This window comes from Anolis carolinensis, chromosome 4 (assembly GCF_035594765.1).
Source record: "Anolis carolinensis isolate JA03-04 chromosome 4, rAnoCar3.1.pri, whole genome shotgun sequence".
In the NCBI taxonomy this organism is placed as follows: Eukaryota; Metazoa; Chordata; class Lepidosauria; order Squamata; family Dactyloidae; genus Anolis; species Anolis carolinensis.
Window position 1 is genome coordinate 160453326 of NC_085844.1, and position 72089 is coordinate 160525414.

The following is a 72089-nucleotide window of genomic DNA, read 5'->3' on the forward strand; positions in this document are numbered from 1 at the left end:
AAAATGCTGCAGCCAGACTGCTGACTATTTATTTATTTATTATTTATTTATTACATCATTTCTACCCCGCCCTTCTCACCCCTCAGGGGACTCAGGGCGGCCTACAATATGAGCATATACATCAAAACAATTTATATCACATTTAAAAATCCGTTTAGATTAAAAATTACATTAAAATTAAGAACTTACATTAAAAAACCTAGATAGTTATACATATAAATATACATTCAGGCGCATTTCAAGTCCAAGTGGGGGGTAACAGTGAGTCGTATGGTTAGTCGTATGACTAGGGTTGGCTACAAGGATTATTCTCTTTCCCTGTTGAAACAGCTGTATTGGCAATCAATCCATTTCCAGGCAGAATTTGAAGTATTGTTTTTTTTATCTTTAAAGTCCTCAATGGCTTAAGCCATGATCATTTGAAAGGCTTCCTCAGCATAGGTATAAGGTCCTCAGGGAATGGCTTTCTCTTAATAACGCCACCTTCACAGGTGTGATTGTGAAACCTGGGCTGCTCCCAGACTCTGAAATTCCCTTCCACCGGAGGCACAGTTGGCCCCCCACTTGGCTCTTTCTCTGCTGGCAGGTGAAAATGTCTTATTCAGGCAAAACTTTTAATTATGCTGCAGCAGTTTATACGTGGTGTGCTGCTTTTAATTCTTTATTGAAACCATGTTTTAAATACATTTTAGGTGTTTTTGACTGCATTTAGGCATGTTTTCAACAATGGTAATATTTAATTCCTTTTAACTTTTGTAAATTAATATTTTAGTAGCAGCTTTTTAAATTATTGAAAGTCACCCTGAAATTTATTTCCCTGCTCAAAGACTATGAAGAACAACTTTTCTCTGGGACTTTAGCCAGCACTCTTAAAACTTGGTTACCTCACCAAATAGTGCAGGCAACATCCGTGAGAACTGTATTGGAAATGCCAATAGAAAAGTCCTCATAGACAGAAAAAATATAGAATTTATTTTTTGCAGTAAACCAAATTTGTGCAATTTTTTCTGGTGACTAATGTATTCTTCTGCAGACTGTTTCAGTTATTTGAATTTTATCTTTTGCCAACTTAAAACATAAGGATTAGTTTTGTGTGCATATTCAAGGTACATTTTCTTGCAATAAACATTAGATGTGAAGGAAAAAATGCTACTTTTGTCAAAACTGTTCAGTTCAATAATGAGTCACTTTTAATCTACTTGAGATTTCTAGAGCTGAAGAGATAGAGAGAAGATTTCACATTGGTCCTTCCACAAATCATAATGCAGTCATAATGATGGTCCCCATGGATGGAGCTGTAGGTGGATGGGTGAAGGCTTTTGTTTACTCTATGTGTGCATGTGTGACTGAGTGAGAGCAGGGAGAATGTGGTGGGGCAGGTGAGGATGAGAATGTATGGGAGAATTTGGGGGAGAACAGATGTAAAAGAAGTACACCTTTGTTTTGGATCCAATGGATGGATTGAATCATATAGATGAGATTTTACCCTTCTCCTCACCTTTCTCCTCACCCATCTACACTGACCTAGAATGTGGGCCTGATCTGATATGCTGGACATCAGGTAAGGTCTGATGGGTGTCCTCACCACCCAGCAGTGCTGAAAGCAGTTTGGTATTTCTTGATGACCTCCATAAATGGCTCCCTCTAGCCCCATGTCATGACAGTTCCAAGACAAGACACTGAACCTACTTTTCTACTGCCTCTAGGTCTGACATCCACTGCAGTAGTGAGGTCCTGAGGGAGGGAGGGAGGGAGGGAAATCCCTCTCCTCTTCCCCTCTGTTCCCAGTGCTCCCTGTTGGTCTGACTGATGTCAGAGCAAGCAATGGGGGGAAGGTAGGTAACATGTCATGGCCTGAGATCACTGCAGCATGAGGGGCTGGTAGTACAGGGACTATCATACCATGTCCCTGGGCTACTTGAGCCCAGGGAATGCAAGATGGCAGTCAGAACAGTTACCTAACTGTCCTCACTGCTACTAAGGTGGTGGTGGTGGGGGGAAATCCTTGAACAGGATTTGGGCCTTCTCCCAGTGTTTGGTAACCCAAAGCAAGGCTGCATTAAGGTGGTCTTGCACTGAGTTATCCCAGATCAACTCCACATAGCATGTAGCCACCGGGGGTCTCATCCATCTATACCAACCTAAATGGTCTGTGTAGAGGCGTCCCTGATTAGAATTTCAAGCCTAGAATTGTCTTCTTTGAAATATAAGTTGTTGGAGCAAGAATACATATTAGGTGGAAAGGAGAATCAACACTCCATCAGCACATTGAATGAGTGGAAGTGTCTTCTGCTTGCACAAAGAGCAATACCAGTTTCAGACTACAAATAAATGGTCTATGACCTCTGGTTGTTACACAAAGAATTTTTCTAGTTCCAAACATGACAAAAAGACTGATAAGTAGTAAAATAAAATACTACTACTACTACTACTACTACTACTACTAATAATAATAATAATAAGCACAGCAGACAAAAAATCAGTACAAGAAAACCGCACTACAAACTAGAGCTGACAGCTGGCACAACAAAACATTGCATGGAAAGTTCCTTGACAAAATTGAAGGAATAGCTGTTAAGGAGAAGACCTGGCTATGGCTCACGAATGGGACCCTGAAGAAGGAGACAGAAGGCCTGATCCTTGCAGCCCAGGAGCAAGCCATCAGAACAAATGCAATTAAGGCCAAGATCGACAAATCAGCTGATGACCCAAAATGCAGACTGTGCAAGGAAACCGATGAAACCACTGATCATATCCTCAGCTGCTGTAAGAAAATCGCACAGACAGACTACAAACAGAGGCACAACTATGTGGCCCAAATGATTCATTGGAACTCATGCCTCAAGTACTACCTCCCAGCAGCAAAGAACTGGTGGGATCACAAATCTGCAAAAGTATTGGAAAATGAGCACACAAAGATACTGTGGGACTTCCGAATCCAGACTGACAAAGTTCTGGAACACAACACACCAGACATCACAGTTGTGGAAAATTAAAAGGTTTGGATCATTGATGTTGCCATCCCAGGTGACAGTCGCATTGACGAAAAACAACAGGAAAAACTCAGCCGCTATCAGGACCTCAAGATTGAACTTCAAAGACTCTGGCAGAAACCAGTGCAGGTGGTCCCGGTGGTGATTGGCGCATTGGGTGCCATTCCAAAAGATCTCAGCAGGCATTTGGAAACAACAGACATTGACAAAATCACGATCTGTCAACTGCAAAAGGCCACCCTACTGGGATCTGCATGCATCATCTGAAAATACATCACACAGTCCTAGACACTTGGGAAGTGTTCGACTTGTGATTTTTTGATACGAAATCCAGCATATCTATCTTGTTTGCTGTGTCATAAAATAATAATAATAATAATTATTATTATTATTATTATTATTATTATTATTATTATTATTATTATTTTAGTTATTACCTACCTTTCCTGATGGCTTGAGGTGGGGTACAACAAATTCAAAAGCATATGAACATATAATATATACAATAAATTACATAGATAAAAACACAAAAATATAAAAACATGCACCAAACACAGCTACAGAATTGACATATAGTAATAGAATGGAAATCAAATCTCACTAATGGATCAGTCAGTAATATGAGGCATGGTGGGAAAAGCCATAGTACACATTTTAGAAAGAAAACAAGGCATTAAATGAGTCCAATTTTATCACTGCAGCTAATTCAGTCCTGTTGCTACTAAAACAGAATGTTGTCATTCATAAGTGTAAGTTGTGAATATGCTCCATAAAATTCCGGCATGTATGAATTGAATTCAGACCATTTTAATGCATATATTTAACATGGTGAAATATAAAGTCAGTCTTGAATGCTTTGTCATAGAGTACAGACAAGACAGCCAAAAAGATTTTCATCTATTGTCAGGGACCTTGGAAAGGAAATTGCTACTCTCAAGATGTTTAATTGTTAGCAACAGATACTTGAGCTAAGAAAGCAAAATATGAAAGCTTTTAAATTTGCTTTTGTCTCATTCACATGCCGTGTTAAAAGGGTTTTTGTAAACATTTCATGACACCACAGCCTTGGGGAAAATGTTTGGGAAAGACTGAGAAAACAGCATTTTATCACTTATAATAAATATTTCCATTTCTATATCCTCCATAACACAAAGACCACAAAATTTAAAAAGCTCAAAACTGGCTTGGATACTATTGATACTTGTCTTTGAAATTTCTCAGAAGGTGACAGATGCCAAACACATGGTGAGATAAGACAGTACCTCAGAGTAAGGATCTCCACAACATCAAGAAGATGTATAATTTGGTCTATAAATACCATAGCTTCAATTGGAGTAGAAGCAAGCTACTTAAACCTGACATTTCTCAACATGTGGTGCTTTCAATGCTGGAATAACACAGCTCTTATTGCTATGTAACCCAGCAGCCTGGTGGAAAAAAAATGTTCTTAGCAGTTGTGTGTCTGCATGTGTGTATTTGTGCGTATGGAAGCAAGAAAGAAAAAGTAAGAGCTTGGGGACATTACTTTTGTACTTCACCTTCCAGAATTCCCAGACAGCCATGTCGCTTAGCAAATTTGGAAAGTTGTAGTTCAAGTAGTAACTTTTCAGAATTGCCAAGGACCTCATCACACTAGAGCATAGATCCACTTTAAATCCAGTTGCTGCCTCCTGCAGACTTCTGTAGCGTGTAGTTTTGGGGAGGAGCTTTAAACTGCTCAGCCAGGCAGGTCCTGTGCCTCACTAATCTACAAACCCCAGAATTCTGCTAGAGGCAGCAACCAGACTTAACGTGGATCCATGCTCTAGTTTGATAAGTCACATAATTTAAATAAGAATAACAAAATAGCTTCCTAAGATCTACAGAGACACACTCAGGAACATCTCAGCAAGTGAGAGTCCAAAAGTCACAGGTTAAAACCCGGAACCTCAGTCCATGGCTGATACTGGATGAGAAACTCCCTTTTGGGCACACAGAAGACTGGGCAACTTGGAAGGTACTGAACAAACTGCACTCTGGCACTGCAAGATGCAGAGCCTGCCCTAAGAAATGGGGGCTACAAAGTGGAATCCACAATGTGCAAGTGTGGAGAGGAGAAGACCACAAACCACTTGCTACAGTGCGGCCTGAATCCTGCCACATGCACAATGGAGAACCTTCTTGCAGAAACACCAGAGGCAGTCCAAGTGGCCAGCAGTCAAGGGAAATCTAGTATAATACCAAGTTTTTAAATTTGTGTGTTTTTAAAATACATCATAACTGTATCCTCAGTTCACTTCTGACACAATAAATAAATAAAGAATGTCCTTATGGATTCGGAGCTCAAAGTATGGCAAGTAAAGAAAAAGAAAAGCGTTTGGTGCCTACTTAGGGCGGAGAAGAGATATCTGTTCATCTACTTGATCCATTTTTGCCAGCCTTGAGATGTCAACCCCATCACTTGGATGAGTTCCAGCATTGCGATTTGCCAGCATCCATGGTGAATCAGGGTGTCAGAGGGGAAATCCTGGTGCTCAGCCAGCAGCTGATGCTTTCCCATCAGACTTAGGGAAGTGTCACTGCACGATTTAATCCCACAGTAGCCCCATTGTTCCTATTGGAACACAGGGAGGCTACCATGTTGACAATGCAGCATCCTATCATGCTGCCACCCCAGTTCACCCATGGAGCCTCTCTGGAAATCAGCCTTCATCATCTGATGGGTGGCGTGGGGTTCCGTGAATGAACTGGGGTAGAAGCATCCTAGGATGCTTATTTTTTTTACCTATGATGAGGTCGGATGTCTGTTGTACCTGCAGAAGGTACATGGAAAACATATATTTGAAAATTATTTGACCCAGTTTCGTATGGCTTTGTGAGGGTGATATCCTGATTGACTCCAACTACGACATAGGCAGTGGTGACTGCTGCTGTTTCTGCTTTGAGATCACAAAGATGGAGCTTCTTAAGATATTATTATTTTGTGGCTGAGGCAAGATTTACCTTTGTGTATTTTTGCTGCTATTTTTGTGTTTATTTATTTTGTATTAGACAGTGGTTAGCATTATTAGTCAATTGCTCAAAATTACTGTTTGTATTCTTATTTAATTATTATTCATTATTTATTTTATATTGTATTCTTTACTTTGAGATTATGCAAATCTTGAATTGTAATTGTCATCTTACCTGGAAATGTAGTTTGCCTTCTTTTATGTTGTCTTGATGCTAATGTAAGCTGGTTTTGACATGGCATAGAAATAAACATATGCATGGGGAGAGTCCAATAATATTAGAAACCTCAGGCACGGACCTAAACTTTGTGGAATTGACATTTATAGGAAAACTGTTGCTGTTGAGTAGTTTTAGTTGCAGGTACTCAACAGCCAAAGACATGGTAATTCAAAAATTAATCAGGGTAACATCTGCAAGCCCCCTTTACTAGACATTCATATTATAGACTAATTTGCAACATTCTGCACCATTGGCTATTTTGTTCAGAACTACCATATTTATACGAATATAAGGTGCACCTTTTTTTTTTGGCAAAAAGACCATGCAAAAATCTGGGTGTGCCTTAGAATTGTGTAATACAGTAAAGTGCTAACAGTAGAGGGAGGGAGAACACAGAAGAGGCAGCAGGAGCACACACTGGCCTCCCTGCCTGCTCTGAGTTGCCACTGCCTTTGCCTCCTTTTCCGCTCCTGGGGCTCGCCGCCTTGCCAGAACCAAGGCCACCCCACCAGCTCCACACTGCCTTTTTCCTCCTGGGGCAGCATGGGCGAGGAGGGGATGGCACCTATCAGGGCCCAGTTGAGGCTGTGCAAGGAAGGGGACCTCACCAGCAGCAGAAAATGGCAGCACTATCTCTGGCAAGCGGAGGTGAAGAGAGTGGGTCTTGGAGCAAAGGAGGAGGCAGAGGCGGCAATGGCATCTTGGGACAGGCAGAGTGGCTGGCAAAATCTCCTGGTGTCTCTCCTCTGTGTGTGTGTGTGTGCAATCCCACCCACCCTTAAAAACCTTTCTGTCCTTTCCCTTCCTCTCTAGCTCTGGTAAGGTGGTGCAAAGGGGTGTGCCTTGGGAGCAGAGGAGGAGGCATCGACTTGGGGCAGGCAGGGGGCCACCATGCACTCCCGTTAGCTCTCCTATACATGCGACTGGCTGCTCAACCACCCCCATGCTTTAACCTTCTTTCCCCCGCTTTCATTTCTTTCATTCCTTCTTTTCTCTCTCTCTTCCACCCTTCCTTTTCTTCCTTCCTCTTTTCTTTGTTTCTTTTTCTGTGCTTCCCTCTTTTCCTCTTCCTTCCTTTTCTTTCTTCCCATGTTTTCCTTCCTACCTCCCTCCTTTTCCTTTCTTTTCTTTCCTTTCTTCTCCTTCCTTCCTTCCTTCCTTCCTTCCTTCCTTCCTTCCTTCCTTTTTTCTTCTTTCTATTCGTCATCCATCTTTTTTCTTCCTTCTCATCCTCCTCTTCTTCTTTTCCTCTCTCATCCTTTTCTTTTTTCTCACTTTTTCTCTTTCTTTTTTCATTCCTTCCCTCTTTTCCTCCTTCCTCCCTTTTCTTTCTTCCCATCTTTCCTCCCTCCCTCATTTCCTGTCATCCTCTTTTCTTACCTTCTTTCTATCCTCTGTGCACATTCTCTTCTTCCTTCTCCTTTTTTTCCTTTTCCTTTCATCTTCCCTCCTTCCAATTTGCCCCCATCTTCCTTTCCTTCCCATCAAGGGTTACCTGATTCTCTGGTGTTATTTTATTTTTAAAGGAGTTCTAAGCATGCAGCAACTGTAATGCACACTTTTTTTTAGAACCAATTACAAAGATTGCATTACATCCTTTTTTGGTTTCAGTCTTGAAAATTGTGGTGCACATTAGATTCAATGGTGCACTAGATTCGAGTAAATACAGTACTCAGTTTTGCCATCTAACCTCATGTGAAAGGCCACATGATTCTTACCCCAACTATCAACATTTTGGCTGTAATTTTGCATTGGAAACAAAGTGTAAAATTTCTTCCAAGTAGAACTACATTCTATCTCCTCAATTTCACTCTTGAAATTGACCCATCCCTTCCTCCTACCGTAACACATATAATTGGACTGGTAGAATGGCTATCTTTATAGGAACACATGAGATCTTCCTCTAGAACAGTGGTTCTCAACCTGTGGGTCCCCAGGTGTTTTAGCCTACAACTCCCAGAAATCCCAGCCAGTTTACCAGCTGTTAGGATTTCTGGGAGTTGAAAGTCAAAACATCTGGGGACCCACAGATTGAGAACCACTGCTCTAAAACAGTGTTTCCTAGTCTTTGGCCCTCCAGGTGTTTGGGACTTCAACTTCAAGAAGCTCCAGCCTGCTTGTCCAAACCTCAGGAAATGTGGAGATGATGTTCAAAACACCTAGAGAACCAAAGATTGGAAAACACTTCTCTAGAATATCTTGATTGTGGCTTTTTATGTGGCTCTGTCAGAGAACCAGCAAAATACAATTTGGGTTGAGGGGGTTGGATTCATTGCCTGAGGAATGTGCTGGATTCCTCCCTTTACAATGGCCAGAAAAAGATATTTTAATGCCCATCTGCATCAGATGTTTTCTTCCTTCAAAATTTGCAGCTCCTTAAATACCACAAGATTTCACAAAAGTCAAGGGAAAGGTCTAGCAATCGTTCTGGCTTTAATTAGCAAAGCTAACTGCAGTTTATGAACCAGGTATTGTCATATTATTACTATAAAAATGTCAGAAATCATGAAATCACGTCATATATATATATATATATATATATATATATATATAGATATGTGTGTGTGTGTAAGTTTTTTTCTTTCCTTAGGGTATGCAATATCTGCCACAACCACATTTTAATTCTGTTTTTATTCAATCATATGGTTCAAGGATTTAGAGCTATTTGCTCTGTAAATAAGGCAGTTGCTGGTATGCTATGGTGCCGATGGCAGATGGAAGCCTCATTTCAAGGAAATGGAAGTCAAGATTTCAGATCTGTTCCATGATTCATGATGTTCTCCAGAAGACCGCTATATTATTCAGAATAAATAGATTAGTAAAAGGTTGCCTGGAAAATAATTTTAATACCTTTTAAAGTAATATAGAATGAATTAACTTATGTTACATTCAATATTCTACAGTGTAAAAATGCCATATTTTAAGCATAATTTGACCTCTTTACATAATATTATTCAGAACAGTTTAAAAACCTGAATGATAAAGCAAGGTAAAGGAAATGATAGAACAACATTTTACAATGTGCATCTGTAATGCTATACATCAGAGGGAGTAAAGTTATGTTAAACATATATGAAATTCACTCATGTGGCACAGTCTGTAACAGTAATGATGCATAACAAAATAATTAGTACCAAATGGGATGCATCCTTGAATAGGAGGAGCATTTTTCCAGTACACCAGTTTTATGATCAACACCCATAAGAACATGTCTTCTTCTTTTGCCCAAATGAATCACTCTAGATGATGATGAAAAGAACTGTACTTCTGGAGTACCTGCAATGAACTTCTGTTTTATCTGCCATTTTGACAATAGGTCAGATTGGCACAATGAAACAATTGAGAATACAATGTTTGCTACTCTTTGAGTTTGTCATTGTAATTTCTAGCTTATGGTGACCCCAAGGTGAACCTCACATGGAGTTTTCTTGGCTTGAACTTGTATAGCTGTGGGGTACCATTGCCTTTTTCTGAAGCGGACAAAGTATGAGTTGCCTAAGGCCACTCATTTGATTTCTATGACCAAATAGGGATTCAAACTCTAGTCTTCTAGAATCGCAATCCAATGCTTAAACCACTACGGTATGTTGAACCCAACCTGTCAAAGGTCAGATGCCAACTGAGAGCCAAAATATAGTTTATTAAAGTAATAGTCCAAAAAATAGTTCAGTAAATTAACAGAGACTTGAAACACTTAATCTCCAGTGTTATTAGGCAGTCAAAACAGGAAAAACGCCAAAAGCATTAATTGGCATATAATTCGGATTAACCAGAGCTATAATCCGGATTTAACATAGAGTACTTGAACTCAGCCCAAAAGCTCAAAACGGGCTTAAAATGACAAAACAAACAAAGGCAAACAGTTATGAAGCCCCAAAAACTTTCCCCAAAACCCAGAAGTACAACAGCGATTCCAAACTGAAACAAGAACCCAAACCAGGCTAAAAAGCTCTTTGCTGTGAGAGGCAAAAACAAGTGAAACTGGAAGACACTGAAGAGTTAGTGGCAAACCGCAGCAGAGACAAACGCCGAGCCAGGAGTTAAAGGAGCAAAACGCTGTAACGTAGTCAAGCCGGTCCGAAGTCGGGATAAGGTGAATGCGTCAGGGTTGGAAACAAAGCCAGTAGTCAGCAACAGTAGACAGCCACAAAGACAGGAACAATGCCAAGCCGAGTTTGGGAGTGAAGAGATAAGCCGAGTTGAGTTCCAGTCCAAGGTCCAAGTGGTGAAGTTGTCACAAGAAGGTCCACATCATGGAATGGCACAAAGAGCCAAGACAATGGAGGCGAACAGCAGCTAATGCAAAATAGTAATAACAGTGCAGTCCAGGGAAACCCACACAATTCCAGCCCTCCATTGCAGAATAACCCAGATTAAACTTACATCTGTTGCAAAGTCCCAAGCCAGTCTTCAGAATCACGTACAGGAAACCCAATGGCGCCCAGCAACACCTTGCCACATGCAAAGCATAGTGACCCAACATCCCCAATTTATTTAGGTTTCCTTGGGCGTCCAAACCTCTAACGCCCATGGATCAGGTGTCCCAAACTCCTCATCAGAATCTGAGCTCCAAACAGCCAACACCCTTGGATTAGGCATCCCAAACTCCTCATCAGAATCAAGATCATCCTGTCCACACCCAACTCTATCCACACACCCTCATTCCTCCAGGCATACCATGTGGGATCTGCTTCTGAAGATACCCAAGCCTCTCCAGCATTTACAGCATCCATGGACCCAGATTCCTCCCCAAGATCCTCTGGAGCCCGTGCCCAATCTATGCCAGCTTCCTCCGTCACCACTGGTTCCTCAGCATCCATTTCCAGCTCAAGATCTCTTCCCAAGTCCCCACATGAATCTTCCTCAGAAGACTCCTCATCAATCTCCCTGATTCTCTTCCTGTATAAATCTTCCAGCGAGCCCTCCTCGCGAGGGTTCTTCCTCTCCTGATCCCTCCATTATCACTCACAGCCTCAGAAGACTCATCTTGTAAAATTACACCTCCCATGATTCCAACTCATTGAACCATGGCAGTTAAAATGGTGTCAAACTGGATTAATTTTACAGTGTAGATACACCCATAGCCGCTTAAAGCATTTATTTATTAAGTGTCTTTCAGTTTGAAATGTAAATTGAGTGTAGAAAACAAATATATAAAATGTTTGCTTCAACACCTATCAGTAGAAATAGTGTTTTCTCAATTCTGTTGACAGAAGCATTTCTACCAGGGGGTCCACCCTTCTAAATCTGCCCTTTAGGTACATTTTTGAACATTTTTTCTGATTCAGCTTAATGGTAAACAGCAGAGCAAAGATTATTCTACAATTGCCACATGCTGTTTTTTATTTTGAATCTAGCATTGACCTTTGATGATATTGACCACTGAACCAGGTATGTTTTTCTCAGTATCAGAAATCTGAACAATAAAGAGCATCCCTGAAGCAAACTAAACCCATTATTTTCTCTTTCACTTATATCCACCCATACAGATACAAGACGTACAACAGGTATTCTTTTCTGAAAACTAATTCATATTGGCAATAGTTATCTCATGAAAGGTTGAGAATTTTAAGACTGCACAATTAATTGGAAAGAAGTCCCATTGAAATAAGTACAATTTATTTTCACATAAATATAGCTAGATTCATTTGGATGTCTTATTGATTTCAGTGGGAAAGATTGATTCACATACTTCTCTCTCACTGAAATCTGCTAGGGGAAAATACAACCCAAGGTAAGAAGGGCTAAATCTCATTGATTTCAATGGGCGATATATGCCATGCACTTTCTCCAATTAAAATCAATGAGACTTAAAATTCCTAAGCCCCATTGATTGCAGTGGGAGAAGTTCAGGCAAGGCTTTATATCTCCCAGTATATATAAAAAAATGAACTGTAGCTGAAGAGCATCTTTCTCTTTTCATCATTCTGAACCTAGGCAATGAACTATAGATTATGAGAAAAAAGTGGAGATCTTTAGTGACAAGTTTCCTCCATGACATTAATCATCAGCAGGGATTTGAAGGACCAATTTTGAAATGGAAGATAAGTGCTTCTGCATCTACCAAATACTTTCTGTACATGTTTTTAACTTCTAGTTTAGCAAGGGATCAGAATAAAAAATGTTCAAAAAATAAAATCTCATTTATTTTAGCACAGCAAATTTGAAGTAGGGAATGGGAATGGAGTAAAGTAACTTACCATTCTGTACATCCATGAAAAAGTTAAAGTGCACCAGAAAAACAAAACAAAACAAAACTTCCTGTCTGGGCACTGGTTTTGTAGAGAGGTTGTTATCATCATAATGGGATAGATGGTAGAACAGAAGCTTAGGAGTGTAGTATTTGTTAATTATCAAAGCTTGCATATTAACAGAAAATCTCTCTCTCCCCGCCCAAACAATGATCTTCCCTCCATCCTTAGAACTAACAAAAGAGTCATTAGTTAAACCTCATAAGAAGGCTACTGCATGTTGGCTGACATCATGCTGACCTCCCTTCATCAAGCAGTAGAAATAGTTTTTTTATGAACCTTAAGTAATTTAAACCCCACTAATCGAGAAGTGTGTGAAGAGTAAGTCTGGCAGTCCATGTTTGCAGCTGTTTGGCTAGAATACAAGCTCATTATCAACTAAAGAAGAGGGGTAGTATTACAACAGGAAAAACTGAAGAACTTGCAACTTCAAGTTTTGAAAGTGCCCCAGTTGACCTACATTGAATCCAACATAGTAAACTAATAGACCAATCGTGCTATTTGTGATTATAAATGGCAATTTTAACACATTTATATTTGAAGTGTATCTCTATGAGTGAGAAAGTTTTGCATAACACATGCACATTGCAAAATAAAATAGTCATAATCAAAAATAAATGATTCAGAATTATTGCTCAGCTGGGAAGCAAGGTGTTTCTTTTCCATTTGAACTCTTTGCTGCTCCAGCTGGTCCTCAAGGGCAGACCCTAAAGGAGGGGAAGATAAGAGCTTAGAAAAGTTTATTTTTGGACCATAACACTTACAATCCCTGCCTCAGCCTTGTCAAACTTTCCAAGCCCTTGGGAAATAAGTATTCATTACACTTATATATTCAAATGAAATCCACTATGTAGATGACTTGTGCTACTAAAACTGAGTCTTAATTTTAATTTATGTAACAATTCTGTATTCTGAGATTGCAGTAGTCTCTTTGAAAAAGAAATTGGTGAATTTAATGTTAACCAACAGCTAACAATTCAAAGCAAATGACGAAACAAGTGTCCAAGTAGCTGGTCATATTCTCACAAGTGGGGATGTGTGCGCGAGAAATATCTTTACTTTCATTTTGTAGAGTAGAAGAAGTTTGTTTGGTCTTGCAGTGTACACGCAAAAATAACATAAATTAGGTATACTAGGAAAATTTGCATTGTAAAAATCATATGTTCAGAAAGTGAAACTGAGACAAACCAATGGTTATGATCTTATCACACACACTGCAAGAAAGGCCTTTAAAGTAGGCAACCAATAGCTTTTGAAAGCTTCTTGAGGACTGGATACATATTGGTTATATACAAACCTATCACACTCTTGATTCTCTCCTTCCCATATCTAATAAAATAATGAGTTTATATCAAGGCAGGTGGATTACTCCTCCCAATCTGTCAGACCTTCCCCTACATCACTGTCAAAGATTTTGTCAAAGACTTGTGCAATTTCATTATTTTACCCCAATGGAAAATCGTTAAAACATTTTATACTTCTACAAAGCTGCTCAGTTTTGAGTTTGTAAAAAAAGAAACAATTGAGAGAAAGGGAAAAAAACATTTATGGCTTTACTTTTCAAATGTATCTAGAATTGAGCAACACAAAACCAACTAGATTTAATTCTTTGTAGACGGACATGGATTTGTGCTACTAAAGTGACAAGTCTCACAAGTCCTTATTGAAAGTATACGTGTTTTCCTGTCAACTGTCAAAATAAGTAAGAATGGGTTTCATAATCATACTGTGAGGAGATAGTTCAATATGCAAAAGCTTTACATGAACAAATCCCCAGGTTTAATCCAGCATAATTTGCAAATAAAATAAAAAAGTCAAGCAAACATTCCCTCCTTGCTGGACCTGAATAAAGTTTCCCAATATGGTCTTCCATATTTATTCATTTATCGTATCAGAAGTGAACCAAGGGTATAGTTGTAATGTATTTAAAAACACAAACAAAGTTAGAAACATGGCTTTATATTAAATGTCCCTTGACCAGTAGCTGGCTACTTGAAGTGCCTCTGGTGTTGCTATAAGAAGGTCCTCCATTGTGCATGTGGCAAGGCTCAAGCTGCATTGTAATAAGTGGTCTGTGGTTTGCTCTTCTCCACACTTGCATTTCATGGACTTCACTTTGTGGCCCCATTTCTTAAGGTTAGCTCTGCATCTTGTGTTGCCAGCATGCCATCTGCTCAACACCTTCCAAATTGCCCAGTCTTCTGTGTGCTTAGAAGGGAGTCTCTCATTCAGTATCAGCAATGGCTTGAGGTTCTGGATTTTAACCTGCCACTTTTGGATTCTCACTTGCTGAGGTATTCTTGTGAGTATCTCTGTAGATCTTAGAAAACTATTTCTTGATTTAAGGCGTTGGTGTGCTGGCTGATATCCGAACAAGGGGATGAGCTGGAGATGTCACTGCCTTGGTCCTTGCATTATTGGCTGCTACTTCCCAGCAGACGTCAGGTGGTGCAATACCAGCTAAACAGTATAATTTCTCCAGTGGTGCGGGGCATAGATATCCTGTGATAATGTGGCATGTCTCATTAAGAGCCACATCCACTATTTTGACGTGGTGAGATGTGTTCCACACTGAGCATGCGTAAACAGCAGAGTAGCAAAGCACAAGGGCAGATGTCTTCACTATATCTGATTGTGATCCCCAGGTTATTCCAGTTAGCTATCATATTGTTTCTAGTACTCACTTTTGCTTGTCTTCCATATTGTACACATGTGTTTCATCTAAAAATGTAGAGAGCCTTATCAGTCAGGTATGCAGGATCACAAACTTCCTTTAGATTGTGAGAAACGTCCCTAATCTCTGTAGAATAATACTATATATGGCGACTTATTTTCAAAGCAGGAAAAAACTTTTATTTCATTGACTGAAAGAATCAACTTCTCAATTGCTAAATCACAGTTGTCAATTTTTGTGTATCTGGGAATGATTCCACCTCCTCCCTAATTTCAGTGGTTACAGAGGACCACACCATATCATGATTATCCATTTTGCTATAGAAATTGTTAGCATGGTGTGAAAAATTACCCCCTCGATGGATTGTCACCTTGCCGTGGTGAGGGGGCTTGAGTGTTCCGATGAACCTGTGGGCACAACCACTGGAGTCATGCACTCCCAGGAGTGGCCACAGGGGAGGTTCCAGACCAAGAACAATCCGAAGACCCAAAGTCCTCAATGGCGAAGCAGGTGGAAGATAACATGGTACATGTTACAACGGCTGTGAAGGCGGAAGAAGGATGCAACAGACTGAGAAGCCACTCTCGTTGTGTTATCCACACCACTTCTGGGACCTCATTCTGTGAAGACTGTGTGTTGACCGACCGTGCACTGTCCAACACACATTAAAAAAAATCACACATGGGAGTCTTCCAAGAAAAATAAAAACAAACCTACAAAAGTCCCATGGCGATCAGTGAGTGGCGACGGGGGCAGGACTGTGAAATCTGGAAGCCTCTAGTCACAGATTGGCACATGGGCGGTGGATATGGACTCAGTCTTTCTACCTCAAGGTCCGAGGCAGTTGAGTAGTCCGGCAGCTGTATCCATGACTGAGCAGCCCTTTTTAGGATCCGCTCTGCTCACCCCACATGGGGAAGGGGCTAGAAAAGGTGCCCTAAACATAGTCTCTCTCTCTTACCCTGACTGGACTGCTGCGTCCAGAGGGGTCACCACTCTTGCTGCCAAAAAAAGAAATGAATTTTGGAACATTGAATGTACGGACACTGTTGGACAACACTGACAGTGAATGCTCTGAACACAGGACTGCTATCATTGCAAGGGAGCTGGGACGCTTTAACATCATCATAGCAGCCCTTCAGGGGACCCGGAGAGCAGGAGAGTAACAGCTGAAGGGAGAAAAAGGATGCTACACCTTCTTCTGGAAGGGACTGCCTGAAGAAGAGCGAAGAATACACGGAGCCGGCTTTGCTATCAAAAATAACCTTGTGAAGCTCCTGACTGAAGCACCCACTGGCATCAACGAACGACTCTCAACCCTCTGAATTAACCTTGCCAAAAACCAACAGGCAACCATCATATGTGCCTATGCACCAACACTAGATGCTTACGAAGACATCAAGAAAATTTTTTATTGTCAGCTGGATACCATCCTATCGGAGATACCTAAGAAGGACAAATCATCCTCCTGGGGGACTTTAATGCCAGAGTCGGACAGGACTCTGACCTGTGGCCAGGGATCATAGGAAAAGATGGGGTCGGAAACAGCAACTCGAATGGCATCTTGCTTCTCACCAAATGTGGAGAGCACAACCTCGTCATCACCAACACACTCTTCCGCCAGAAAAACAAGCTCAAGACATCATGGAAGCACCCCCGGTCAAAGCATTGGCACCTCTTGGACTATGTAATTACACGTGCCAGAGACCGCCACAATGCGCTTCTCACAAGAGCCATGACAGGTGCTGATGACTGCTGGGCAGAAGACAGGTTAATCCAATCCACAATGGCTATCAAGATCGCCCCCAAACGCAGACTCCATGGAAGAAAAATAAGGCGCAAAATGAACACCCAAGCCCTTCAGGAGCCCTCCAAACGAGCCCTTCTCCAAACAACACTCAAGGATCATCTACCCACAGAACACCCCGAAAATGTTGAGACACATTGGAACAAACTGAAGACCTCCATCATCACAGCCTGCGAAGAAACCATTGGATACCAAACTAAGAAACATCAAGACTGGTTTGACGATAACGACAAAGAAATCCAACAGTTAACTGATAACAAAAGGAAAGCCTTCCAAACATGGCAGAGAGACACCAACTGTGCTGCCAAGAAAAAGATCTATGCCAGTGCAAAAGCTGAGGTCCAAAGAAGGACCAGAGAACTCAAGAACATCTGGTGGACAAAGAAGGCTGAAGAAATCCAACACTCCAATCCAACACAGACACCCATGATGCTCAGGGATTTTTCAAAGCCACAAAGATCATCTACAGACCAAGAAACCATGGCATACAGCCTCTAGGATCATCAGATGGAACCAAACTTCTGAAGGACAAAACATCAATTGCACTACGTTGGAAAGAGCACTGAATCTCACAAATCGCAGCTCCAATGTGGCCAAAGAGGTTCTCTTACAAATCCCGCAACAGCAAACCAGGGATGAGCTTGCAGCACTGTCTAGTTTGGAAGAAGTCAGCAATGCCATCAGCCACCAAAAACAACAACAAAGCCAGCGGACTTGATGGGATCCCTGCTGAAATCTTTAAAGAGGGTGGACCTGAGCTGATACAACAACTCCACCAGCCCATTGAAAAAGTGTGGGTGACCGAGAAAATCCCAGCAGACTTCAAGGATGCCACCATCATCACCATTTTCAGAAAGGGGATAGAACAGACTGCGGGAACTATCGCGGTATCTCCCTCCTAAGCTCCGTTGGGAAAATCCTTGCAAGCCGCCTTCTCCCTGTTTCAGAAGACACCCTCCCAGAATCCAAGAATGGCTTCCATCCCTCCAGAGGAACAGTGGACATGATCTTCACTGCTCGACAGCTCCAAGAAAAATGCAGGGAACAAAACCAACCTCTGTACATGACATTCATTGACCTTACAAAGGCATTCGAAACAGTGAATCAAGCGCTCTCTGGACCATCCTCCAAAAAATTGGGTGCCCTGACAAATTTGTGAACATCCTGCGGCTCCTCCATGATGACATGATGGCAACAGTCTTGGACAGCAACAGCTCCTAAAGTGACCCATTTAAGGTGGAATCAGGTATCAAGCAAATTAGATACGGTTTACTAATTCAAAATGAAGTTTTGCACACCCCTATTATCTAACATATATCTACTAGGCATGTGTGATCCAGAAAAATTAGTTCTAAACTCTCTTCAAAAGTAGAGGGCACTGGCACTTCGTTTCTAAAGTCATTTCCGAATCTTGAAGGCAAAAAGTTTGAAATTTTCTGAAACTTCCAAAACTTTGTAATTAATTCGTTAATGGCAGACGTGCATGTGCAATAGCGAAAAAAAGCACTGGGGTGGGGAATTTAGGGGACTCTCCTGCATTCATATTTTGAGCTATCCTGATAACACTTGCTACAGTGGTAGAACATATTTATCACTGTTAGCTCACCAAATTTTAGAACGTTTTGCTTATCCTCTGATTTTTTGGCAAATTTTCATATTTTATATAAAAACCATTTTTACTAATTACAGAAATCAGTTCCTGGTTTGAAAGTGTGATTTCCTGTATCATTGGGTTATCTGTACTTCAAAAGTCATTGTTCTACTTCAGAAACTTTGTTTTTGTGGCTGAAATTCATTAATAATAAGATGAAGTATACAGTAAAACAAAATTGTATCTACATGTGTGTTTTAAAGAATGGATTGTTACAGTTTCCTTCTACAACTATAGCTATGGTCTCTTGGTCACATGAAATTCCCCTTTTGCCATATAGAAACTAGGCATCATTAGAATACTGCAATTTATGTTTTTGTCATACAGAGCTTGTGTCATAAGGGCTTTTCACTAAAAAAAGAAAAGAGGGTATTTCTTCCCCCCCCCCCTCTATAATGGTTCTATGAATCACTTCTGAGTACAGACATGCCTCAATTAACACAGCATCTGACAATTAAGCTCATTTTCCTAAAATCTTTTTACACTCACCAAACCCAACTCTTTTCCTTTTTGTTCTCTGTCTAGAAGGAAGTGTTTCAGCAGCAGTAGCACCAACATTGGTAAAATGGTTAAGGAAGGGGAGATGCAGAATATGGGGGTATGGTTACACCAGTGTGTTTATAGTAAACACATTTGTGGTTGTAGCAGTGTTATTAAGGTTACAGTAAATGATGAAAGAACTTGAATTGGAACAGATTCTGCGCTGAGTTGATCCTTCTTTGTGTATTAGCTTACAACAGGCAAGGTAAACAGCAGCTGATTCAATAATCCCTTACTGAGTATGCACACTCAGCAAAACAGAGAGCAGATAAGCTGCCCAGTAAGATCATTTTTAAAAAAAGATCTCAAAGGAAGATTTTACACTGATCACTTAAAATAAAGCTGTCCAGAACACAAATGCTCTGGTTGGTTCTGAAGATGATCAGATACACCCAGCCAAACCCACTAAGATGCTGCATTGACATAGAGATTGGCCTTGCTGCACTTCATGTTTACTGCTGCTGCTCCGAGCCAGATACAGAGTTCCATGTGAACAGGGTCTATTAAGGGAGTGTATCAGGTTTCTACTTGGAGCTGGTGTACTGATGGCGGTTGGTTCCCCGACAAGCAAGAGGCAGACAGCAGTCTGGGTCTTGTGAGAAGTGATGGTGGAGGGAGTGCTTGTTGTAGTGGGCCAGGCAAGAGGCCTCCCTGTCAATGCACTCAAAGTTGTCATTGATGAAGGAGTTCATGATGCTAATAACCTTGGAGGAAATGCCCATGTCCAGGTGCACTTTCTAAATCAATTTGAGGATTTCCTTTCTGACATCGGCAGAGCAATCTGCACGATGAAGAAGAAGTCAGGATTGACTGCCTGTCTTTCTTCCTAATCATGTGGGTGCCTCTGTTGATGTCAGAATTGTATGCCCTTGACAACCAGGAGCTCTTTGTCCAGTTGGAACAGCGATGGTGGTAATGGTGGTGACATGAGGACAATCCATCCCCTTTTCTGCACTGATGATACAGAGAAAGAATAATGTGGCCAGTGTCCCATCCAGATGGCAGACCACTCTAAATTGACCCCAATCCCATTGTCTAGGCTGCCTGAAAGCCAGGGGATCCTCTGGTTTCCTGCCAACTCCAGAGTATCAATGACTTTGTTCCTGTGAAACCTGTGATAGTCACCAGGAGGAGAACCTTGCAGGAACAGCAGAAGTGACTTGGTATCAGTCCAGGTTTTCCTTGTCATTGTAGACTCACCCTAAGTTTGGCCATCAAGAAGAAAATCATAAAAATGTGGGGGCTGAGGAAAGAAAACATCATTCCTGGATGCACTTTGGAATAAACTTTAAAGTGGGATCTAGAATGTTAAAACCAGTTTCCTTATATACGACTTACCTGTACCTTAATAGTTCATTTCTCTTGTGCATAGTGTTAGTTTTTGATAAAATGTTCACTGTAGCATGTTGAACTTCTCTTCTTCTTCATAATGAAGGAACCCCTGTTCTTACCAAGGAAGACATGAACTATGTTAATTGAGGCATGCTCATATGCATAGTCTAAGGAATCAAATAAAAAAGCAGTCCAATAGGTGAAATCATACCCTCCTAGCACAGTAAAACGAGGTAATTCAGTTCCTCAATTTAGGAACTGGCTGTTCAACAGAAATAAAAAAAAACATATTTAGTGGTAAACAGAACCCTAAACTATTATGTAATTGGCACCATTTACTCTATATTTATAGCATTACAAGTTTACTGTATTTGTGTTGTTCAAATCATTTTGCCTATCTAGTTGAAATTGTATTTTACATGATGATTTAATCTATCCACAGCTGCAGCAGTATAAATTACACTTAAGACTATGCTGATTGATTATAATCAGTTATAATCATGTCTTATAATTACATTGCATTCTAGAGACAGAAGACATTTAAGCATACTCAGCACCCTGTTATATAAAGAAGATTAGCAGCTACTTCTGTGAAACTCAGCCAGAATCGAAATATGTATATTCACGCCATGTTTATTAAATTTATTGTCCAGAAACCAAATTAATTCTTTTTTCTAAATGGAAAATGTAACAAAGAAATCAAAATAATCACAGTGGTTTTGAAATGCCATGCTTGTAAACAATGTTCTCATTAAACATGTATAGCCCATTTGGTTTGAAAATTGCAATAAATATGAAAAAATCAATTCCTTTGATATTCATTTGATAATAATTGGTTATTACAGATCCAATTGTGCATTCATGAAGTAATAAAATTGAGCAGGAGGATGTATAAACTGTATCTTCTGTATGAACAATAACAATGACGTATATCAGTATGTTTCTAAATCCATTTATCCAAGCTTAATTACTGTAGTGTTTCACCTTATAGTACTTCACAATTCATTTTACACTATCTTTATGTACTGATTTATGTCACTGATGTATCTCATATAAAATACACAATTCTCTTTAAAATTCTTTAAACATCTTCAGTTCTTTAAACAATATTAGGCAATTTCATCAAGACATTATTCCTCGATGACTATTCAAATGATATCCAAATTGAACTACCGAATATACTCGAGTATAAGCCGACCCGAATATAAGCCGAGGCACCTAATTTTACCACAAAAAACTGGGAAAACTTATTGACTCGGGTATAAGCCGAGGGTGGGAAATGCAGCAGCTACTGGTAAATTTCAAAAATAAAATTAGATACCAATAAAATTATATTAATTGAGGTATCAGTGGGTTAAATGTTTTGAATATTTACTGTATTTCAAAGAAAAACAGTAAACTAATTCTATAAGTGGAAAAGCAACAATAACTTTATAATAATCATCATCATTATCAACAACAACAGTTTCATTTGTATCCTGCCCTATCTATCTCCCCCTGGGGACTCAGGCCAGCTTCTAACATAGTAACAGGCAAACATATAATGCCTACATAAACAATGCAGGGGTAGATATAGATCTATCATTATATATACTAATTTCACAAGTGTATTTCCCCTTGAAACCTTTGCAAATCCTCTCAAAATGAAGTCCCTCTAAAAACAACTTTGTCCTCTTTTCTCCTGCCCTTTCCCACCTCTTTTCTTTCTCCCTTTTTCAAACTCTAAAAGTAGCCAGAAAGGGCTTTTTAAAACTTCTCTCCCCCTCCCAAAAAACCCACCTCATTTTTGTTTCCTTAGGAATAAAAAGAAATACACACCTTCTGTTGCTCTCTTTTCCCTCCTTCCCTCCCTTTGGACTCAAATGTTCTTGCAATAATAGTAGTAGTAATAATAATAATAGTAATGAATCGTGCAAATTTGCAAGAATATCTTTTTTCCTTCCCCTTCTACCCATGCAATCTGGCTTGCAAGCGTTTCTCTCACATTCTCCTTTCGCTTTTGAAACATTCGCTTCTTGTCTCTGTCTCTGTCTCTCAAAAAAATAAGATAACTAGCCTGGGAGGAGAAGCAAAGAAGGGAGGTTTTGGAAAAGAAAACATACTGTGGCCTCCAGGCTCCGGCTGCTGGCTTGACCTTGACCCGAATATAAGCCGGGGGAGGCTTTTTCAGCTCATAAATAAGGGCTGAAAAACTCGGCTTATCTTCGAGTTTATACTTTTTCCATGTATAGATGAACTGTATTTCAGTGTCCTGAGCCATACAGCCAAAATGTAGCATTCTGGTCACATTCTAATAAAAGATAACCACAGATATTAGAGCTCACTGTTTTGTTGTGTGTCTTCAAGTTGTTTTCAGACCTCGCCATCGTTGTCATTGTCATCATCATCAATGTATTACCTGCCTCCCCCTGTGGCTTGAGGCAGGGTACAACACAGCAAAACCAGAGATAAAACATTATTAAAACACATACTACAAAATACACAGAGTAAAAAAAACAAGTTAAAATCCAGTGATGAAATGCAGATTAAGATTCATAGTGGAGGGGCTTTCCCTTTAGTTGTCTCTGAAGCTGAATTAGTGTGATTTTCCCAAGAGCACTCAGTGGATTTCCATACAGGAGTCTGGATATGAACCTTGGTCTCTAGAATCACTGTCCAAAACTCAAACCACTACACCTCATTGGCTCTCCCACAGATCATTAGCACTTTTTAAAAAGATAACTAAAACGTATCAAACAAGTAATGCAGTACTGGGGAGATGGTGACACCAAGCAATTTTCTTCTTAATTCCCCAGTTATGGATCACTAGCCCAAAAAGCAGGCTAACTTACTTCCATTTCTTCTTACCAGACTTCTGCTGTTGCTAAGGGAAAGTTCTTCCCATCATATTCGTCCTCCAAGACAAATCGTTCTGAGGTCACACTAGGAATGAGGAGAAAGGGGTATTCCATATGAATGGTCATATTTGACTCTGTGGTGTTTATTAAAGTCTTATGTGGGGGCAGAAGGCTTGTGTGAGGGCAGAGATGTGTGGTGATCAGCACATTGGGTGCCGTGTCAAAAGATCTCAGCCGGCATTTGGAAACAATAGACATTGACAAAATTACGATCTGCCAACTGCAAAAGGCCACCCTACTGGGATCTGCATGCATCATCCGAAAATACATCACACAGTCCTAGACATTTGGGAAGTGTTCGACTTGTGATTTTGTGAAACAAAATCCATCATATCTATCTTGTTTGCGGTGTCATACAATAATAATAATAATAATAATAATAATAATAATAATAATAATAATAATAATAATAATGGAATTGCATCTTCTTGCTAGGGCTAGGGAAAGGGAGTGTAATTTATAACCACTTTCTAAGATTCCCAATCTAAGGGCTAGGGAAAGAGGAATGTAATTTTAAACCACTTTCTAAGTTTAAGTTTTAACAAATACATAACAGATCTCAAGCACATGTCTTTCACTGAGGGGAGGAGACTAGCTTTGCAGCTGCTACATTCAGCCCCTTCCTCTCCCACCCAGGGAAATCTGTTACTTTGTAAAAAAAAATGCTCCAAATCAACAAATCTTTCTGAATTTTTTTTCCATTTCGGAAGGGCTCTTTCATTTCAAAAAGATTCAGAGGTTGGTTTGCCAGTTCGTATTTCAGTGATTCATTACTCCAGATCACCTAAATCTTCTAAAATACAAAAAAATGACCTGTGAAATTTTGCACACCCTTAATTGATTCCTCATTACACTCCATGTGATCGCTTTTTCAAAGTGCTGCTAAAATTCAGACCAACTTGTGATACTGACTAATGATTTGCTGGGGTAACCACTTTCTTGCAAAGGAGAGTGTTCCATCATAGAGTCAAAAACATTTCTTTTGTATTTGGAATGGGGTGTGATTTTGCCCTTTGTCTTGGGCAATAGGATGTCTTTGGTCAACTTAGACTAAAATAAAAATATGGAAATAGCAGTGTAGATCAGGGGTTCTCAAACTTTTTCAGCTGCAGAGTCCTTTTTGAAGCAGAAGTTTCTTGTGGATACCCAAGAAATGTGTATATATTAATTATATATTATACTGAATTTACTCGAATCTAGTGCATCATCAAATCTAATGTACACCACAATTTTCAAGACCCTGAAACCAAAAAAAGGATTTGCTGGAAAATATAGTGCACTGTGGAAAGAGAATAGAAAGAAGGTAAAAGAAGGAAGGGGAGAAAGTAGCCTTAAAAGAAAAGGCAGAGGGAGAGAAAGAGAATAGAAAGAAGGTACAAGTAAGAAGGGGAGGAAGGAGACTTGAAAGAAAAGGCAAAGGGAGAGAAAGAGAATAGAAGGAAGGTACAAAAACAAAAAGGCAGAAAGAAGGAAAGAGAATAGAAAGAATATGCAAGAAAGAAAAGGCAGAGAGGAGGGGTGTGTTAGATCCCAGCCAGCCATGGCACCAGGGCCTGCAGTGTTTCAGGACTTGCGCTTTGACACAGATAATGCTGAGGATTATACAAACATTTCACCCTCCACGGAGGGGCCTTTGCAGCTGCAGGTGCCCGAAGATATTGGCTCTGGAGACTTGCTAATTGGGGAAGATTCTTCTATTCCTCCCTCACAGATAGAGCCAGATATTGCAGAGAGGCCTGGGAACGGGGTCTTTAATCATAGAGATTTTGTAACCAGGGAGAGAAGTGCAAAAGAAGGGGTCTGTCAGAGCCAGAGACTGGCAAATAGATGGGATAATGGTTAGTGTTCCCATGGGAAAGTTTTGGGAGTTTGTACTCCCTAAATTGTGAACAGTTCGGAATCTGTTAAAAGTGTTTCGCTGAGTAGATTTTCTTGCGGTGTCAATGTAGCTCTTCCTTGAGAGAGGTTCTCCATCTCCAGCTCTTGTTTGTTACCAAGCCAAGTTTATCCAGTTCCAGTCAGGCCGTGCCATGCCGCGACTCTCGAGTAGACCTTGACTTTACTCCAGTTGATTCCTTGTTCCTGTTTCAAGTTTTGCCTCAGTCTTGACAACCTTGCTGCCTTGATTGCTACGAAGTATTTTCAGTGGATTGAACTCTGTTTCTGACAGCCTGTGTTTCTCTGTTTCAACTCATGGACACTTTGATTTCTTTGGAAAGCTATCAAGTTCTCATTGTGGATTATAATATCGGACCTTTCCCTTTACCCATTTGGAACCATCATTGACTTTCTAAAAAGAACTATTCCTTACTCAGACTCTATACCTAATTTTCTTTGGATATATAATTGCTTTAATAAAGATAAAGTGTGTTATATTGGCTCTTGTCTGGTTTTCGAGTGCTCATGCTGCCTTGGGGTGCAACAGGGTGGAAGGGAGAGAGAGAAAGAAGGAAAGGAGCTCAGTGGGAGCAAAGCCAAGGCTGAATTCAATGAGGGGGAGGGCCTAGTGAGCCAGGGCAGAGGACTGCTTTCACCTCCTCCTCCACTTCAGGGCTGGTGAGGCAGCGGTCCTGGCAAGCCAAGGAGGAGGTTGCAATGGCAGTCGTGGTGCCTTCGCTTGCTGTTCACCACAGGCCCTAGGAGTCAAGGAGACCACTTCTTGTTTCCTTCACAGCTGCCTTTGCCTTTTCCTCCTTGGCTCCTTGGGCCACTGGCCACTTTGCTGCTTCACCCCTTTGTTGGCCACTTTGCTACTTCACCAGCTCACCCTTTGCTGGCCCGTTCCTTAGCTGGCCACTTAACTGGTTCACTTCTTTGCCAGCCACTTTGCTGGTTCATCATTTGCTGGCTGCTTCACCAGTTCACCCTTTGCTAGCCACTTAGTTGGTGCGTCTCTTTGTCAGCAGCTTAGTTGGTTCACCCTAAGCCAGCTACTTCATTGGCTCACTCTTTGCTGGCTCATCCCTTTACCAGCCACTTAGCCAGCTTGCCCCTTTGGTGGCCATTTTGCTAGCTTACCCTTCATTGGCTGCTTTGCTTGCTTGTGTTTTTGCCAGTTTGCCCTTTGTCTGCTGCTTTGCTGACTCACCCTTTGCTGGGTGCTTCACCAGCTCACCCCTTTGCCAGCTGATTTGCCAGCTCCCAAGGAGTATTGCATGAATTTAACGAGCACCCCTATTTTGGCAGGGCCATTTAGCCAATAAATGTGTATATTAGGAATTGTGTAATTATGGTATATTATATATAATGTATATATATCAGGCAGGGGCCAGATCAGTGGCAGATAAATGGAGAGTTTGTGTGAACTTATTTACTCAATGCAAAAAAAAAAAAAAAAGGAAAGAAAGAAAGAAAGAAAGAACAATACATTATTTAAAATGAATAACAATTTTAACCAACATAAACTTAACACTATTTATATGAAAGACCCCAGGAGCCCTCCAGTCCAACCTTTTTCTGTCATGCAGGGAAAACACAATCAAAGCACCCACAACAGATGGTCATCCAGCACTTGTAATAGTAGTAGTAGTAGTAATAATAACTGACAAAGTTTCGGAATACAACACACCAGACATCACAGTTGTGGAAAAGAAAAAAAAGTTTGGATTATTGATTTTGCCATACCAGGTGACAGTCGAATTGACGAATTGACGACACAGCACATTGGGTGCCGTGTCAAAAGATCTCAGCCGGCATTTGGAAACAATAAACATTGACAAAATTACGATCTGTCAACTGCAAAAGGCTACTTTACTGGGATCTGCACGCATCATCCGAAAATACATCATACAGTCCTAAACACTTGGGAAGTGTTTGACTTGTGATTTTTTGATATGAAATCCAGCATATACGTTTGCCATGTCATACCCTGTCTTTGTGTCAATAATAATAATAATAATAATAATAATAATAATAATAATAATAGCAGAAAACCCAGAGGTCATCCAGTCCAACCCCCTTCTGCCATGCAGGAAAAACACAATCAATGCACCTGCTGAGTGGTGGGAAAGAAATAGGGTTTTGGAAGCAAAGAAAATTGGAAGGAGGATCTGGGCGACGAGGAAAAGAATCTGAGCAATGAGGGGGGAAGTATCTGTGCCCTGGGAGGAACATGCTTCTCCTGTTTCAAGCAGCTCAAAGCTTTAATTTCCCTGCATTTCTCAGGAGGAGGAAGCAGCATAGTTTGAGAACCCCTGGTGTAGATGTTTCAGTACCTTTCTCACAAGTGGGATTAGTTCCCAGCTAGCACAGAAAAAAACAGCCAAAACAGAAATCCAGAATCCTGTGTGCAGTCAGGTCCAACTGAGAATGTCAGCAACTCGCCATTGGGAGTATGCAAACTGCAAATAGGATGACCATCTGGAAAGGATCATGAGAAGACATCTCTAGAAAGGCCTTATGCACAGGGTTGATGAAACCTCACAAATTCCATGCAAGCCACAACCCCAAAAACCAGCATCTCTCTTAGGTTACTGCAACCAGCCACAAGGGGATAGGAGTGACAATGGCCTTGACAAAGATATTATCAAATTTTAATGAATGTTATAACTGTAATTCTGTTACATACACTCAGAGCCGGTCCAACAATGAGGCGAATTAAGCAGCCGCTTCGGGCGCCAAACATATGGGGGCACAGTCGAGACTGCTTTTTCTGTTTATTTGTTGTAAAACATGATGTTTTGGTGCTTAATTTGTAAAATCTTAATGTAATTTGATGTTTAGTAGGCTTTTCCTTAATCCCTCCTTATTATCCAACATTTTCGCTTATCCAACGCTTTTATTTTTCAGTGATTTTTTTTTGGGGGGGGGGGGGGGCAAGATTCTGTTCGCCTACACTTGAAAAATACCTAGGGCCGGCTCTGCATACACTCATCAAGAGCTTAACGGAGTTTTTGGGTGGTTTACTGCCAAATATTTTACTGATTATTTCAAATCAAGATGTGAAATGCAGGTGTAACACTTACCATCGCATTTATACTTCTTGATTTTTCTAATCCAAAACCTCTTGAGGTTATAGCATTAAAACATATCCGTCTGTCCATTCATTCTTTGCCAAGATCAATATTTTTGCACTGGTGAAGCTAAAACTAGTCCTCAGTATCTGACAAATAATACATATTAATGATACATTATTCTATCTAGTCAACAGGGAGTAAGACCTCATAGTACTTGACAGTGCCACATGAATGGAGGTACCAAGAGAAATGTCAACAAACACTTTTTGTTAATTTTGTTCAGTGATTTTTATTGGGACTGGTCAGGCAAGTTAGTTGGGATGGATCCCATATGCCTACTTCAGAAAATAAACCAGAAGCCATATTTCTGGCATCTTATTAGGGAATAAAATCATATTTGAATGCATTGCCTGCCCACTAGAATATTATGGCTCACAATTTAATTATGCAGATCGGCAATCTGGAAGGTTTTCTTATGTGATATGGCATTTAAATTGTATGGCACAAGGGTTAACTATTTCATCTGCTCTTCCAAAACCTGTCTAGAGATGCTGAGAGCATTAGTAATTACATTTCTCAATGGTTTGTATTCTTGCAATGCCATTGCGACGAAAGTAGCCCCATTTGGTTGGATATTGATGCATTTTTGGGTACAGGGGCATGGATTAGAAAATGGAATTTGCAGGGCATGGAGCAGAAGGGATACTGGCCTGAAGGCAAAGAGAAAATGTGTGCAAAGGAGAGATAATTGGGAATAGAATGAGAAACCTGGGAGCAGCCACGGGCCTTAGTGCCAGAATAGAGAATTAAGCACAAGCTGCCTAATACTGCACTCGGTTACACCAGAAATCAAGAGTTATTGGAATATGTAAGAGAGGAAAAATTGATTCAAGAGAAAGAAAGAAAAGGGAAAGAAGAAAAACAACACTGGCATTTTGATTCAATGGGGCTTTCCAGATTATCTCATGAGTAGCATTGTGTTAGCACATAATCTTTAATGTGCAGTTATTTTTCATTGCATATTTTTATTTTCTCTCCCTCCCCCTCTCTCTGTACCAAAAGAATGTGAAGGAAAGAACACCAGTAAAATAGTTTAAAGAAAAGTTTTATTTATGAACTCAATGTTCAAGAGCAATGATAAACTGACTATTTTCCTAATGTTAGCTTTCATCAACTTCATTGAGGGGCAAATGTTTTAAAAATGTTTCAAGTTGCACAAATGTCCTTGGTCTATTTAATAGAAAGCAGAGCAGGAAAATTAAAATACATTATAGTCTTGAATTTCTATAGAATATTTGTCCTATCAGCATTAGGGCTATGTAACTAATTCTGAGAAAAAAGGAAATAATTATTATTTTGACTAGCTAATGATCAGCATCAATGAATATTGAATTCAGTAATGGTGGTTCTAGAGCAAAATTTATTTATTTACTACATTTATATCCTGCCCATTCAAAGTAGTTTGAAGTGAAGGTGATATTGTTAACAGTCAGCTGTTGGCCTTGCTATGTCTTAGACCAATTTCCTTTTGTCCTATTTGTATAATAAGATGCAGCATCAATTGGTCTTTTTCAAGACAAAGGCACAAAAAAATTCTACATGGTTTGGGTCCAGGTTACCTACAGAATTGCCTACCCACATATAATGTGCCATGTACACTAGGGTCCTCTGAAGGATGGTTGCTCCAACCAGCCTGAACCCAACTGGCAATTGTCACTCAGAAGACCTTTTCATCAGCAACCCCAAGACTGTGAAATGGCCTGCTGGAAGAGATCCAACAGCTAAATGACTTGTAAGAATTCATGACACAATTGAACACCTATCATTTCCAGAAGACCTACTTAGTCAATTTTAAACTGTAAATTTTAACTTTTTATTTTATCAATATTGGTGCCAATTAGGCATGTGTGATCCATAAAAATGGTTAAAAAGTACTTACAAAACTGAGGGGAGGCATTGGCCCTTCATTTTGAAAGTGCTTCTAAAGTATACTTACAGAAAAAAATGGTTGTTATAACTAGACTAACAAAATTTTGTTACTATGTCATTAATAGTAATTGTGCATGCACATAATTAAATTACTATAATTGGGGAAACTTCAGGGGCTCCTATATCTCTCATTTTTAAAACTATTTGTGTGAGACTTTCTACAATGATAGAACACATTTACCACTGTTAGCCCACAAAATTTGAGAACGTTTCACTTATCCACAGATTTTTGGGAAATTTTCAAAGTTTTTTATAAACAATTTTTTTAAAAAAACACCAGAGCGATCTACTTGAATATTATATACAATGCAAAAGATAAACAGGGCATCAATCCCCAGAATTTCAGAAAGACTCACACATCTATAGATTTTTGGGGATTTTTAAAAGTTTAGACAAAAACAATTTATCCCCCCAAAAAGCAAAAGCAGCAATTCCTTTGAATGTCTGTCTATATGACACACAACCACATAACTTCAAATTGGCACAGATTTATACTATTATTACTTACTTACTTGAGTCCTTTATGCAGATTCAATAGTTTTATTTATTATTATTAGACTGATTCTAATAAGATGGCTAGCTACAGCAGCCCAATGTTCAGCATTGCATTCTGGGGAATGTAGTTTAGCACAGGCATATGGCTCCTTGCTTCCCAAACTGTGCGTCCGCATAATTAAATTGCTATAATTTGGGAAACTTCAGGGGCTCCTATATCCCTCATTTTTAATGCTAGTGAGGTGAAACTTGCTACAATGGTAGAATGCATTAACCATTGTTAGCCCACAAAATTTCATAATTTTTATAAACAGCATTTTATTTTTTAAAAAAAACTACAAGAGTTAGCTCCTTGAATTTTCTATCCAATGACACAGGATAACAGGGAATCATTCCCCCCAATGTTCAGAAATACTCATACATCTACTGATTTTAGGGAATTTTTTTAAGTTTTGATAAAAACTGGATGTTTAGGAAAGGAAAAAATCTATCTCCTCTCCTGATTGGTGCTAACTCATTCTGGTGCATACTGGGAAATGTAGTTTAAGGCAGAATCGTTTGAATTCTTTGACATAGGACTACTCCCCATCCCAAACCACATTTCTCAAGTTCAGTGCTGTTCCCAAAATGTAATTCTCCCTGTCATCACACCGAGAAGCCATTGAGTCAAGTCTTCACACCAAGAAGCCATTAATTTTCAGGGAGAGTAATGGCAAATGAGGCAGGTAGCTAGTCTTATGCTTTCTTTCACTAGCTTGGCTTGCTTTCTTCCCTTACACTGAATGAAACTGACTTTGGGACCCTTCCGAGCTTTACAAAACAAAGCGAAAAAGTATGGGGTCAGTTTCAATTCTTAAGTTTTTGATGAGGGCCACACAAACACTTTTGAATGGCTTCTGACTTACAAAAGTTCTGATTTTCTTATATTCCAACGAATCCAATTTTTTGCACACCTCTCAAGTGCCAATCTTTCCTCTGTGTATTTTAATATATACATTTTTAGCGTGCTATATTTTTGGTGTGTGTTTTAACCATGTTATATCCTGCCTTGAGCCATGAGGTAACAATTATTATTATTATCATCATCATCATCATCATCATCAATTGATTAATTAAAGCTTTCCAGCACCAGGGAAAGATGGGTAGGGAAGATTTTAAAAGATAATGTCAACAACTGCACTAAATTCCCTTCCATCTGCTGCAGAACACTTGAATTTAAAGCCACCGTAGATCCTAAAGGCCCCATCTACACTGCCATTATAATGCAGATTGAACTGCATTATATGGTTAAGACTCATATAATCCAGTTCAGTGCATTATATTGATCTATGTTGACTATGTGATGCAGTTCAATCTACATTATAATGGCAGTGTAAATGAGGCCGAAATGTCTTAAAGGATAATGTTTGTCTTTTTACATGGGTCAAAACTGATGCCTATTAAGACAACATTTATTTTATATGTGAAATGTCCTCCAAGGCTGTGGTATCTTGCATCTAGAAGCAAGCAGACAAATGACGTATGGCAAGCTTATTCCTACCACTACTTTGAACAAAGATAGTCTTTGCATTTCAATAATGAGAGGAAAGGCTGGGCACAAAATTGCACAATTTGTCTGTTTCCTACCTGTGTGTTAGCACATACTCAAAACATGAAAAGCAAGCCAAAAATGTTATCGTCATAAAGTACCACTGTGCACATACAGTAAGAACAGAACTAGCAGGCAAATTACCAGGAGGCCAAGGAATATAACTTGCCATTTCTGCTTGCAAGCTCTGCCCTCCCTTGGTCCCAGTTTTCTTTGAGAGATCCAGTTGTGAAACATCTAGCTCAGTAAGAAATCCCATTCCCACGAAGCTCCATTTAAACCATTTAAACCATTTCTTTAGAGTGCAGTAATTATGAAATCCTCAGTATGAATTGGGACAATGCTGATTTCTATGCTGATGCTGAAGAATTGGGTTGCTAATTTTAATTTTCTGCAGTATTTTGAAAATTGTTTATTTATTTGTTTTAATTTGAATTTTTAAAGGCATAATTTTCTATCGAAATATATTCACACAGTGCTCATGTGAATCACAATGACCACAATAAACCTAAGAAAGTGTTATGCAAAAATACACAAGATTGAAAGAACAAATACATAAGTATAAAAGAGAAGATGAGAAAGCAAGAGAAGAGATTGGTATTGTTACAAGCAATGGCAAGTGATTAAAAGCAACATTAATAGGTAAGGCTAGTGGGAAAACATAAATCAGTCACATCAAAAATGTCAGGATCATTCTCAGGGTTTTAGACCCAACTGCGGGATGCTCCGCTATCTTCAAATGCAATGAATAAACAATAAACAATGTTCTGCATACTTCTAAGTAAAGCTGCAATATCCTAACAAGAACTGTTAAAGATTTATTCAGTCTGGATGAATGACTGACTGACTGACTGAATGAATGAATGAATGAGGGTACTGTTCCATTTGCGGAATTCTTTGTACTCAGAATGTATGCAAATTCTAAGAGGTTCAGCAGACAATATTCTATGTGGTGCAGAATTACACAGATGCTGAAAGGAAAGAGAGAGCCTGGTGAGGTTGGGAGGAAACTGTTTTGTTGGTTGAAATAAGACAGTCTCAAGTATTTCCCAAAAGCTTTCTTTAGTCTATTGAAGAGGCATCTGTTTTTCCTGTTTTTCTCTCAGATGTCTCATTAATTTCTTTTGAATTTCTTTGGATGATTTTTGAAATTCCCTTCCAGTTCAAAGTTAGCTCAGAGTACTTGTATCCTTCTTCTCTCCATGTCTCTTCATCAAGAGTTGAAATCATGTGGCTCTCCAGATATTGTTGAACAAAACACTAAGGAATATGGAAGTTACAATTCAACTGCACCTAGATAACTCATTGCTTTTAAAGACTGGTTTGGTTTAAAGCCTCCTCGGTTTCTCACTTTCTGAATAAAAAGGCTCCATTGGAGCCTTATGAAGGGTTTCCCTAGGCTTAAATTGACCCATGGCAGTGATGCAAATTGATGAAGATATTCCCTCCTCCTCCTCCTCCTTCTATATTTTGAGTTAAAAAAATTAAGAGAAAAAAGCAGACATATAAAGAACAACAATACATGCATAAACATAAACACACCTAACAACAGAGATTCTTTTCAGTTGAAGACAACTGTATTTATGAGCAGTCACATCTACAACTGAAATTGTGGGTAGATACATACTTGCCAGACACTTAAAAAACAAAAAGAAGTGGAAGAACTTTAGGAGAATGTTCAAATAAATATTGCTACACATGAAACATGGATTTAGATCAAGGACAAGGTGGATCAAGTTAATGTCTGTGAAAAAGAACAGATCAACACAAGTTTGATGTCAAAAATCAATGGATGAGGATTTCTAACCATGAGCAAAACTGGTTTCCTGAATTCACCAGCTTTTTTCTGAGCAGCAAAAATGAATAAAGAAAAAAGGAAAATGTATTAACTTGTTTCATTTGAAATATCCGTCCAGATCGTATTCATTTTCCAGCAGTACTGTGCTACCAATGACTCAGTGTGGAATCACTGCATTAGAATTTGCTACAATATTTCATTCCTGCCCTTGTGAGTTTTTCCAACTCTATGATTTTACCCCTCTGGGCAGGACAAGAGACAATTGTGTTCTCCACTATGGCTGAGATCCTACATTGTCATATGTAGTGTGAGAGTTCTGGATTCAGTTTTGTTGCAATATTCACTCTATAACTGGGAGGGAGTGGGTTATGGGATAAGAAAAAGATACCTTCTAAGATCTAATAGGGGCCTTCTGAGGCATCAGAAAATCATTTCATTTATCTGTGTCTGTCTATGGAAATGTAGCTGCATGGCTCTGCTCTCCACAATGGAATGACAATTGGAAGCAGCTATTACAGTCTGGGAAAAAGCTTTGATATTTGCACAAGGAGGAAGGGAATGCCAGACTTTGAGATAACCAACATTTACATACACCGTTGTAAACTAGAATTATGTTTGTGTATGTCACCAAGAGGATGTCAGCCCATGAGTATCACATTGCAATATACTTAGGATGGTATTGTTATCACCAGAGCCGGCCCTAGGTATTTTTCAAGTGTAGGCAAACAGAATTTTGGTGCCCCCCCCCCCCACAAACCAATCACTGAAAAATAAAAGTGTCGGATAAGCGAAAATGTTGGATAATAAGGAGGGATTAAGGAAAAGCCCTATTAAACATCAAATTACATTAAGATTTTACAAATTAAGCACCAAAACATCATGTTGTGCAAGAAATCAACAGAAAAAGCAGTCTCAACTGCGCCCCCCGTATGTTTTGCGCCCCAAGCAACCGCTTAATTCGCCTCATTGTTGGACCGGCTCTGGTTATCACCAATGTCTGATCCTGTAACTACTCATTTAACTGAATTGTCAGAGAACACACATTTTCCAATTAATTGTGCTTTGATGTCATAGTTTGCATTCTATACGAGGGATAGGAATTGTGTAGACTTTGTTGGACTGCATTCCACAGAATTATTTGTCAATAGATATTCTGACTGAGACTGTTAGGAATTGTAACCCAAGAACATATGAAATGCTGCATGAGTTCCTCTCTGGTTCTACATCTATGTGTACAATCCAATAAAGATATTAACAAGCTGGAATGTATCCAAACCATTCCAAACCAAACCAAAATAGTAATAGTTATGGAAGCTATGCCCAATGAGAAGTGTTTTATGTTTAGCCTGGAGAAGAGAAATTAAGAGGTCAGATGATAGCCATGCTTAAATATTTTAAAGGAAGTCAGATTGAAGATGGATCAAGTTTGTTTTCTGCCTCTCCAGACACTGGGACATAGTGCAATGGATTCTAATTACAGGGAAAGAGATTTTACCTAAACATTGTCCTTCTTAAAGTGAGTTTCCCCAAACAGGGTACATTATTTGAGGTGATGTCTCAGCAAAACAAATTTTGGTAGGAAGTAGAATTTTAGTGTGCCACTAACCTTTAATGGCTGATTTTTGGGAAAGGTTCTAGATACCACAATGACAACTTTTAGAGCCAAAAGAAGTGTATTTACTAGGAATGGGCGAATTCCTCGAAATCCTCATTAATCTGAATAAAATCATATCAATTTTGGGTTTTGAATGGGGTTTCGAGGTGGTTTGGCCCTTCCGAATTAACCTTCCAATTCGAAGCATTGGAGCCCATTTATTTAATGGCCTCGGAAAATGGCCTTTGGATATATGAGAAAGCATTTTTAATTCAACCAAACTTTGTTTGCAGGGAGGAGCAGCCTAGCCTGGGCTTGCCTCCTTGCCCAATCAGTGCTGATTATTATACTACAGTAGAGTCTTGGCAGAAAGGGAAGAGCATTTTCTCTCCAGTGGCTGGTGGCTAGCATCGGGCTTAAAATCAGCCCCATAGAAAGAAACCAAGTCCTGAGCATTTCTTTCCTGGCTAGCAGCGGGCCTAATATCAACCCCATAGGAAGAAACCCAGTCCTGAGCGTTTTCCCTCCTGGCTAGCAGAGGGCCTGTTTTGAGACAGCATGGTGTAGTGTAGTGGCTTCAGAGTTGGACTACGATTGTAGCTTGCTTCCCCACTCAGTCATGGAAACCCACTGGGTGATGTTGGGCAAGTCACACACTCTCAGCCGCAGAAAACCCAATGAAACAGGAAATAATACTTTCAAACCAAGAACAGATTTCCTTATTCAGAGGCTGATGGCCATCTGTCAGGAGTGATTTGATGGTGTACTATGATTTCTGTTCCTGGTTGATAAATGTCTAATTTCCTAATTTGTTCTGTTATAGAAACATGGCAAAACCTTTTCTTTGCTCAAGGGACATCATTCTATAAATAGCACATTATGTTTGTTGAGTCTCTCCACAAATTTCACTGAGTTTCAGCCACAAAAACAAAGTTTATGAAGTAGAACAAGGACTTTCAAATTAAAGACAACCCAATGAAACAGGAAATAACACTTTCAAACCAGGAACAGATTTTTGTTGTTATTAAAAAAATTTATTAAAACTTTGAAAATTTGCCAAAAATCTGAGGATAAGTCAAATGTTGTTAGATTTGGCGAGTGAACAATGGTAAATGTGTTTTTCCAATGTAGCAAGTTTCATTGGGATAGCTCAAAAATGAGGGAGAGAGAAGCCCCTCAATTTTCCCCATTGACAATAATGTTTTCCTTCATGCACATGTGCATCCACCATTAACGAGGTACATACAAAGATTTGGAAGTTCCAGAAAGTTTTGAACTTTTTGCCCTCAAAGTTTGGAAATGACTTTAGAAATGAAGCCCCTACTTTCGAAGAGAGTTTAGAACCATTTTTTTCCTGGCTCGCACATGCCTAGTATTTACATTGCATTGGTGACCTCAAATTTACAGTGAAAGCTTTAAAATGGTAAAAATAGATTGGCTCATTGCTAGAAGTTGTATATAGAACTTAGGTGGATACCTATTAAGAATACTGATCCAAAATAAACAATTGAACTAAGTAGCACTCCTTCTAGCATTAACATTATGAGATTCTCGTATCCATCCTTATACACACATGAAAATATCTTGGAGAACTGTAAAGATGAACAGATTTTTCATTAAAAAGTTTTTCTTTTTTAAAAATATTTTAATGTAAAACTTCCAATGTAATGGATTTGTTAACAATTGTAAACGGAGATTAGTAGAGACTGAATAATGGCCTGATTCATTAAATGCAATAAAACAATAAAAGGGGATGGGGAAGTAAACAAACTAGCTGGTTATAACTTCCCCCCACAAATTAAATTGTGCTTGAGGAGCAGGTATTGTACTAATATTGATTAACATACTCAATGAATGGAGACCAAACATTATTAAATTCAATTTCTGTCTTTGTGCATCTTCACTCATTGACCCATATGAAAGCTTTTCCATGAAATTGAATGTTCTTTCTCCAACTATCTATGAAGAGATTTACTGAGGTTTTTCAATTACATGAAATTTCCATTTGTGCTGCCAGATTAAGAAAAGCAAATAAGTCCTTGTGTTTAAACTGTTTATCATTGTTTATAAATAAGGTTAGTCTATAGAGATGCAATTTTTATTATTTTTATTAGTATTTTCTTTATTACATGAAAAATATTATTCCAAAATTCTGAGATACATGTACAGTCACATCTTATAAACAGTTATCACAATTCCTTTAATACTTTCAACCTGTCAAAAGTCAAGACGCCAGTTAGAGAGCAAACTAGAATTTATTTAAACAATTGTCCAAAAAATAGCTCAATAAACACAAAAAGACTTAGAACACTTAAGCTTCAGTGTTACTAAGCAAAATGAGCAAGAAAACCTCCAAAAACAAAAGCTAGCAAATAATCCGGATTAACCAGATATATAATCCGGGTTAAACCTATAGTTCCTGGACTTGACCCAAAAGTTCACAATGGGCTAAGCAATGAAGGCAAAAGCTAAAGCAAGCAGAATGAAAGCCCACAAGCTCTTCTAAAAACTTAAAGGTTCAGAAAGGAGTCCAAAAACAAACAAACGCTCAAACCGTTCTGGCGAACTCTCAGTCGCTAGCAGCAAGGCTAGCGGGAGAACGAGTCACTGGCAAGCCCGCAGCAAATCACTGCTGGAGCCCACTCCAAACCAGGAGTTAAAGGAACAGAGCAGGGGAACGTCGTCAAGCCGGTCCGAAGTCGGGATAAGCAGTCAGCATCCACGTCAGAAATGAAGGCAGCAGATAGACAGCCACGGATTTGAGAACGATGCCAAACCGCAGTTGGAGAACAAAGAGCAAAGCCGAGTCAAGTTCCAGTCCAAGGTCCAAGGTCCGAGAGGTTGAAGTCATCCAAGATGGTCACAACACAAAATGGCACAGAGAGCCAAAGCAACGAGGGCGAACAGCAGCTAAAGCAAAACAGTAATAACAGTGCAGTCCAGGAAAACCCACACAATTCCAGCCCTCCGTTGCAGAATAACCCAGATTAAACTTACATCCATTGCAAAGTCCCAGTCCAGTCTTCAGTAACACATATACAGGAAACCCAATGGCGCCCACAACACCTTGCCACACGCAAAGTATAGTGGCCAAACAACCCCAATATATCCAGGTCTCCCTGGGCGTCCAAACTACTCACGTCCAAGAAAAGATGTCCCAACTTCTTAATCCGAATCAGAACTCCACACAGCCAACGCCCTTGGGTCAGGCGTCCTGAATTCTTCATCAGAGTCCCAATCATCCTGCCCACGCCCAACTCTATCCACACCTGTGGACCCACTCTCACTCCTCCAAGCAGACCAAGTGGGATCTGCTTCTGAAGACACCCAAGCTTCCCCAGCATCAGCAGCATCCATAGGCCCCGAGTCCTCCCCAAGCATCTCCGGTGCCCGTGCCCAGTCCGTGCCCAATTCCTCCATTAATACCTGTTCCCCAGCATCCATGTCCACCTCAAGATCCCCACATGAATCCTCCTCAGAAGACTCCCCATCAGTCTCCCTGACCCTTTTTCTAAACAAATCCTCCAACGAGCCCTCCTCACGAGGATTTTTCCTTCCTCTCCTGATCCCACCACTATCATTCACAGTCTCCGAAGGCGCATTCACAATACAACCCATTTGCTTATTAATTTATCTCAAACATCAAGGTGTTAATTTCCAGAGGCAAATAATTTTGAATGAATGCTCCCTTGTCTGTATGGAAATAACCTTAAGTGGAAGAGAGTTCCATATGGAATTTCATGTGGATTTATCTTTTTCTATGTCTTTCTCTCATGCCCATACCTGTTTTACTCCATCTTGTATTGTATAAGATATTTATATCATCAATGTATAGATTTTAGAGATAAGATCTGCAAAATAAGTTGCTTTTTATACAATGCCTCTAAATTTACTTAATGTCTACATAGTCTAGACTTGCTAATATGAAATGAATCACCTGATGTATTTTGAACCAGGAAAAATACACTAACCTAAGAAAGTGTGTGTGTGTGTGTGTGTGTCTGTAAGAGAAAAAGAAATATACTTTTGATATATCAAAATGTGTTTAATATAGAGGAATGAAGTTATCCTTAACAGGACTCATTTTCTACAAAAATAACAAATGATTATTTCTCAAAAATCATCAATAGTGGTAGTTAGGATAGTGGAAAAGTGTGTGGTCCTTGATAAATACTGTCTGCCATCAATGGCATCCATATACAATGCTATCTATTATGAGCAATGCAAGTCTGTTCTTAATCAAGGCAAATAATACTGCCATTTCAACCCTCTCCCTCTAGTGATCTCTGGTGTGACAATCCAAAGCAGGATCTCTGTACTACCATATTTCACCACATAACAGTCATTTTTTTGCCTTTTTGTGGGAAAAAGGAGGTGCTATTACACAAAGACAGTGGAGACAGTGGCAGACCTTGTATTTCTAGGTGTGAAGATCACTGCAGTCCCAGAACACAGCCAGGAAATCAGAAAACATTTACTTCTTGGGATGAGAACAATGACCAATCTTAATAAAATAGTTAAGAGTAGAGACATCACACTGGCAATGAAGATCCACATAGTTAAAGCAATGGTATTCCCCATAGTAACCTACGGATGCGAGAGCTGGACCAGAAGGAAAGCAAAGGAAGATAGATGCTTTTGAACTGTGGTGTTGGAAGAAAATTCTGAGAGTGCCTTAGACTGCAAGAAAATCAAACCAGTCCATACTCCAAGAAATAAAGCCCAACTGCTCACTGGAGGGAAGGATATTAAAGGCAAAGATGAAATACTTTGGTCACATAATGAGAAGACAGGTTAGCTTGGAGGAGACAATGATGCTGAGGAACATGGAAGGAAAAACCAAGAGGGGCTGACCAAGAGCAAGATGGATGGATGTCATCCTTGAAGTGAGTGGCTTGACCTTGAAAGAGCTGGGAGTGGCAATGGCTGACAGGGAGCTCTGCAGTGGGCTGGTCCATGAGGTCACAAAGAGTTGGAAACAACTGAATGAATAAGCAACAACAATTACACCAAGAAGAAGAAAAAAACATGGGTTTAACCATGGAAGGAGGGGAGGCCAAAGTCCTTATCCCCAAGGGCTTGTGCCTGCTACAGTCACTGGAGGAGGTGGAGAAACTGCATGCCTTCCTGCTGTGGAAACTGTGGGTGTTGATGAACCAGCTGAAGGAGCCCCTCATTCAGACACCCATGGCCTTCTTGGACCAGCTGGACATGCAGGCCCAGGGGGTGATTGTGGCTGAAATTGTCTTTGTGCTCTGGCTGTCCACGCTGACACCACATTGCTGCCTGCATCCCTAAGAGATCCACCGCCCCTGGCAGGATCTTCTTCCACTGAGTCCCTTGCAGCTGCCGAGCTCCTTCAGCAGGCTGCTGCCTTTCCCTACCTGCTTTCTGACACTGCACTGCTTTGTCATCACCTGCTCCCTGTACTTGTTTGTATTGGACTCAACCAAGTGAAGAGAGCGACAATTCCTGTGCAACAATTATATGAGGAAGAGTAGCGACTATTATGCAGTGAAATATGGTATTCCTTCTCATACTGAATGTAACTGGTAGGAACAAGGAAGAACCATAAATATACTGTGTCCCAACTGATAAGAGAGCAGAGCTTTGTTGCTCACAGGAAATGCAGGGATTTTCATGATTATGGCAATAAGTGCTATGGCCATGAATTCACAGGGGCCATGAATATGAATCAGTTATGGATGATTAACTCAAAGCCATAATTCCAGCCACTATTTCCACATTTTTCATTTTGAAATGTTTGTCCATCTCATAATTGAGTTTCAAGATTTAAAATGGAAGGAAATTGATGGGTAATCAGATCCTTCTTGGGGATTAACAAAAACAGTTTAGCTTTTCTTGTACTTTGCAATTCTTTAAAATGATATATTTGAAGTAATAATGACTATTTCTTTTATTTTTGTTTTCAGAAAACTTTTTTTAAATCAACTGAATAGATCCACAAATGAAAAGACAAATAGGTTTGCTCTGTCATGCAATAGACATAACGTTCTTATTTAATGGAAGAAAATAATGGAACCATTACTGATGATACCTGTTGACCCAAAGATCCATTCCATCACCTTAAGGTGCTCCTTGAACAATCATTCTGTCTTATTTCCTGTTCTTAGCTTCAATAGAGTCGATCTGCACTGACCCTACGCCTTCCAAAGTGCTTGCAGTAATATAAAGTGAAGCTACTCTGACAGAATGCTTATCCTTACATTTGCTATGTTATAATGACAGTGCTAATACATTACATATTGTGGTGTATCTATAAGACACTGATAACCTCGCCAATAAATGTTTCTTTTATCTATATCCCCAGACCCTGGAGAGATTATTGACTATAACAAAGAAATATACAGAATAAAGGGGGGTATGAGGGAAGGAAGGGAAAATAGCTTTTACCAGGGGAAAAAAGAGAGCTGCCACATTCAAGAACTTCAGATTGGTTTTAAGGGAACATTAACTAAATTGCAGATAGTCAATATGGTACAGTTGTTTGTATGTTAAACTAGGACTCTGGGACACCAGGGTTTGAAACTCAACTGTAGAAACCCATTGGATGACTTTGGGTAGGCCACATTCATCAGCCTCAGAGAAAGCCTTTGAAAAAATGTTGCCAAGAAACTCCCTTGATAAATTTGTCTTAGGGTTGCCATAAGTTGGAAACAAGATGCCTGAAAAGCCAAAATAAGAAGACAAAAGGCTTAACTTTTGCATCCTTATGGGCGAGACCTTTTCTATATCACTGTTCAGAGGGTTTTTCACACTATACAATTTTAACATTATAATTCCACTTTAACTGCCATGGCTGCATCATATGGAAACCCTGGGCTAGAATTCTCAATATCCCTCCCTAAATGGCAAATCCCAAGATTCCATAAGATGTTGTCATGGCAGTTTAAATGGAATCAAAGCAATATTAATCATGTAGTACAGAAGAGCCCCATGTTGACTGTTTATAGCTGAAGCTCCACCCCCCCCCAAAGAATCCCATTTGTCTGTTAATCCTCTATCATTTCACATTTTTAGTTGCTTTTGAAATGTCCCCATTTCTGTCCCCTTTGATTATCCTTCTTAGTCTTGGCCTATTTCAATTGCAGCAAATTAATTTACAGTACAAAAGTACTGGGTCTCTTTTTAGAGAGATAAAATGGGAAATAATAATAATTCATAAATAATAATAATAATAATAATAATAATAATAATAATAATAATAATTGTTCGGTTTTCTGGTCCCGGTGGTGATCGGCACATTGAGTGCGGTGCCAAAAGATCTCAGCCGGCATTTGGAAACAATAGACATTGACAAAATCACGATCTTCCAACTGCAAAAGGCCAGCCTACTGGGATCTGCACACATCATCCGAAAATACATCACACAGTCCTAGACACTTGGGAAGTGTTTGACTTGTGATTTTGTGATACGAAATCCAGCATATCTATCTTGTTTGCTTTGTAATAATAATAATGATGATGATGATGATGATGATGATGATGATGATGATGATGATGATGATGTGGTCGGACCTGGGCGACCATCTGCATTTAGTCTAATCTGACCTGCAGCGATGAGTTCCGCAGATAAGGAAGAGTCACGCTGAGACCAATTTGACTGTGCAAACATGCCCAGCAACCGCTTAAAAAATGTATCTTTTGCTTCCTCTCTGTGCCTTTCTAAGCCCTGGACTTTGTAACTATCTCAAATAAGAGCTATTTTGTATCCCCTATTGCATGAGAGCATGAATTCCCTCTCGTAGCTCTGCCCTCCCTCCCTTTCCTCCCTCACTGGGCGAGTCACGGAACAACAGGCTACCCCCAGCTTCTATTTCTGGCCATATCTTCTTTGTTTTGAACCCTAGCATGTTCATCTTTCATATTCCTTTCTAAAAACGCCTCACCGTCAAAAGGAGACCACCCGCTCGCAAATTGATAAGGTTTTCAGAGGTGGATCAGCTGATTGTCATCTGTCAAAAAACTGTCAAAATGGAGTTCCCTTGCATTGCGGCACGGTTTTCTCTGCAGGGACAGGCTTGCTGAAGTTCGGACTACATGCTGAGGCTACCCAGAGCCCCTGCCCCCATCCATGAACTACCCTCCCACTAACCTTTTGACCCAGTGGGGTTACTTCGCCCAGGACTGCCACAGACTTGGCTCCTTTTGGACTTTTATTCTATTTTATGAATTCCATACCAAAAAACTTGGGAAACAAAGATGAAATAATATTCCTATGTATGATTTGTGTACCTCGCATGATCCTTTCCCCCCTTATCCCAATGAAATATTTTTATATTAAAGGTTGACTGAGACTTGACCTGGGAATTAAATGGACAAGTTGCAGCACACCTAGGAGGGGATAATCCCTTCCACCAGGAAACTGTCAGACACCCATTTCTTGCATGGACAATAGATTTGGTCTCTCCCCTTTCATTGAACGTCAGAGCAGCCCATTTAATGCAAAGGGTGACCATCTGGTTCTCGGTTCACTTACAAAAAGTCTACGATGGCCTCGGCTGTCAAAAGGGACTGAACCTTTTTCAAAAACAAATGCAGCCCATCTGATCACTGGAATCTGGCAAAGCCTGCCAGACCAAAATGTATATTTGCACCCTGAGAAACAATTTAGAAATTCCTTCTGGACATTTACACAATGACTCAATCATAATCCCTCATTAATCCCTGGCAAACCCATTGTTCCCAGATAAGCCCGCCTCCTCATCCCTGATTGGTTGGGGGCACCGAGGTGTAGGGAGCCCCCTGATTGGATGAGGGTTCCCGCTGCCGATTCAAGGGCCAATCAGCACACAGGAGGGCGGAGAGATGAACAGTGTGAAATTCAAGTCGCGCCCCCATTGTCTGTATTATAAAAGTTGTTGATCTGTAATGCATGTCATGACTTCTTGACGAGCGATTGCAGATGTCATCCTTTTCAGCTGAAACTGAATAAAACAACTCGGTATTCTTTCTTCAACACCCTGAGGGTGAGAAATTCTTTGGCTAAACCTTGATTGATCTATAGCGGTTCCCCCTCTTGCCAGGATCCTCGGACTCACGCCCGAGAGAGGAGCGGGGGATTCCCTTCAAGAAGGAAATCCCTAACAAAAAGAGCTCGATATCAATAATAGCTGGGTGAAAATATCAAGTTTTCCATATATCAAATTTGCCATTTTGATAACACTTTGATATTGCTCAGCAAGACATGTCCCAGTTTTTATAGATGTTGGATGGATTGAGATGTTTTAAGAGGAGGAGCCCTGGAATAACTGCATGAAATTGAAATGAAGGAAGACATATGCTGCATCCTTATTAGAATCCCTCATAGTATGATCAGAAGTAGAAACAAACAAACTCTGATGTATACCAATACATTAAGAAATAAGGAATTGCAATATACCACTTGAGTGAGAAGCACTAGTGAAACTCAAATTCTCCTCAGAGTCATATTTACATTTATATTTATATCCCACCTTTCCTCCAGGGAGTTGGTATCCATATTTGTCCTGTGATCTGGCTCAGAGAAAATAAGTATTTTTGTGGGTCATCCAGTGAGTTTCATGGCTCAGTGGGAATTTGAACCTGGATCTCTCAAGTTCCTGTCCAACATCCTAACCATGACATTTTAAAGGCTTGTGGAATAACCTAATCCATGATGTTGGTTTTTAGATTCTGTCAAGATTTGAGTAGATTGTGTTTTACATCATTTATTAGCATCCCAGTATGCACACCAAGAGTAGAAACTTCTTAAAAGCTCAAGAGAAAGTAAATTTATGAGCAAGTATAGTGAAAATTTTACAATCAGGTTTAAACTGGAGCACAATGTGGCTGATGTTATTTGAATAAATCCATTTCAACTGATAGTCTAGATGGGGTATGGGGGGGCTTGGTATCTCTGCGTTCCAGCTATTTGCAAAAATATTTGTCACAAACATTTAATTTAAGATTTATTCTATAATGGAGCCACTTAATTTATTTTCTTATAGCCCAATCTTAGTGTTCAAAGGGATAAAGTAGAATTTTATGCTGCGAGGATGATTTTTTTCATACAGATTATTCCCTCTAAATTTGTGTCATCACAGAGCTTAGAATTTTAGAGCTCAAAAACGAAGAATACAGGATTTGAACAGGATTAATTTTGTTTCTAGTCATACCCAGACAGATAATAAAGACAGTTTTCACAGCCTCATAGAATCTTAAAATTTCAGGCCCAGAGGAGGAAACTTTAAAGGTTTTCTTTATCAAACCACCACTCTTTGCTTTAAAGCAGAATTCATTACACCTAAGCCACAGATATTAATCTATCACAAAGTTTTATTGTTACACTCCGGTCTTAGAGAATGAGAAACAAAAGGGAAGATTTATAAACTGAGAAACATTTCTCCCCCTTTCTTTTCTATCTTAATCACTGGATGTTTTTTAAACATTATCCTATAGATAAAGTTATACAATCACAATAAACCCAGTAGGAAAATAATTTATATTTATGACTAGTCTTCTGCTAGAATGGAAAGTACATGAAAGCACCTGCTGAAAATATAAGCTTTATTTAGAGCTGTGATCCTCTTAAATTTTCATTGCAACATTATTAGGCTTTAAAACCAACTCAAACAACTTGGAGCTAGCAAGTTAAATGTAGCCTAGCCATCCTATAAGGTGGCACAGGTGATGTAGTCTAGCTTAGATTGTTTCCCATTATAAGACATCCAGTCTTGTCATCACAGCCAGGAATATATGGAGGAATATTCCTTGTCTAAGAAAACCCTATGAAATTGATGGGGTTGCCATAATTTAACAGGAGACTTGAAAACACATACACACAACCAGTGCAAACCAGATTACACATAATGCAACTGCTATTTATTATAATTTATTGGAGCAGCAAAATAATTTTCTCTTTTTAAAGGAAATGAAACAAAGTAATACAGAGACCTAAGTGTGTTCTCTGATTAGGTGATATAGAGTACTTGATTCTACTCAAAAGCAAAATAATTCTCTCCTGTTTCTGTTTCTCCATTTGGCTAACACTAAGAATTTCTAGGTTTTTCTCTTATCACCTCATCACACGGGCCATTTTGCCCGTCATACGCTGCTTCCCCTCCAATTTCAGCATGAAGCCCATTAGAAGAGATTGACCACAACACCCCAAAACTTGATAACCCCCTATTTTGTCTGCCTCCAGGCCTGGTTAAAAATTTAATAAATATCTGGGGGAATCTGGAGGAACACAAGAAATCTGGATTTGGGGCCAGGTACTTGCTAGGCTCTTTTGTACATGATTTTAAAATTGCTGTGGACATCAAACACTTGCTGCTGCTCATATTGATAAATGATAGAAGAGAAAAGGCATAATTCAAAGTTGAAAGTCCCTCCCTTCACTCTTACCCTGCTCTCGCAGGGAGAGAAAAAGAGACAGGCATAGCTCCATCATGTCTAGGTCCAAAAGCAGATGGAAGACCCTCTCTCAGTTCCAATTGCCACTGCCCTGGCTGTGGAGGTATAGAAGAAGGGCCTTTCTGGCATTTCCTTTTCCTTTGTGTAATGTATTAATTAGATTATAAATCAAAGGGCAGGGAACTGTCTTGTTGTTCCTTTACTTGTTGTACAGTAACGTGTGTGTTTTTAACTTCCATGGTGAAACACACTATAAAGTCTTTCTGAAGCACAATGTGTTCTATGAATGTAGAAGAAACTCCAGCCTTATCTTTTCCACTCCTAAACCCTATTGCAAAGTAATGAATTCCACTTTAACTGCATTCAAGTGAATGTTGCTAGAGTTCCTCATGACTGGAATCTTTGTCTTATCAAAGTTCCAGATCAACCAGAACTCTTTAATCATGTCCAAACAAATCATGTTTAAATAGCCACTTTTCAGAAAATTCAATTTAGATATTGCAGTGTTAGTTTTCCACTCTACTCCTCTTTCATGCTCCTTATAAGTTACATTTGAATAGGTCGTGTAAAATACTAAATTTTAGGCCAAGGTGAGGATAGCAAGCACATTCAGCAGAGATATCTGGTGGTTTCATTCCTGTTGATGTGGCAAATCAGTCTTCATTTTATGTCTGCTTTTCCAGCAGCTGCTTGATATTGTATGGAGGATCAGAACCGGCCTGAGGTAATTCCAAGTAGTAGGCCAACCTACTACTTGCCTCCCCCCCATTTTGACGCCCAACCCCCTCCCCCCCCACACACAAACCAGAGGCCGCTGCGGTGGCGGCTGGGGTGGTGGCTGCTGCGGCGGTGGTGCCAGTGCATGCTCTCACACCGCCCAGAAGGCGGGCCCAGTAAAGCGTACACCCTGCGTGCCAACACACACTCTCCTGGGCCCGCCTTCCTGGTGATGTGAGAGCGTGCACGTCGCCTGGAAGGCCAACATTCATTGACTAGCTGGCAAAAGAAGAAGGGAGATTCTGCAGTGACAATTCCTGTTGGAACATGAAGCTTTCCCAATGGCAAAATAAAGTTGCCTGATATTTCTGAAACCAGTTTCTCAGAAAGCAGTTTCTGTGATTACACAGAAACTGCTCTCTCCATGATGATAAACACATTCCTATTATCATTCACTCTTCGGACATAAAGAAAGTATTTACACCATCACAGTCACCACAGCTATAGGATTTAACTGAGGTAACTGTAGCCTACAATTAAATATAATTTCCTGTTGAAAGCTGTTCCAAGATCTTGTCCACAATTGAATTTGAGAAAGAAAAACTGCTAAACACAGCCAATTGTGATCATTTGTTCATCTCAATAATAAAGCAATTTTTATAACAGTTCAAAAGGCAAGTCACACCATGAGTGCTATACATATCCCTTTGCATAAACTATCATTGCACATTACTTTTTCAAAGAGTAAAGTAAAAGAACAACTGTAAAAGCAAATCTAATTTCATTATACATTATGACCCCCATATCAGAGGGGAGAGAGAGGTACCTTTCAAAACTACCACCTCACCCCTGTGGGTATCTGAAACCATGGATAACAGCAAGCCTTTTGGAAAAGTTTAAAAACTTGGTTTTTCCCGTTGCTTTTGAAGAATGAATATTTAATCCCCAATCAGGCCCATGATTCGGGGGGGGGGGGGGGCTGAGTCTGAAAGAGGATCTACCTTAGCAAACCTTTTGTATCATTATCCCAATACCCCCATGCATAAGGGATATAATGAGCATGGTGATCAGATCATGATATGAATAAACGTAACAGTTTAAATGATACCAGTAAGGCCTTCTCGTGGACCACCCTGAGAATTTTGGGGGGGGGGGAGGACTGAAACCCCTCAAGCCCCCCCCCCCCCCGGCTACATGCCTTATCCCCATGACAGGTCCCGTCTCAGTGTCAATTATTTATCTGATGCACTTTATTCGTCCCTCTTAGAATCAGAATCATGGAGTTGGAAGAGACCTCACGGGCAATCCAGTCCAACCTCCTGCCAAGAAGCATGACATTCAAAGCACCCCCGACAGATGGCCATCCAGCCTCTGCTTAAAAGCCTCCAAAGAAGAAGCCTCCACCACAGTCTGGGGCAGAGAGTTCCACTGCCGAACAGCTCTCACAGTGAGGAAGTTCTTCCTGATGTTCAGGTGGAATCTCCTTTCCTGTAGTTTGAAGCCATTGTCCTGTGTCCTAGTCTGCAGGGCAGCAGAAAACAAGCTTGCTCCCTCCTCCCTATGACTTCCCTTCACGTATTTGTACATGGCTATCATGTCTCCTCTCAGCCTTCTCTTCTGCAGGCTAAACATACCCAGCTCTTTAAGCCGCTCCTCAAGTCTTTCATTTTAAATGCAGCACTTTTATCTACCTACCTCACTCATGGGGTTTATTTATTTATTTTCACTCCTTATACTTTGGCCCAGTTCACCCTCGTTTAATTCCGGTCCTGTTTTTAATGTTTTATTATGTTATTGTTACTATTTCACTCTTTTCCTATGTTACTGTGTAAGTGTTTTTACCTGCTGATGATGCGTGTCATGTATGTATTTTACTTTGTTTTATTGTAATTGCCTGGGCTTGGCCCCATGTTAGCCACCCTGAGTCCCTTCGGGGAAATGGAGGTGGGATACAAAAATGAAGTCATTATTATTATTATTATTATTATTATTATTATTATTATTATTATTATTATTACCATCATCATCATCATCATCATCATCATCACCACCACCGCCACCACGTGTTTTGACTACCTGGGCCAGAAACATACCATAGAATTTCACAGAAGGATTAAGTAGCCACATCACAACAGGGCTTTAAAACGGGCACTCCCACATTTCTGCTGCCTGCAGAATTCTGGGAGATGTAGTTAGGGAAAGCAAGGACCTCTGTAACTGAGAATTCAAACAGCTCTGCCCTAAACTACATTTCCCAGCATTCTGCAGGTGGCAGAAATGTGGAGCTGCCTGCTTTAAAGCCCTGGTGTGGTAACATTGAGAAGCCCACAAACCTTGAAGGGAGATATTTTTTGGTAAGTGAAACTGTTAATTTCGAGTCTGTTGGTAAGGGGGTCATATTGTACATTTGCTACTAAACAACGCCCAAAGGAGGGAAAATCCAGCATATAATAAAATAAATAAAATCTTATTGTGTCTTGTCTGCCCATGTTGTAAAATTGCCAAACAGACAGCATTGCTGATCTACAATTTGATTTCACGTGCAGTTTGGATCAATGCTATTGATTTTCAAAAAAGTCTTAAATATTTATTTTGTATGTAAGTTTATTACAACCATTGGCCACATGCCAGCTAATTACTTAGTCAGGAAGTTGTGGCTGTATAAATTGATATAAGAAAAAATGCTATGTTTACCCCAAGACTGCAAGAACTAGGATCAAGCACTAACTGTTTTAAGGAAGTTTGAAACTCTGTATCAGGGGTCCCCAAACTAAGGCCGGTGGACCAGATGCGGCCCTCCAAGGTCATTTACATGGCCCCCGCCCCCAGTTTTAGATTTAGGCTCCTCCAAAAGTCTGAAATGACTTGAAGGCACACAATAACAACAACAATCCTAATTAACTTGACTATCTCATTGGCCAGAAGCAGGCCCACACTTTCTATTGAAATCCTGATAGGTTTGTTATGTTGGTTTAAATTGTTTTTGTTTTTAAATATTGCATTGTTCTTTCACTTTTTTTTTTGCACTACAAATAAGACATGTGCAATGTACGTAGGAATTGGTTCATTTTTTTTTCAAATGATAATTTGGCCCCTCAACAGTCTGAAGGATTGTGGACTGACCCTCTGCTTTAAAAGTTTGAGGACCCCTCGTCTGTATCGTTCAAATCCTTAAACCAGTATAAAAAACAATGAAGATTAAATAGTACTGTTACTTTCAATTGAAAGATAATTAAATCCACCCACTTAAAGGTGTACTGATGCAGATGTGATACATTTCTCTTATGCAGATGTGAGAGACCTTAGTTTGGGTGTGAATTAATAGAGAGGAACGCTTTTAATTAAGAAGTATTATTGCAAACTGCAAAACTGGGAGGCCACCCCCAATCCTTTTCTAGGGATGGTAATACGTGTAAACGCAACTGGGATAATGGAGCTTTAAACACAAAAGAAAGAAGGAAGAAAACTACTAAAGACTTTTTATGATGGTCACAGCCAAAAGCAGCTCTTCTCAGAAGGGGAAAATGTAATGTTGATCCAGCACTTGGCAAAATATTTCCCAGCCACACACCTAGTATGTCATATTTAGAAAATTCATTTTTACTGGGGGGGGGGGGGGCGTCGTTTGTATGCCCCCAGTAAAATCCTAGACTGTTCCCGCATTTTGGGCCTATCTGATGCCAATTTGGCCCTGAGATGCCAATTTTTATTGTTCAGTGTTTTGATCCCGCCCTTCCTCTAAGGAGCTCCAGGCAGTATTCCTGTTTCATTCAGTTGTATCCAAACAATAATCTTCAGAAGTAGGTGTGGCTTGGTCACACAAGCAATTTCATGGCAAAGCACAGATCAGGATATTCATGTGGGTTATAAACATAGAGTCTGCACTATTTCATAAGGATAACAATCTGGTTATTTCTTAATTGCAATAAATCCATTATTAGTAAAATCTTTCATACCACCCTAGTGATACTTATTAATGTAGATAACAGGTTCCCTAGAGAACTATGATACAGATTGGTTGTTTTCCATTGAGGCCAGCCTAGCAGAGCACAATGCTGATGTCTGCTCTGGGTACAATGGCTTGCATTTTCTTATGAGATAGCATTCTTGGTTGGCCTAGGTGGCTATATACAGTCACTTAAAAAAAATCACATTGTGCTTTTGACCTAGCATTGTTCTGAGATATTATGGGAAACTAAATTCATAGCAAATAGTAGGCTTGTCCGATCGATGGAAAAAATGTTTCAATTCTCATTTCTAAAGTAGGGGGTACCGGCTCTTCGATGTAGAAATTATTTCTAAATGTTTCACCCAAAATTTTCGGATATTTCCGAAAATTCGTAATGTTTCTAAAATGTTTCTAAAATGGCGGACGCGCATGCGCAATCGCCAAAAAACAGGAAACTGGGGGGGACTTTTCTGGGGGTCTCCCGCCCTCATTTCTTGAGCTATTCTCATCAAATTTGGTACAGTGGGAGAACACATTCCACACTCTTTGCTCAACAAATTGCAGAATGTTTCCTGTCTCCTATGATTTTTGGCGAATTTTCATAACTTTTTATAATACACTATTTTTCAATATTTGAAGAAACCTGTTCCTGGTTTGAAAGTCTTATTTCCTGTTCAATTGGGTTCTTATCACTGTAAAAGTCCCTCTTCTACTTGTGTAGACTTTGGATTAGAAATGCAGCACACGCCAAGCAATGCCTTGACAGGATTGGCAACGTCCTTTGGAAACTATAAATTGCTGTGGACCCTCTATTGAATCAAATCAATGTCTGACTTTGTGATTGCAGAAATAAAACTCAGCCCAAGGCTTGGGAATAGAAATGGAGCGTGAGGGAAGCAATGCCTTGGCGGGTGCCCCACGTCCTTTGGAAACTATTACTTCCAATGTACCCTTTTAAGTTTGAAAGCTATGTGTGTCTTTGTAATTGATGCAATAACAGCCCGGGGGCATGGGATTATAAACGAAGCGTGAGGGAAGCTCAGCGCTTACAGGGACGCAGACGTGCTTAGAAAACTATAATTTTCAAGCTCCCTCCTTTTAAGGCTTGGAAAGAAAGGCTTATGGGGTGATTGCTTTATTCAAAAAAAGGAAAAAATAGAAAGGCAAAAGGTCTACCTCAGGAGAAGGAACCAACCCAAAGCTCAGCACTAGCAGGGAGGGACGCAGACTCCTTTGGAAAAAAAAATTCCCAACATTCACAGCAAGGATTCTGCCCCAAGCCAATTTCCCCCAACACAATATCTAAGCAGCAACAACCCTCTACCCCCAGTCACTTTGCCCTCTCAGCTTCACGGCGCGCGTGAACCACCCTCTCTCCTCGGTATCCCAACCCAGAATGGCTTGGCTCCGTGCGGAGGCGATTTTTATAGCGATTCTACACATGGACGTGGAGGACGCTAGCCCCTACCTTTTTTAGCCATCGTGGAAGACTCTGATTGGCAGGGAGCGGGAGCCATGTTAGGCTGCGCTAGGCTCCCGGTCATGTTAGGTTGCAGAAACAAAAAAATAAATAATAATATTTAAAAAATATTTTTAAAAAATTTGGAGGGAAAAAATTAACAAAAATTTTAAGACACAATTACAGAATGGGCCAACGATGGATCGTATTACATTGCCAGTTGCGCCCAGGGAAAACATTTCAATACTCGTTTCAAAAAACGGGAACAATATGAAATAATTACGGTAGGAGAATTTTTACGAACATATGGACAACCCTAGCAAATAGAATCAAGCAGTGACAACATGAATGCCAGGATCCAGTGACCAATAGCTCGACTTACCAAAGCATTGTTTGCCCACATTACTCAGTAAACCAAACTGGATAGATTGGTGTTGCATTCTGAACATAGAAAAGTGAGTCAATTCCAAGATTTGCTACACATGCCAAAATGATACACTTGAACAGTTGGTTGGAGTGATTTCTATAAACAGGTTGTCATCTGGAAGCTAATGGATGGAGAATGTAAGATGCTGTTCATCTTGGCACTCATCTGGGTGCAGGATATGGCTCTGGAATGTCCTCCAGAGATAAAGTGGCCTTGGGGTTTGGTGAGGAACTTAGCCATAATGTGAACCTTGAATGTTACTGTCACTAAGAAGTCATGTGGTTTGGGCAAGAATGTCTGAGAATTACCTTGCAATATTTATTTATTTATTTTATTTACAACATTTATATTCTGCCCTTCTCACCCCGAAGGGGACTCAGGGTGGATCACATTACACATATAGGCAAACATTCAATGCCTTTTAACATAGAACAAAGACAAACAAATATAGGCTCCGAGCAGGCCTCGAACTCATGACCTCCTGGTCAGAGTGATTCATTGCAGTGATTCATTGCAGCTGCTCTCCAGCCTGCGCCACAGCCCGAGCCAGACAAGGAACAATCCAAACACATCATGTTGCTCCTTCCCCCCTTTGCTCTTTTCAGGTTCAGTGCTTTGGTCAGACCTCACCTGGAATACTGTGTCTCATTCTGGGCATTGCAATTTAAGAGAGATATTGACAAGCTAGAATGTATCTACAGAAGGCCAATCAAATTGATCAAAAGTTTGGAACAACCAAGAGAGCTGGGTATGTTTAGCTTGCAGAAGAAAATGTTAAGAGGGGACATGATCTCTATGTTTAAATATCTGAAAAATAAACCTCTGTACTTTGTCTTTAAACCAGAATGCTTTGTTCTCTGTTCTGGCTGATCTGGTTTAGCAGAAGCTCACCAGGCAAGGACCTTCTTATCCATGGTCCTAGCTAAAAGCACTTCAATTCCACATGATCTAGGTTGTTAGAAAAATAAACTTTTCCACACTGCACATTCACTTTGTTCTGTGTTTCCTATTTAGTGCTATTTCAAAGTATTTAAAATGTAGTTTGCATAGAGCAACCGGGTATTCTCACATTCCGGACTGCTGCGGGCATTATTTGGGGATGCATATAAATGAGATGTTATTACAGCTTATCAAGATTCCACTAAAGAAAATATCAGGTCACAGGAGAAAACCTTTTTTTAAAGTTCTTGGGAAAAGGTGAACAATGAGAAATTAGTGTTCTTATGCAGTTCACTTGGTGTTGTATCCTTTTTGATTCACTTTTGTAGAGGATTTTGTTTTCTTGAGTGTCTCAGAAAGACAGAACCTGATTTTATTATCAAGATAAAGGCAAGTAACATCTCTATAGACAATCCCCTCCAGACAGTACTTACACAATCCATTAATTGTTTTGTCTTTACTTCCACCCACCACGATTTTAGTTCATTACAACAGAACCATCATAGGTTGATAAATTGCATGTCAGTACCTATTCCTCTTTACTGATTAGTACCTTCTTAAAGGATTACAGGTTTTGACTTTCACAGGCACTTGAATGTATTTCTTCAAATATGTATTGCTTTGGACACTTGATGCTTCTCCCCCGCCCCTTATATTATTGCTGTTTGTAATGCATTTAAACAGTTTTCTCTGATTTCCTAAAGATGCTTTAGGCACATCTGTTTATCATACCCCCCTTTCTAAAGGACAGTTTTACATGTGGAAATAATTGTTCCTTTGTGTTATAAATCACAAAGATGCCAGCCCCTAAAGCCGTACTCTTATGTGATGTAGAAACTGAGCTAAGCTAGAAGGCTTAAGAGAAAATGAACATGAAATCTGAAATTGCTTTGACAGTAAGGGTAAAATAATTTATTTCCACTGACTATACAAGGTCCACATTCTTGAGTCAATGAAATACTTTTGTAATTTAGAGACAATTTCAATTAGATTTTTTACTTAATTGCAGCAGCCAGTTACATTAGACTGAGACTTTGGTACATTACTTGGCTGTTTTCCACACAATCAGGCTTATTTCCACACAATCACACAGAGAGACATGCTTGTTAATTAGGGTTTTGGGCAAGGGAATGACCAGACATGCAAAAAGAAAATATCTGGAAGGTCTGTAAGTGTAGTGTTTCATTTTCCATAACTTTTGTTTAGAATGGTGAACTGGCTGAATGAACATACACTGGTGTAACTGTAATTATAGAGGAAAACCATCAACTAATGCATATATGTTGCAAAACCTAGTTAACATTATGAGAAGTTGAAACGAGTTACTATGAATTCCAAAAATGTTTGCCCTCTTCCCCTTTCCCCTTTCATCAATACAGGAAACAAATGGTAGGACACACATTGGCCTGCCTTCATAGGCATAATTTTTTAGACTTAGCTAAGTTAATATTTCAAGTACTTATGAACATAATTTTTCCACAACTTATGAACATCTGACTTAGAAACAACTCTTAGTTATGAACAGGCCTCTTCGCTCCCTCTCTGCCATGAAATTTCAGCACTGAGCTTGTTTGTATCTCTTCACACACACACCCTTTCCTTTTTCTTCCTATCAAGATATCTCCAAACTCTTTTTCACTTTTCTTCTTATCGGTCTCTCCAATTTTTTTCCTGTTCTTCCTATCCATCTCTTCAAACTCCTTTTCCTTTTTCTTCTTATTGAGCTCTTCAACACTCTTTTCTTTTTCTTCCTATTGCCTTCATCCTCCCTGTATCTCTCCACCACTCCTCTCCTTCATGTCTAGCACCACTTTTAATTGCTCTGGTTCAATGCTATGCAATACTGGGATTAGTAGTTTGGTGAGACAGTAGCATTCTTTGGCAGAGAAGGCTAAAAACCTTGTAAAACTACAGCTCCCAGGATCCCATAGAATTGAAACTGCATTCATTCTTCTGCATAAGTACAATTCAAGGAAGCTGGGGCAGGATAAACAGGAGAGGCTCCTTGAGGAAAGGGTTATCTATTTATATGTTTTTTCTTTCTTGGAACCATTGGTGTTTTTTAAAAAGGAATTCTAATCACACAGGAACTATAATGTGCATCTTTTTTGGCTAAATTACAAAGAGTGCACTTTTTGCTGGACTTGTTCTGACTTACAAACAAAGTCAACTTAAGAATGAACCTACATAGCAGGCCCGGTTCGTCATGGATGCCGCTGAAGCCCCCGCCTTGGGTGCAGCGCCTTCCTGGGTACACCCGAGGGTGTGGCGGCGACCACTGGGTCGCTCGCTGCAGAACCCGGCTGTATTTCGTATTCCCGCGATATTTCGCGAGATCTTGCAAGATTTCTGCGAGATCTCGTGAGATCTCGTGAGAATTCAAGCTACTTCCTGGTTTCGCGGTCGCCGCTGCCACCGCCCGCCGGCAGCAGTGATAAGTTTGAGATGGGGGGTGCAATTTTAGGAGGGGGGCGCGCAGCCCTAGGTTAGCTTACCATCCTGCTACATAGCCTATCTTGTTTGTAACTTGGGGGTTGGCTGTACTGTTTATGACATGTAAGATGCTGGTGACAGGAGGTCATGTTGCTTCCTGCCCCCAACTGGTTTCAGTCATACCCAGGTTCAAGTAGATCCAAATCACTATTTCCCTAGCACCTTTCTTGACACTGTCTCCTTTGCCAAATTTAGCAAACAGAGATAAAAGAGAGTCGATAATGTATGAAATACTTTACAAAGGAACCATGATGTATGGTCTATTCCAGTTGACCATGTACATTATGTTCCTGTGGCATTAGTTATCAGTTTGTTGCCCTATATGTGTCAGCCAAAGATAATAATGATCATACCAAAACTAACTTTCTTTTTATTCCTGTCCAACAGGGGATCTACTTACAAACCTCTTAAGATCAATAATGTCAGTTTCACTATTAGTTCTGAAGCTGCCAACAACTGGTATCCAATACCAAATAGAATATGAGATAGCCATTAGAGATATTCTTTCTATGTCACTATCTACTTAACAAACACAACAGTGCAAGATACTGTAAAAAATTGACATAAATTCCTTACGGGCAGGCAGGCATTTTGCACATGGTTAGGTAACTGTTTTGTATTCACTATCACTACTTCGTTATGAATTTGACACTATTGCCACAATAATAAACCCCCTCCCCCCCCCCACACACACACCAACTTTACTGGGCATCTGTTGATAATCAGAGCATGGTTGAGTTGATGTTTGTCAGGTTTTGGGGATTGGGCCCAGGAGAAATTACTTAGTGAAGTACTATATGCCGATAAAAGATCCTGTTCTTTTTCACTAAGGGTTTTAAATACTGGCCATTAGAGGTGTGCATTTTTTGTTAGTCCTTGTAAGTTGTATCAAATTTGTTAAATTTGTACTTACGAAGCGATTTCTGGCACGTGGGCGTGGCCTACACCAAAACTTAAGAATCGAAACTTACTCAACTTTTTCGTTTGCATTAAAAAGATTAAAATTACTTCCTCATATTATAGCAGCTTTAGAAATGGTAAAATACTTCTACCCCACACTTGAAACTTGCCTCATGTGAAGGGCACCATCGGTGGCAGTTTCTTAAGTATACAGAAAGTAAACTGCTTATTTATTGCTATTCGAGTCAAAAAGCAAGACAGCCATGTAGAGCTGCGAGTGGCACTGAACATTTAGATCACTGATTTGTCAGTGGTTGTTCATAACAGAAAAATTGAAGCCCAGATTGGCTAAAATATATGTCATGGCTTTATTCTGTTCTGATTGGCTCAACAGGCAGGGCTCACAGGGAAATCCCATGTGGCCACACAGCTTCCTCTCCATGCTCCACATGTAGCTGAAAGAAACTGAAAGCAGTCATTTTTGGCAGCCACGTGGTCTGTTGCAGCTGGAAAGAATGGTGGCAGGGCCTTGGCATTACAGCTGCTAAAAGAGCCAAAACAGCCAGAACAGCCAGAGCCCATTTGGAAAAATGGATCCATGTTCAACCCTATCCTCATTCCAAGACAGTTGTCAAGCTGTGGCTATTAAGTGGCTGGGGTAGAGGGTGGGCAGGAGACAACTAAACAGCAGGTGCACCAGATTGTTGTAGGCCTGGACATCTAGTTTTGCTGAGATCATAGTTTTTGTTCCAAAATGTTACATGCTGGCAATGGGCCTCATCATTAATTGTTTATCATCATCATCATCATCATCATCATCATCATCATCATCATCATTTATGCCTTGCTTTTTCTCTCCATAAGGAAACTCAAAATGATTATTGAGGTCTGAAGAGTTAAGCCATAAGATTCTATGGAAGAAAAAGAGAGTAAGCGTCATATAGACCTTCTAAAAAGGACTCTGAAGCAGAGACTATGATAGAATTTTGTGGACTGAAGGGCAGCATAACTGAAGAAGGTCACAGGGCCCATCTAGACAGGACCCATATCCTGGGCCCTCTCACTTTTTACTGGAGGTGTCCAAATGATGCCTTCAGGAAAGGAGGATTAATTCAAGACAAAACAGGAAAACCCTTCTTTATCCTGAATTAATTTGATAGCCCATTAGACTCGTGCCTTTGTGAAAGGCCCGGGTCTAATGGGATATGGGCCCTGTGTGGACAGGCCCACGGGGAGCCCTGGGCTACCCTAGATACACCCATCTCGCACCTTGTGGGCTCCTGGAGCCCAGAGATGTGAGATGGCCCCCAATCCTCCCCAAAAATCCATACAAACCCCCCAAAATAAAAGGGAAACTCACCGGGAGCCACTTGGCTTCTCCTCCTATTTGAAGAAACATACCAATGATGCCCAAAAAGAAGGGGGGTCCCAAATTGCTCCTGGCTTCCCTGTCTTTTTGCATATCATTAGTATATTCCCTCAGGCAGGAGGAGAAGCCAAATGGCTCCCTGTGAATTTCCTTTTCATTTTTGAAGTTTTGAGGGGTTTTTTGGATGGCCACATGTCAGCCCGAAAATATTCGGGATGGCATGTAGACAGCCAACAGGCAAAGCTCTTTTTTTTCCCCAGTGTGTGTGGATTTAAACCCCCTTTGGAGAGGATTTCTTTGAACTTACTCCAAAGTGGGTTTAATGTATGTGTGGAACTGGCCATAGGCAGGCATGAAAGGTGTAAAAGGGATGAAAGATAACGGTGACTAAAAGCAGAGTTTTAAAGGTAAGGATTAAATATAAGTTTATCTAGGAAGCAAGCATATTTTATTTATTATTTCATTGTGATTCCTTTGGTTCCTAAGTCTTAGTACCTCTAGAGGCTATGAACTATGAACCAAATTAACAGATGCATCTTACATAAAAAGTACATGTGGATTCTTTTCTAAATTGTGTGTTGTTTTTTTAAGTACCATGAAAAGATACATGGAAAATATTGCTGCCACTCAAAAATAGCAATGAGAACCAAACTTTAATCAGTAATGTGAATGTAGACAACAGAAGCCTCATGAACTCAGCCCCAAGACATGACATCTAGCTGTGTCACAAACACAATGAAAGGAATAGGCACATCTGCTTGTTTTCTGTTAGATGTTTTAAGACCTCTATGACAACACAGATGTTTCTAGCTGCAATAACTTAGGCTGAAGTCACAGCTGTATATGGCCTAGGTCTCTTGTCTTGAGCTTCCAACTAGTTCCCTACTGTATTAGCAGAGGAGGAAAACAACAGCAGCCACTGTTGCTGCTTAGGACCATTAAGTTCAAATCCACTCTAGAGCAGCAGCTGTGGAATCACTTGAAATTATGAGTATGACTACACAAACAGCAGAAAATGCCAACAGGAATCTGGCCTGAAGCATACATTCTAGATCCTCTCAGGGGTTAGCTGTATGCTCTAACTCCCAAACAAAACATTTCCTTCTGTGGTTTCAAAGATGAAATCTCATAAACATGCCTTTGCAGAAGTAGTAATAGCAGCAACTCCCAGGCTAAGAAACCCACTGCAAAGGCTGACATTACAGATTATCTTGAAACTGTATGAGAATATAATGCTAACTCTAGAACTACAATTGTTATTAGAGACCAGCTTCATTATTATATTTGCCCTGTGTATATGCAGTGTTCCATTTTAATTAGCCTAAGAAACATGGAAATACATCTTTATTACCAAGTACAATGTGACCACAGAGTAAGTCTCATAGAATGTAAACCACTTGCATGATTCCCAGTAGTTTTTGATGCTTTTTGTATTACTGTAAATTCCTAGAGAGGAAATAATAATAATAATCAACTTTATTTGTATCCCGCCCCATCTCCCCGAGGGGATTCGGAGCGGCTCACAACAAATGTTTCATCAGATGTTGGAGGTAGTACTGTATATCTTAACAAATCCACACTGAAGGTAAAATAAATAGTACTAATGATCCACAGTAAACAATCAGCACATGTTCAGATGAAACAGCGACTATCTTTCTTTTGGTTCTGGGGATTACACTATACTTGGCAATAAAGGATTTCTTCCCATGTATCTTGGGATAATCTAAAATGAAACACTGATTTCTGTACTGATTATGCATGTTTACTGCATTCTCCCTTCTAGACAAAAACTGGCAAGTACGCTCAACAGATGAGACTGTTATACTTTGGTCTTATCATGAAAAGACATATAGAAAAGAAAATAATGCTAGGTAAGACAGGAAGCGGATGAATAGACTTTACAATTGGTAGATTCAAGGAAGCCAAGGAGGCTCTGAATCTGTAATATAATATAACTTGGAGGTCTTTCATTCATAAGATTGCCATAAGTTGAAGTCAATTTGATTACATTTAGCAATAATAAAAAATGTTCTACGCAACTGTTTATCACACCTAGGTCCTCCTGCAGAAATTTCCTGAAATATAATTTCCTGAAACATAATGATTATATTGTTTCCTATCTATAAATGTAATTATCTTGAGGATATTACTACAGTTCTAAGTTCACATAAAAACAAATTTTGGTTTTGTGACATGCAAACCAATTCTGCTTTTGGCTCAAAAGAAAATCCCATGGAATTTAACAGGAATCACTAATAGAATAATATGGGAGGGATTTCATTCTTAGGCTAAATGCAAACCATCTTTATTAGAGACTCAGTAGACTTGGCAAGAGTTATTTTATATAAACAGGTTTATGATTGCATTGTACATTATGCAGTAGGGATGTGTAAAGTTCCAGAGTACCATTTCATAATGTAAGTTTTGCATGATTAGTTAATACGAATCTCTGAATTACTAATTAGAAAGGGACCATTCTGAAGCATTACTAATTGAAACACAAGCCTCTGAAACTTTCAGAGATTCATAAAGATTTGTTGTTTTGGAGGTTTTTTCAATGTAACATACTCAATTGCCTGTAATTGTCTGGGGGGGGGGGAGGGGGAGGGGGCTGATGAGATTGACAAGGGCAGCTGCATGTTGCTTGCTCTGAGGGCTGGCCATTGGCATCTGATGCCGCTCTAGCATTACAACAAGCCTGGCTGTGTAGTTCAGTGAAAGGGAGGACTCTATAGTTAAGATAGCACTTGTTCGCAGGCAGGCTTGTTCACTCTAGCCCTGACCTGCAGGATGCTCTATGGTCCCGAGGGCACAAACATCTCTGGTAGGCCCAAGGCCGGCAATGCTGGCAGTGCTTCCTGATCCTTGAGGAGAGCAGAAGGCCTTGCCACCATCCTCTCCTCCATCGGTGTTTTTTCCCAGAGCTGAGGCCAAGGCTTCTGAGGTAAAAAATGGGCATGACCAAAGCAATGAGCATGAACAGATGGGGCTATGAGGGGAAAATGACCTAGTAGCTCCTTACTCCTCACTGTCAGTCCCCCTCAGCATCTGTGTTTCTTACCCCAAGCTTAAATTTTCCAAATTCCCACTTCCTCCCCAAACTTTACAGCCCTTATCTTCCCCAGTTCTCAGTCCCAGTTATTTTTTGGTATACCAGAGTATATAAGTGATAATGATCTGATCACTTCATTGAGTGAATGGTGGACTGAACTGCAGGTTCCAGCTACAGGAGGGGATATTGACCGTGCACACAGGATTCCTTCATATGTTAAAAAAGATAAAAACAAAAAACAAAGACCAAGAGCAGTGATAATTGCTTTTGCCAGAGAGTCCATCTGTTTAAAAGTCTACAAGTTCCTGAGAAAAGTGCCGGACTTAAAATATAATGGAAATACAGTATCAGTCTTTCAGGACTTGGCAAAATCAACTATAGATGAAAGAGCCTCTCTCAAGGCCATTACAGATAGACTCAGAACAGAGAAGATTAACTACACCTGGGCCTTTCCAGCTACTATTGTTGTCTACAAAGGAGGGGAAAAAATCACGGCGAGGACCCCACAAGAGGGAAATAAGATGCTAAAGGAGCTGAAATTAACTTGTCCTTCACCCAAGAGTCTCTCAGCTGATACAGATCCAGATGAAGGGACTGGCACAACAACTGAGGAGGAAGAAGAAGGAGCCGAAGCTCACCCGAGGCCAGATCATTTTTTAAAAAAGAAGGGTCTTAGGAAAAAAAGAACTGGGAAACAACAAGCATCCCAGTACAGACCCCAAACGAGAAGAAACTATAAATAGTGGGACTGGAGTTATCTGAGGTGTGGTATATGCACTCTGAACAAAAAAGTGCTTATAAAATATGTGTTAAACCGACAGTGATAATTGTTAAAACACCTAATACATTGTAAGAGATTTAAGACTGACTATTCTCAAGAAGAAAGTACTTTCTCTACTAAAAGTTGAAGAAGGGAATTTAACTTAAGGTGTTTACAAAACAATGTTTATTAAGGGAATCTAGAAATTGGATCATTAATTTTGTTTTGCTAATTAGTTGATTAAGCTGGAAGAGAAGTCTGTATCTGCCTACATGGGAAGTAATAAGAGGGTGTCATATGGGTAAAGGGGTAATACACGGTAGGGGGGAGCTGCAGCAGGGGACTGCCTTCAAATTCTCTGGATGGGTGCGAGGAGGTCTTTCCAAGCAGCCCCGTCCTCAAGGAGGGGGGCTAGGGATCCAGAGGGGGGGAAGCAAGGGGCTTCAGGACAGGGATTAGGAACAGCTTTAAACCAAATTAAAATAGTAGAAGAGACCTGGGGAAAGGGTGGGAAAAGTTTGAACCGGATTAATGGGGATGAAATAATTGTTATATCAATAAATGTAAATGGACTATCGTCTCCAGTTAAAAGGCAAAAAAATTGCCAAGTTGTTATTGGAGGAGCACGCAGATGTATGCCTACTCCAGGAAACTCACAAGGGAAAGGACACATCAAAATTGATGAACCTAAATGGATGGGAACTACAATATGAATCCCGGGGGTCAAATAAGGCAAGAGGAGTGGCAATATTAATAAAGGATATACATAAATTTGAGTTAGAGAAACAAATAGTAGATAGGGAAGGATGTTTTGTGATGATTAGGGGAAAATTAAATAATAAAGAAATTACTATAGTAAGTATCTATGCCCCCAATAAAAATCAGTTAGGATTTATACAAAAGTATTGTGCTAAAATTGTAAAACAAGCAACAGGAGATATAATAATAGGGGGAGATCTTAATATGGAACTCTATAAACAAACCAAAAAAACAGGGCAGAATCCAGGCAGACTTGAATGCAAAATAAACTTTAAAAAATGGAACCTCATAGAGGCTCAAAATAGATTAGGAGAGGAGGGAACTACCCCAACCTTTTATTCCCACAGGCACACAAAATTCTCTGCAATAGACTATTTCATAGTTGGAATTAACAATATACAACCAATAAGGGAGGTTAAAGTGGGAAATCACTGGCCAGGTGATCATGCTCCCCTCCTGTTAAAATTAGGAATCCCAATAAGAAAGTCCCCAAGGAAATGGATTTTCAACCCAAAGGTAACCTTTAACGAAAAGGATAAACAGGTCATCAAACAGCAGATTCAAGAATTCTTTCATTTTAACAGACAACCACAAATAAAAGAAGAGATCTTATGGGATGCTTTTAAAGCAACCATAAGGGGTACTTGTATTTCAATGGAAATAGGAATCAATAGAAAAGAAAAGATTACAATTCAGAATTTAAGATCAGAGGTTGAAGATGCATTCCTTCGTTTTCAAAAAATCCCATCAAAAGAGAATAAAACAAAATGGAAAGAGAAAAAACAGCAATTAGACAACTTAGATAAAATAGAGACCACAAAAAATACCTATGGATTAAAAACGATTATCAAATAAACTCAATTAATAATTCGAAGAGGCTGGCCAGAGTCCTAAAATCAAAACAAGCTAGAAACAGAATCCTCAAGCTGAAAGATGATAGAGGACATCTGAGAGCCTCAGATAAGGAAATTAGGGAGATTATGGCTAGTTATTATGAAAAACTTTACGAAGGTAAAGACTTAACCAAACGAATTGGCCTCTTGGGAAAACCTATAAATAAACAGTCAGAATCTATTCTAAATAGTACAATAACTAAATCAGAAATTGAAAAAACAATAGAAAACCTAAAAACAAATACATCACCTGGGCCAGATGGATTTACATCAAATTTTTATAAAATATTCAAAGATGAAATTACTCCCAACCTATTTATACTCTTTAATGAAATATTGGGGAATCAATTTGTACCAAATTCTTGGAAACTCTCTGAAATTCTCACAATCTTAAAGCCAAATAAGGATGAAATGGATCCTAACTCGTACAGACCAATATCACTTTGCAATGTGGACTACAAAATATTCACTAAAATATTAGCTAATAGACTGAAGGTTATAATCCCAGATATAATTCACGAAGATCAATACGGATTCATAAAAAACAGGAAATTAGCAAACCCTATAAGGAATATTCTGAACATTCTGAATCATGCCACAGAAAAAAAATCTAAAGTACTTATACTAAAATTGGACTTTTGCAAAGCATTCGATTCATTAGACCATAAATATTTGAACAGACTCTGTGAGGAAAGCAATATGGGGGGGGAAAGTATGTAAGGTAATAAAAGAACTTTATACTGAAAACAAAGCTACTATCTTAGTTAATGGGGAACAAACTAGACAAATAAACATTAACAGGGGAACTAAACAGGGATGTCCCCTTTCCCCAGCCCTATTCGCATTGGCCATTGAACCCTTAGCAAATTCAGTAAGGAACAACCCAGCTATTAAAGGTTATAAGGTGGGCAAGGAAGTCATCAAGATTAATCTATACGCTGACGATGTTATGATAATTTTAGGGGAGGTGGAGGAGTCACTACAATCAATAGTCAGAACAGTTAAGGATTTTGGTAAAACTTCGGGCCTCACAATTAATTTAGGGAAATCAGAGATTCTACATAAAAATCTAACATGGGAAGAACTTAAGAAGGTTCAAAACATCATGGGAATAAAACTGGGGAATAAGAAGATGAAATACCTGGGAGTAGATATACCAAAAATATTAATAATATTATACCAATGAACTACAATCATTTATGGAAAAATATGAGCAAACAAATCATTTCATGGGGAAAAAAAATTTCGAGATATCTCCTCAAGGCTAAAAATTTACAAGATGAAGATCTTGCCCAAGTTTTTATTCTTGTTACAAACCCTCCCGGTGAATATCCCTATCAATTTGTTGAAGAAATGGGATAACTCTTTCAAAAAATGGGTAGTGGGAGGAAACAAAAACAGAATTGCTAACTTCTTATAGTAAACAAGAATTGGGTGGATGGGGGGCTCCCTCATTGGGATTATACTATGAGGCAAGTCAACTAGTGAGATTACTAGAATTCGAATTGGAAGGGTCAAAAAAATGGGTGCAAATAGAAAAGGAAGCAAATAATTGGCTAAAGGGAACGTCAATGGGAGAGAGAATAGATATAAAAGACCTAAAGAACATAAAAGCAGGCCCTTGCTTAACAATGTTGTCAATCTGGAAAAAATGGCAAACTAAATTACAAATAAATAAAATTGACCCTTTCCCATTAGAAATATTGGAAAATAAGGACAAGACATTTAGGAATCTAATTAAGGCACTGAAGGAAAATGGTATTAAAAGGATTGGGGACCTTATGGACCCCAATGGAGAAATATTAAAGTGGGATAAAATAAAAGATAAATGTGGCCAAGGGAACTGGATAACATGGTTAGGTTTGTCCAGTAAAGCCCAGGCCATGAAAAGAAGAGAAGCAGGTGAAACCCCCCTGGATAGAATAATTAGAAGGAAATTAGAAACAGATAAAGGAATGATTGGGCTATGGTATGATGTACTAATTACTAGGCTTGAGCGATCCATGAAAAAATTGATTCTAAACTCGTTTCAAAAGTAGGGGGCGCTAGCGTTTCGTTTCTGATGTCATTTCCGAATTTTGCCCTCAAAATTTTTCGAAATTTAACGAAAATTCGTTAGTTTCAAAAGTAATTCGTTAATGGCGGACGCGCATGCACAGTGGCCAAAAAAAAAACAGCACGAGGGGAGATTTTACAGGACTCTCCCGCCCTCATTTTTTGAGTGATCTTCTTCAAACTTGGTACAGTGGTAGAACACATTTAACACTGATAGCTGATAGATTGAATTGATGTTCCAGGGGGGAGGGGGAACGGGGGAGGGGAGGGGGGTGGGAGCTACATTCCAAAGGATCGTTTAAAATGTCATTTAAGCATTACTTACTTTTGGTATTATGTATATTGAAATAAGACATGTATCGCTAAAATTTTGTTAATTGTTGGAATGTAATAAAAATTTTAAAAAAATATCAATTCAGCATATATGATGCCTCATGGGCCCTGTAGTCCTGTTCCTAGTACTATTGTGGCAGATGAAGATGAAAACATGGGGTTTTCGCCGGTGCAACAAGAGCCGGAGTCTCTTCACCTGCCGGATGTTGACGTTTGCCCTCAAGAATTCAGTAAACCAGGCCTTGGGCAGTACTCCCCTCCGTTTCCCAGGAAGGAATCTTATTCTAGAGATAGGGGAGTTAGAGAAGCTAATCGGAGAAGCCTGAGAATCGCTGCCAAACAACTGGCTGATTAGGTCTGCTTCCCTTGGGAAATTCTAAGGAGTAATGCATCTGGACAGAGTGGGTTTCGCTTCTCGTTCTCTAGGGAAAGAGTTTGTTGGCGGGAAAACGAGACCCAATATAGGGGTTTGGCGCGAGAGATTCTTTGCGGAGTCAATTGATCAGCTTCAGGAGAGAGATCGTGTGTGGACTTCGTAACCCCAGTTCCTTGCTTCCCGGATCAAGCTTTCAAGCCTTGCCTTGCCTTGCGGTTTAACCACGGACCCTGCTCCACGCTTCATGTTTTGCCTTGTCTCCAGTCACGGACCTAGCCAAGAACCAAGTTTATTTCCAGCCTTGTTGTCAAGCTTCATTGGACTCTAAGACTCTGTCATTTCCCCACACTATTGCTTGGCAAAAGTGTGTGTTTCGGTCAAGTGGATTAAAACTTTGAACTCTAATATCATTTATTGGACAATACATTTTTGGACTATATTTGACCTCATTTGAAAGGTCTGCTTCTGAACTATAATCTTCACTTGTTTTTATTGCTTTTATATATTTCCTTAATAAAGATATTAGATAGAGACTGGCCTCCGTGTAAGGTTATTTGTGCCCAGCAGCCAGGGTTCTGACAGCATATGATGTTCATGGAGGACTTTTAGGTCACTTGATGTCACTCTACATAAGCGTAACCAACATGCATATTTGCGGTGTTTAAGCCCTCTCCTTTCTTAGCACATTTGTTTGTGTTATTGAAGGCCACATTAATTTCCACATAATTCAGGAAAATCCTGTTTCTTTCTGCACTGTTTTAATGAAATGGTGTTTATATTATTAATCAAATCAGTTCTTAGTAAGAAACTATATTAACCTGCTGTTCCAAAACTACACCAGTGAAGAATTTGGCTCAACAATCCTAAAAAACCTGTGCTTCTATGTATTAATGTATTTATTTTGTAATAAATGTAATTTTATCTACAAAAGGGGAGGGGGAGGAAACAACAGGGCCAGCTATGCCATTATTCAAAATGAACTTGTCTTAGGTGACAAAAATTCAAGATGCAAAATAATAGTCAAGTATTAGTATCTACAATTCTGTGCTGTTCCCTCTGTTGTCCTCAGTGAGTTTCTATCATTGCCATCTATGTTTAGCTTATGTATTTAGAACGAAGAAGAATCTCCATCTTATCCTTCCTATCATGTAGAATCATAATCATAGTAGATGCCAAAGACTATAGTGTTTGTGGCACTTATTTTGGAACAAATCAGCTCCCTATCACATTCTTCTGGAGTAAAATGCATACAGAGACAATGCTCTTATAAGCAGCACCCAACATTTCATATGACAACTGTTATGATTTTCAGACACAATTCACTAAGTTTTAGGAGAGAAATACACCTTTCCAGTTTTATGTTCACTTCTTATCCTCATCTGTAAATAAAATTTAAGTGTCAATAAGCTTAAAAACATTTCAACCTGTTTACTGTATTACTCTGACTTTTTCTTAGTAATGATCTTTCTGTGATGGATCACAGACGATCAGGGTCATTTACTGATAAATGTATTTCAGAGGATTTTCCTTTTTTAATCTCAGCCTGAAATTCTTATCCTTTAATGGTATGTCCTTGCAGGAAATGTTTCTTTGGCTCTTACTTTCTTACCTTCTCTCTCTGCTGAGCTACTGGGAACTTTTAGGTTAAAATGTGACCACGTAATCAATTCAGTTATATCCCTGCAAGACAATTTATTTCTAAACTCAGATCGAGGAAGAATTACAGCCTAGATTTTCCACCCTTCCAAATGCTGATATTAGACAAGCTTGTCTGTGCTTTTTTACTTGTGTCATAGGAATGTGAAGACCAATAGATAGTGTTGACATTAAAGGTCATGTTTCTCCTGAGCTGAGCCAATAAGGATGTGGTCTTATGTTAGAGATATAAATCTTCATTTTGATGTTGTTTGTGTTATTATTGTATGCAAGAGTTAAAAATATTTAAAGTGTTCTTCTAATTGGGTGAGATTTGTGGCCCCACTCCCATGCAGGGGAGGGAAACACCTTTGTTTGCACCTGGGAAAAGAGACTGGAGTGGGTAGAACACGGTTGGGGTGCTGATGTGTTTAACACTAAACACATAGAGGTGTAGCCCACCTACTCATAGGTCTACCCTGCCTCATTTTCTCCTTGTCATCTTATAATGTTTCACATTTTCTTATAGTTTGGGGGCATTTCAGGCCTATACAAATATCTTGTGCCTTGCAATAAAGTGGTAATTTCACTTTAATTTAGAAATGAAAAATCTTACAGAATTTGGCTATGTCTTCAATGTTGTGTTTTGGCGTATGGATAAGAAAAATTGTGCTTTATTTTATATTCTTTCCTTATAATGAGGAACAGGGATACAATTCGTTGAGTACAGTATACACATTTTAATGGAGACTTACTTAGTCCATTTTCAAACCAAATAAATGAACCCAAATCCAAATATGAGTTCATATATCACTTTTCTATATGTTGTTACACATTTCCTTAGTCAAAATCTTCCAAAGGGGGTCTGTGCAGCTGATAATCAGTGTGCAAGAGGAATCACATTTTCAGCCCCGTTTTGTCTGCAACCAAAGCTGTAATAAACAAATCCAATAGGGATCTTTCTTCTGATTGTCATAGCCTCACTTACTGGTGGTAGCAGGGGGGGGAGGTAGACATGTCCTCCTTTTTGTGTTACAATTACAGTTGAACGGACTCTCTATACAGAATCTGCTGACTATAAAAGGGGCTTTGGGAAGCATGTACAATCATGACATTTGTGTGATCATGACTATATAGTTTTATAGGGTCAGCAGTTGATAAGCACCTTCAGATAACTTCAGGTTAACAATCCATAACTGCAATATAGAATGCTGGTCCTTCTCTTTGTGCAAAGATTGTACAATCTGAGTATGCAATGGAAAGGAATTTTGATGCATTTGAATTTTAAAGGGGCATACATTTCCCACCTCTCAAGATACACTGCATGATAAAGGATTCATGTCTCCCAAAATGTGAAAATTGTGGTTCACTTCAGAGAAATTAAATCTCAGAAAAACTGTTCTTACATTTTAAACATGCTGACATAAAAGCATATATGTAATAAATATGCACAAGTATGCTTCAGTCGAGCCTCGGTGGTGAAGTGTGTTAAAGCACTGAAGTGCTGAATTTGCAGACCGAAAGGTCCCAGGTTCAAACCCCGGGAGTGGTGTGAGCGGCCGCTGTTAGCTCCAGCTTCTGCCAACCTAGCAGTTTGAAAACATGCCAATGTGAGTAGATCAATAGGTACCGCTCTGGGGGGAAGGTAACGCCACTCCATGCAGTCATGCCAGCCACATGACCTTGGTGGTGTCTACAGACAAAGCTGGCTCTTCAGCTTAGAAATGGAGATGAGCACCAACTCCCAGAATCAGACATGACTGGACTTAATGTCAGGGGAAACCTTTACCTTTACCTTATGCTTCAGTTATTGGTAAATATTAATTTAAAACTACGAACATTAAAATGTATCAAAATATTTACAAAAATACAAATGTAAGGAAAATGCATGTGGATTTAAGAAGTAAAACCAAATATTATAACCTGACATGATGAGAGTGAGAATGCGAGTGAGCTTTAAAGAAATGTAGCACAACTGAGACGGAGATTTTCACATCCTTACACCTGACAGATTTCAAGTGATACAACTAAAATGATATGAGATTAAATGATAAAATGTCTCCATACAGAATGAACATGTGAAAAAAATAGAAAGGAAGGAAATAGTTATAACAAATGTTGGCATTTTGTATTCCAGAACACTGCAGGTTTTCAACCCATTTTGTAAATGTTGAAAAACCTGTGTATCAGAGTGCAAATGTGTTGAAAGAATGCTAAAAAGAATGACACAAATGCAACAAACAGCATTGTCACTGTCAATATAGTAACTAGCAAATTTTCAAACATAATACTTCCTTGCAATTATAGTAAAAGAGAAAACCAGAATGTACATTTGCTTGAATATTAAACCCAATACAATCCAAAAATGTAATTGCTTAATTGTATATTTGAATTACCGTATATACTCAAGTATAAGCCGACCCAAACATAAGCCAAGGCACCTAATTTTACCACAAAAAACTGGGAAAACATTGACTCTAATATAAGCCGAGGGTGGTAAATTTCAGAAATAAAAATAGATACCAATAAAATTACATTAATTGAGGCAACAGTAGGTTAAATGTTTTTGAATATTTACATAAAGCTCAAATTTAAGATAAGACTGTCCAACTCTGATCAAATCATTATTCTCATCTTCTTCAATGTAAATGTGCTTATGTATCCTTTTAATAAGAATCGAGTAAAATAATACATATAATAATAATAATAATAATAATAATAATAATAATAATAATAATAATAATAAATAATACAGGAAAATAATACAAGTAATAAATAGAGTAAAATAATAAATGCAGTAAT